Here is a 70,282-nt window from a genome sequence, read left to right as displayed (position 1 = left end):
TTTTTTGGAGCGTGTAACCTCACTACACTGTAAAACCTGAGTGATTTTGGGTTTGTGGTTGGAGGTAGCGAGTGGTGAGGAGATGAAATGGCTCCCCGTGTGTGGGTGACACTGAGCCGAGTGAGTTATTGATATTTCCTGGTGTATAAACCTGCATTTACTGATCACTGCTCTGTTTCACTAACACCACACACAGGCCAATCAACACACACCCTATTTATCCAACACAAGTGTGTGTGTGTGTGTGTGTGTGTGTGTGTATTGATCAGATCAGAGGTCACAGATTGACCCTGTAAAAAGCCCACATGGGGATTCCTCCTCTTCCTCGTGGCTTATTCCTCCGTCAGTGATCATCCGCCGATATGTTTCCCCGATAAAACCCTTCAACAGGTTTCAGCTCGGCCCGCGATTCACCGTGAGTCCTCCGTGATGACGACCGAGCTCTGATAAACCTTCAGCGCTCGTCTGACATCGAACTCAATATTAAAAGTGTGTTTAAGGTCCCGGCAGGTCAAAACACCTCGTAATTCCTCCAGGATTCCACCTCGTAATTAAGATCTGAGATTGTTAGTGCTAAACTATATGAGACGAGGGCGTCTGATCCCAGTTTTTATATCTAAACCAAATAAAATGACCCTAACCCTCTCCAGTTCGACTCACTTGCATGTTTTCGCACTGTGGAAGGAAACCCACACAGACACGACTCTGACCGCTTCACCTGGGAATCGAACCCAGGACCTTCTTACTGTGAGGCGAGTCGTTTAAGTAAGTAAAAATATAAAGATAGAGGACCTGGGTTTGAACCCTGCCTCAGACATGTGTGGGTGAGTGGGTAGAGTGGGTGGGGTGACCAGTGCCCTGTCCAGGGTATTACTGGTGGCAGCCACCACATCACCAACGATCATTTATTATATTATTATTTCTGTGGTGCCACGAACAGCAGAAACATCTACAGGTGAGCCGTTACCTATTGGGGTAGAGAACCACTCGCTCTGATGTCTCTTGATCGGCGATAGTGCGTACTCTGATCAGAGTCCCAGTGGGAGAAGGGACCGAACCCACTCATGATTACTGGGAGGGTTTAAAGCTCACACGGATCAATAAGTGATCATTAGCTGAGCCGCACTGCTATTGTACAGCGGCGTAAAGCAGCACTACTGTCCACTGATCCCTTACCAGCCATTTATAGACAGGAAGGCCTGGCTCTCACTCCACATTCCAATTCATCCCAGCAGTGTCCTGGGTCTTTATGAACCTGGTTTTGTGGACGTGGACACTCGAGCCCAAGTCTTCGTAGGACTCTTCAGTAGCCGTTCTACCCCTGCGCTCCCCACTGACCGATGATGGGAACGTTCCTGTCACAAACACTCACCAGTGCTGACCAGAGCCCTCATTTAGCCCTCATCCACGTCCACCTGGAGAGAAGCGTCCAGATCAACAACAGCTACAATTACCGCTCGCTCCTCCTTCATTAGGACTGTTTTTGAGGTGGGACCGATGAAGGGTCACTTAATGGGTCACTGGGGTATACGGTGCGAGAGGGGACGGCAGACGGTTCACATGAAGGAAGCGTTCGACACACAAACACAGATCGGTAATGACCCGATCGCTCCGAGCAGGTCCGCTCACCTGGGGAACTCATTAACACACCTTCTGCAGGGCGATACGCTAATTATGACCGAGCGGCCGACAGGGTCCAGACCGAACCGCACGAGGTGCACCAGGGCTGGTCGCAGACGCTAATTGTTTTGACCCATCATGACACCAAGCGCAGGACATGTTTAATACGACTCCAACACAACAATAAAACAAAGAAAAACACTAAAACCCTTAAACTGCATTAGCAAAAAATTTACAAATTTTATTAAGGAGCAAAAAAACACTGGAATGAAAGACTGAAGAGTGAATTCAGTTCTGGCTGTCTCATACACTCACTCAGTAGTTGTCATCTTGGCATAAACCCTTGGATTATTTTACGTTAAATCAGACCACGCCAATGGGATACTCGTATATTGATGAACCTCGTATGGAAGGGCGAGGTGGTGGTGTTGCTGCAGTCTATAGGGATGATATTAAAATAACCACTTTGTCTTTTCCTGCTGCTCTTTCTTTTGAACACCTGGCTTTCAAGTTGTCAGGGCCTACTCCTCTGGTCACTGCTGTAGTTTATCGTCCGCCAAAGCCAAACGCTTCCTTTCTCTCTGATTTTTCAGATTTTTTAACCCAGCTTAGTGCCCTCTCATCCTCTGTACTGCTTATGGGTGATTTTAACATCCATATTGATGACAACAACTGTAAATTTGCCAGGGAATTTTTGGAATTGTTACAGTGTTTTAATTTCACACAACATATAAATTTTCCAACTCATAAAAAAGGTCATACTCTTGATCTTGTCTGCTCTACTGGTGTCCTAGTTCATCAGCCGTCCAGCCATGACCTTACTGTCTCTGATCATTTGACAATCATCATGGACATTGAGGACATTGAGGTCACTAAGCCCATCACTAGAGCTAAACGTAAAATATCCTTCAGGAATCTTCAATATATCTCTCCCTCTGCTTTCTCAGATTCTCTTGTTAAAAAGATGTCTGTCTGTCCTGTACTGTCTAGTAATTCATCTGACCTTGTCGATTACTATAATGACATACTCGCCTCATGTCTTGATGAGCTGGCTCCTTTGAGAACCAAATTTGTTTCATTTAGTCATTCTGCACCATGGTACACAATTGAGCTTCACCAAATGAAATCCCGTAAACGCCAGCTTGAAAGACTTTATAAGAAAACCGGTCTAACAGTACATTATCAGATTTATTCTGATTATCTTCAACATTACAAAGACGCTCTTACGGCAGCCCGATCCACTTACTATTCCGAACTCATACATGCTGGATCAACAAATCCTAAGACTCTCTTTTCCACAATAAATAAACTTGTGAATAAACAGTTGACAAGTGTAACTCTTACCTCTCATTTTTTCAAACAAAAGTTGAGAATATCCACAATTTTCTGACAGTTTCCCCCGTCATCTCTGTTTCTCCGCCTATCTCACCTCAATTTATTACCCAGCCTCTGTCTCAGTTCTCACCTGTGTCTCATTTGGACCTATCTGAGATCTTAACAGGGATGCGAAGCTCCACTTGTGTTTTGGATCCTGCTCCATCCAAACTTGTTAAGGGTTGTTTTCCAGTTATCTCATCACTTATCACAGAGATAATCAATTCCTCTCTTAGTTCTGGCTCAGTCCCTCAATCACTCAAATTGGCTGCTGTTACTCCCATACTTAAAAAACCTGGACTTGACTCTAACATTATGAGTAACTTTCGGCCCATTTCCAATCTTCCATTTCTGTCGAAAATACTGGAACGTGTTGTTGCCTCACAGCTCAAAGATCACCTAAATTCCAATAATCTATTTGAATCATTTCAGTCTGGTTTCCGCCCCCAGCACAGCACTGAGTCAGCCCTCCTCAAAGTCACAAATGACCTTCTTCTTTCCTCAGACTCTGGACAAATTAATATTCTCGTCCTCCTTGATCTTACTGCAGCTTTTGACACCATTAATCACTCCATTCTTCTGTCCCGCCTTGAATCCTCTGTCAACATCACTGGTACTGCCCTTTTGTGGTTAAGGTCATATCTCGTAAACAGACAACAGTTTGTTAATATCAACAATTGTAGTTCTGCCATTGCTCCACTGTCCCAAGGCGTTCCCCAAGGCTCAGTGTTAGGTCCCCTTTTGTTTATTCTTTATATGCTCCCCCTTGGTGACATCATACGTCGGCATGGTTTACATTTCCACTGCTATGCTGATGATATTCAGCTTTACATCTCCTCCAAATCCATTAATACTGAACTTCACTCCACTCTGACAAATTGCATCACTGAAATGAAATTGTGAATGAAAGCTAATTTCCTCAAATTAAACTGTGAAAAATCAGATATGATCATCGTAGGTCCTACATCCCTGGCAAAAACCACAAAAAATTTTCAAATTACCATTGATAATGACACTTTGTCTCCGTCTTCTAACATCCGAAATCTTGGTGTAATTTTTGATAGCAACCTCTCTTTTGACCGCCATGTAAATCACATCACCAAAACTGCTTTCTTTCATCTAAAAAACATAGCACGTCTACGTCCATCACTCTCCTTTTCTGCCGCCGAAACCTTGATTCATGCTTTTATTACATCCAGAATTGATTATTGCAATAGCATCCTTTATGGTACATCTAACAAAATCCTAAAAAAACTTCAGTATATCCAGAATTCAGCTGCTCGCCTCCTTACTCATACTCGCTCCCGTGATCATATTACACCTGTTCTCCAAAAACTTCATTGGCTTCCCGTTGCTCAACGCATTCAATTCAAAATTCTTCTATTCACTCACAAAGCTCTCCATAATCAGGCCCCATCCTACCTCACCGACCTGCTCCATCAGCACATTCCCTCCCGTAGCCTTCGCTCTTCTGAGGCTAACCTACTGTCCATACCCTCTAGGACCAAGCACCGGACCTGGGGTGACAGGGCCTTTTCCATAGCTGCTCCATCTTTATGGAATGCTCTCCCCAAACACCTACGAGATTGTCCTGACCTGTCCAAATTCAAGTCACTTCTCAAAACTCATCTATTCAAAATGGCATTTAACTTGTAACAACACGAAATAAATGCTTTTATTTTTGCTATTCTTTTTAATAGTTTTTATACTTAGATCACGACAGAAATGTGAAGTCCTAGATCCTAAAACTTGTAAAGTTTTCAGTTTCCTGATTGCATGTGAATCTGTCCTGTTTCTGTCTAATTTTAAGAAATTGTTCTATATTTGTTGTTCTCTCTCATAATTTAGCTAATTTTTAATGAACTGTCTTATGCTGCTCTCTTTGTTTTTATCTTAATTATTCTTGATGTTGATGTACTATTTTGATTTTGTACTATGATTTGTATGGTGTATGTACGTATTTGTTTTGATTATTTGTCTTATGTAAAGCGTCTTTGAGTATCTTGAAAAGCGCTATATAAATAAAATGTATTATTATTATTATTATTATTATTATCTTCTACAAAGACTTTCCTCCTCTTTCTTCAGTGTCTAGTCCAAATAAACGTTCAAAATGTCTATCATACAACTCCATGATCTTTTTCTAACTGTTTAATAATAATCAGCCCTTGGTTCTGAGGCAAGATCAAGGGTTTAGACTGGTGTTTCCTGTGTGTTAATGGTTTAGACCCGAATCCTTTCATGATGCAGCGTGCTGATGGCTGACTGGGGTTATTCATAATGGCTAAAATAGGGTTGTCTACAAACTTTTGATAAAGAATCGTAAACCTTAATTAGCTTAATTTATTAAACAAACCATTCTAAACAAACACGCATCATGTCTCCTGTCCAAAACTCATCGTGTTTTCCTTCGTCTGCTCTCTTTCCTCATTGAAAGACGAGTTATTGTGGCGGGAAGGCGACCATCGCTGTTTTCCGTCGTCCATAAATTCGAGTCCGCATGAGGCGCACCAAATGAGATCATCCTTCTCCTTCACGTTCTCACTCGATAAGGAGAGCGGCGATGGTAATTATCTGTGATTTTGTGCCATCATTAGGCACCGTCACACCCTGTCTGCGAGTGAGTGTGTGTGTGGGGTCACAGTTTTCTGACTTTTTAATAATAAGTAGCCCGTGGTTCTAAGGGCTAGATCAAGAGTTTTGATAAAGAACGGTGTGGAACGTGTCTATTCAAATTATGGCTGAAAGTGTGTGGACATTACAGTGAAGTATGGTGGTGGAAGCATCATCACACAGAGCTGCTTCTCCACCAACGAAGAGCGGATAAAGTTCCAGGACACATCAGAGGAGCAAAAAGACTGAAAGAAGCTCAACAACTCGATGCTGGTTTCTATAAAATGAGGGAAGGAGGTGCTGCAGTGTCCAGCTGATCTCCTGACTTGATTCAGAAGGAATGTGTAACCATGAGCCCACCAGAGGAACCCTCATGATCTTGTGGAATTAAAGAAAACTTGCCACGAGGAATGGAGCTCCTACAGATGCTCAACTGGGTTCAAGTCTGAGGAATTAGGGGACCAGGGTAGGACACTGCTCTTCCAACCAGTGTGGGACATTTGTAGCCATTAAAAGTAGGAAGTGGTCATAATAATGTGCCTCGACAGTGAGTTACTAAAGATCTATGCTTCCTGTATTTGGTAAGAAACTTTCCCGGTTTCTTTTACACTCGATGAAGTTCATTTCACGTATCGACTGACCGGCCCGGCGCTGTAGCTTCAGAGGATCGTTCATCATTTCCACTTGTGCGCTACCGCGGCAGGAAGGAGAATTAAAGTTCTCTATCTTCCTCAGAGAGGACCTAGACCCCTTCGCCACCACCTATCTATCCATCCATCTATCTAACGCTAGCACGGCCCAGCTCACTCGCTCGCTCCCTCGCTGCTTCCTTTAATTAGCCCGTTCATGCGCTGAATGCTTGGTTTGAGGACTTGATTAAGCCCAGCTCCTCCGTTCCAGTCCCTTGCTGTCTGATGAATGGCTCTCGAGCTTATTAACTCACTAATTCTGATCAATAGAGCGCTGAGGCCGAACATTGGCAAGACAAAAGGAAAAATGCCACCTACCGCACCCGGAGCTCAGCCATCAAAGAAACACAATCATTAACTAAAGACTAAAATCATGAGCTTAATGATCATTATGTAAAAATGCATCATTTCACAGCAAAGTTCATTACTTACAGGCTCTAAAGTTTCCAAACAACCTGGTCTAATGAACTGGTCTAAATTCTGTCGCCGAGTAACAGGATCACATACTGGTTTTAGTCCAAAACACTCTGAACACATTTATTTTATAGGTTATTATGGGTCACAAATACACACACATGGCCTCCTACATCCTCAATACTAACCGTGGTCGACTACAGCTGGTGACGTTTTTGTGCCCATATAAATAGGGCTAGTTTGGCTGCACTAATTACAGCCAAAGGTGAGACAAAGTCCGGAATGTCGTTCGGAACCAATCAATAAACCGGAGCACCCAGAGGACACCCACACAAACACAGGGAGAACATGCAAACTCCACAGAGAAAGGACCCGGACCGCCCCACCTAGGGATCGAACCCGGGACCTTCTTGCTGTGAGGTGACAGTGCCACCGGAAAAGATGGCAGCATGTGTGAATGGAAGCGTCACACATGTGCAGGTCAGGCACGCAATGGCTTTTGGATCTTTCGCAGATAAAAGTCTGGATGGTGATGGATGATCCACAACCCATCATTTGAGATGATGCTTTGGTGAACACTGCTTTTATCTTTTATCCCGTCACCTGTTATTAATTCACCTGATAATTATGGAATGTTTAAAACTATTAAAACATCCATATACGTTCACTTAATTTGGCTTTGTTCCAACTTCTCTCACAATTATTAGGACCATAAGGAACGTGAGCCTGGTTCCTTCCGTTTTCTCTCGTACACCTCACACACACACACACTCTGCCGTCGCCGGTGTGAGTGCTTCTTTTCTGCAGTGGGTGGCCGTGTGTATGACCTCCCCGACTCCCACAGGGACGCCCTGAATAAGAAACTCATCCCACGGCGCGGCGCAGGCATCTCTCCCCCGTGACTTTTTAAAGCGGATCTTCTGACCACCCACAAACCACAACACTCCACCCTTACCTGGAGAACACATGCTGCAGCGGATTAAATATGTCTCCTTCAGCCTTATTGATTCCTGGCGCTGCCGTCGCATCAATTTGGGCGGATATTTAGTGTCAGGAAGTGCAGAGACACGGATGACACGGATGGCGTGTACAGAACTGTACTGGGAGCGCACCAGTGGAATCGTTTTTAGGTTTTTAGGAGAAAGGAAGCTTTTCTGTGTTGTGTAATCGACACCCTGGGCACCTTCGCGTCAGTGTGTATTGACCGCCGTTTTTCCTACACCGTGTGTGTGTGTGTGTGTGTGTGTGGTGATGGGAAGCCGTTTTTAGGATGACGTTCTGACCCATTAGCTCGACTATTGTGGATAAAAATCATTCTCCATCTCGGAAGCATGATGATAAGATTGGGGGTCGCTCTCATTTAGATGTTTCCAGAAGTTGATGCTCTTCTCTGTATGTTTATAATTAGAGGAAATCGGCCTAATTCTCTCTTTTAGCTTGATCCCACCCGTACGGCAAGACGGGTCTGCAGTGTGCGCCTGCATATGGCTGCAAATCGCTGAGACTGCTTGTTGTAGTTGGTTACTCTCCCTCCCTTATCACTAACCCGTGGCTCGTTGTGTGACTATGTTATGTTATGTTTACATGTGCTTGTGTGCTGTTAGGGGCTTTTTTTTTCATGCTATCACAGTGTGCTCCTCAAGGAGCACAATCTGGTTGCTAGTTTTTTTTATCTCCTACTCCTACTCTCCCAATGTGTTACCATTTCTTGTTTAACGATGTAAATTTCCCCATTGTGGGATTAATAAAGGATAATCTGATCTAATTCTGCCCTGCACGCATTGTTCGTGGTGTGTCTGTGCACCTTTAGGATGCTTTTACAGAACTCTGTGTGCAGGGTCTCTATTGGATGTTTGTCCCAATTACAGAATTGGTGGTGTGTAAGCGAACCCCAAACTTCACTGCCATATAGAGCAATCGCTTCAATTATTGATTCAAAAATTTTAAGCCAGATTCGAATTGGAATTTCCACGAATGTTTGACGTTTTATGGCGTCAACGCCCTGCGAGCTTTTTCTCTCAGTTCATTTACTGCCGGATTAAAGTTTCCTGTGGAGCTGATGTTTAGTCCGAGGCAGAGCCGTAGATAGAGAGAGTTGCGACACTCCTTGATCTCGCCGCCACGCGGTCACGTGGTTCATGTAACCCTCCGATAGTTCCAAACAAACCCGGCGCTGTCATGTTCTCATATGGGACAGGCAGCAGTAAATGAAATATTAAACGGCAAATAATAAACATTTGTACAATTTCTGGGTATTTTCAACTGCGTTTACATTTACTGCATCTGCTTTAATGTCAATTTGGTATATAAAGTGGAAGCTTGATGTTTATAATGACTTGTTAATAGGTCGTTCTTGTTAACACACAGTACATTATAATAGCATACATTACATAATGCGATATCATTAAGTAGTAGAGACAATATACAGTACAGAGATTAAAGTTTTTTTATGTTTTGTTTTTTACATAAACTAATCTCCCTTCACTTTCCTGAGGATTCATAATAATAATCATTTTGGCTAAACACTCATGTCACTAAACCATGTGGCTGGATTCATAAGGTTTACCTGCACTGAAGGAACAGATTGATAAACACACTACCGTACCTTTAAGGTACATGAAAAAGCATTCATTCATCTCTTATTTCATGAGTGATTAATAATTGATTCCTACATGTAATACATTAATGAATTCATTATGAATATGCACTAGTTCATTTTGTCTAATGTAAGTGGTGGACAAGGTACACAAACCATGTAGTTGAGTTAAAGTAGAGATATCCAAGGTAACATATTACTCCAGTAAAAGTAGTAGTAAAAGTAAAAATACTCTTTACCTCCACTAAAGTACTAAACTAAATTTACCTTCAAATGTACTGAAGTATGAAAGTAAAAGTATAATGATTTATTGTGGTTCTAATATTTTATTATCATTTCTGTAACAAGACTCTTGATTAATCAACTCATTTTAGGTGAAAAGACTCGTGTGTCATTAATTAAGCTAAACTGAATAAGCTAAATTCAGTTATACCTATTAATTAAGATAAACATGTAACATTTAGTGCTGAGCAAATGCTAAACAATAACAGTATTAAGTATATTAATGACATTAAATTCATAATTGTTTTAAAACAAAGCAACATACAGCTAAAAATGCTGGATAAGTAGTGGAAATGAACGGGGCTCTATGGGTTGTTTGGAACTATACAGAGCTCCACAACCCGGAAGCTGCGCAGAAAAAATGTCCCGCCCCCTTTCCAACGGTTCCCTATGAGAGTGTCGCCACTCTGTTCTCTCTACCGCTCTGGTCCGAGGTAAGTATAATCTTTAGTGTGCTCAATTTCATGGTGTCCTGTACACTGTACACTTATGAACCAAAACATTGAGTGTTAGTACTGGCAAGGCTGCACTAAATCTTAATGTTATAATAATAATAATTTTCTTAACTCTGTGTTTAGGGTGGGACAGTGGCTCGGAGGGTAGCGATGCAAGGCAAGAAGCTCCCGGGTTCAACCCCCAGGCGAGGCGGTCCAGGTCCTTTCGCTGTGAAGTTTGCATGTTCTCCCGATGTAGCTGTAGGTTTCCCGACAGTTCAAAAAAATTCAAGTCAGGTAATTTGGAGATACAGAATTATTCATAAATGTGTTTAATATTAAACCTGAACTGATGAATCTTGTGTAGTGAGTAACTACCGTCCTGTCATGCATGGAACCAAAGAGTAACATAACGCTAAAATCCAAATAAATAAATACATAATAAAACTTTTGCGTTTATTGGCTGCCATTAAATTAATGAATTAGTAAATATATAAAAACTAAATTATTGAGCAGTTATATTTACATAAACGGGGACTTTTAACTTGACTCTCCTTTGAATGTGTGGGGTGTTGTACTAAAAGATGGCGGCGCCCCATGTACACAGTGTGAGTTATCTTCTCTAAATAATCGAGACAATAATAATAATAATAATAATTAGTTTAATCTGGTGTTTTGTGCGCTAACAGATTTATTGATAATAATTCTACACGGTTAATGTTACTCTGCTCCCGCCTGCGCGTGATTTAATACTAATATAACCGACACGTGCTCACCTGAACAAACTATCAAAAAAACAAACACATTTATTCTTTATATTTCTCCTTAAATCACTTTATTTACTGCTGCATCAAATAATATACACGTTTATTCTTTATATTTCTCCTTAAATCACTTTATATACTGCTGTATCAAATAATATACACGTTTATTCTTTATATTTCTCCTTAAATCACTTTATATACTGCTGTATCAAATAATATACACGTTTATTCTTTATATTTCTCCTTAAATCACTTTATATACTGCTGTATCAAATAATATACACGTTTATTCTTTATATTTCTCCTTAAATCACTTTATTTACTGCTGCATCAAATAATATACACGTTTATTCTTTATATTTCTCCTTAAATCACTTTATTTACTGCTGTATCAAATAATATACACGTTTATTCTTTAGATTTCTCCTTATCACTTTATATACTGCTGTATCAAATAATATACACGTTTATTCTTTATATTTCTCCTTATCACTTTATATTCTGCTGTATCAAATAATATACACGTTTATTCTTTATATTTCTCCTTATCACTTTATATACTGCTGTATCAAATAATATACACGTTTATTCTTTAGATTTCTCCTTATCACTTTATTTACTGCTGTATCAAATAATATACACGTTTATTCTTTATATTTCTCCTTAAATCACTTTATATACTGCTGTATCAAGCTGCATTATGATAGTATTTATAGTAAGAGTATTTAGTTCTGATTCTGCTTTAGGTTTTGTGTTTATGTGGAGTTTGGTGTAGAATACTTGAGCTGTGTGTAAATGATTCTGTCAAATAAATAAATAAATCATGTATTTTATTTGACAGGACGTGATGGAGAATGATCTGCCTCAAACTGTCCGACTCCTCAGTTCTCTAACTGAACAGGTCTGGATCACACACACACACACACACACACACACACACACACACACACACACACACACACACACACACACACACACACACACACACACACACACACACACTCACTCACACACACACACACACTCTCACTCACTCACACACACACACACACACACACACTCAAACTCAAACGAAGCTTTATTGGCATGACAAATAATGACATTCGTATTGCCAAAGCAAGTTACAGAGAAATATAACAATAAAAATAAGAAAGAACAAAAATATACAGAACAGTTACATGTGCAAAAAATATAGAATAGAATACAATATTAATAAAAACAGTGCAAAATAATAACGATAAGTATAATATTTACAATAATGAGGTAACATTATTATTATTATTATTATTATAACACACACACACACACACTCACACTCACTCACACACACACACTCACACACACACACACACACACACACATCAGCTTTTCTTTCATTCACTTTATTAGTTTATAAACCTTTTTAATAAATGTGGATTATTATTAGATTTATACACCTTATTACATCTAAAAAGCTTTTTTTTGTGTGGATGCTGCCTGGCTGCATGCGTTCTAAGGACCAGGGTTTAATTGTTGCATTTGTTTAGTGTCTGAGTTTGGTATTTTCTCCACATGTTCTACTGTCCAGTGATGCTTCAGAGTAAAATGTTTACATTTACACCCCAGTAAAATGTATTTATGCTGTAAAGAAATCAGAATGAAGTGATGGTTCAGTGGTTAAGGTACTGGACTAGTAATCTAAAGGTTGCTGGTTCAAGCCCCACCACCCCCAAGTTGCCAAAATTGTGATAGATGTAAGTCGCTTTGGATAAAAGCTTCTGCTAAAGGCTGAAAATGTAAATGTAGAATTAAATCATGAACCCTGATAATGATCAGTATAAGTGCTGAATCGTACAGAAAATCTAATTCTATTATAATTCTATTTCAGGTTGTATCAGTAACCGGCCACATTAGAGACCTGATGAAGAAAGTGGAGCAGAAAACGTTTCTCACTTCAAAGGTACGAACTTGTGTGCGTTTGTGTGAGTGATGGTTAGGATCTAATCCCACACCTCTCTAACAGGATCTGGTGTGTGTGTGATGGTTAGGATCTAATCCCACACCTCTCTAACAGGATCTGGTGTGTTTGCAGGGTTTGTCGTTGCTGGACCTGCGGTATCACCTGCTCCTGTTTTACCTGCAGGACCTCACACACGTGATCAGCCTCAAAGCAGAAGGACAGAGTCTGCAGGACCACGGCGCCATCCACAGGCTGGTTACTGTCAGGACCGTGAGTGATGTAGTCTGTACTCCGTATCTAAAGGGACTGGGACATGTTTAAAAGCTGGAGGTGTAAATATTTAGAACCACAGATAAGCCAGATCATTAGTACATGGTACACAGCATGGAGCATCAAACCCTTCTGTGCCAGTCAGTGACCATGCAGCTTCTGCCCACTGTCCAAAACATCAGAACCGTACCTCAGAGCAACAGCAGGTCAGCTGGTCTGATACCTGTTTTCTTTAAGATGCACAGAGATGCACCAGAACTGTTGGTAACATCCTGGTACCAGATCCCACAGGAACCTTTCAGATGTCTTGCACAGTCCATGGCGGGTGGTCCTAATGTTCTGCTCAGAGTCCTTTATAAAATAAAGCAGTAAGATTGTGTTTTCTGTAGGTGCTGGAGAAGATGCGTCCTCTCGATCAGAAGCTGAAATATCAGATCGATAAACTGGTGAAAACTGCAGTAACTGGCAACCTGGGTGAGAACTTCTCTGTTCTACAGTCGTTAGTGTTATATCATAAATATATCATAAATAACCGGACAGTCGATAAATGGACGTGTGTGTGTGTTTGTAGGCCTTCTGTTTTTGCTGTACAAACTAACGTTTAACGTCTTTGTGTTCTAGCTGAGAACGATCCGTTACACCTCCGTCCAAATCCTGAGAACCTCGTCAGCAAGGTAAAACTCCTCCTGCCTAATTCTGTTTTAGATCCATTACATTTCATCTAGATAACTGGATAACTTTATTAAGCCCAGAGGGAAAGTCAGTTATTACAGCAGCCCCAGGTACATTAAAGCAAAAGGTATTAAAGTAATGTTGTACACACTATGTAATTGAATAAATAGAATAAAAAACGTAGTATGTCATAAAGCTTGATGAGTCTTCTAGAATTAAAATTGTGGATGATATGTAATATGTGATGTACTAAGCTGTTGTAAGTGTTTAATAATAACAGATATGTAGTGCTAGAACATGCCCCATGAGTCTGTTCTAATAGTACTTTGGTGTTCGATGATGTCCTGAACCATCTACACACCACATGACCACAAATACGTGGACACCTCAGTGGGACCATTTTCCATCCTGAAGAACTTTTTCTCAACACACGTAGAATTAAAATTTTGTTTTTCTCTCGACAGCTCGATCAGGAATGGGACGAGGACGAGGGTGGGGCTGGAAAAGAGGATTTCGAGAGGAAGTGGCCTCCCACAGCCAGGAAATACATCCCACCCAAAATTGCCCCAATGCATTATGGTAAAACATTTTCGTTCAGCTTATCATTTTTATAAAAACTGCAGATAAATGAGTGTTCACACAGATCAGAGGAGCTGCACACACATCTTTCTCCCTTTATCTCCCAGTTTAGTCGTTTCCATTTCCCTGGTCTGTATCCGCTGCCATTTGCAGCTGTGCTAAGCTCCATGTGACCAAACTGACTAAACAGTCATCTGATCAAAGTCACTCGGGTCTTTATGCTAATCAGATGTAAACTACGAGGAACTTTTTATCAGATCAACATCTAATAGATCCCTCCCCTGCCCTACAGGGGGCGTATGGGCGTCCCTCCTCTGAGACTATTCGTTTCCCCTCACAGACGGAGATCTGACTGAGTCGGACAGGCAGAAGGAGCTGCAGGATAAACAGAGGAAAGCGGCGTTACGCAGTTCAGTCATTCAGGAGCTCCGGCAGCAGTACAGCGACGCGCCGGAGGAGATCAGAGATCGGCAGGATTTCCAGACTGACCGAGATATCAGAGAGGAGCAGCACAGGTAAGGATATTCGACCTGTTCAGGTGTCTAACAGGCCATGCCTGAGGGAGGGAGATCACTGGGGTTTCCTTATTGCACTGCACTCCCACCATAAGAGGGTTGGTTTTGTGCATCATCTGAAACGTTGCTGGAAATGATTTGGCGTTCAGCTCTGGACTGTAAACGTTGTTTCTGATGATTCTCGTTAAATGTCTGCGCAGGAGAAACTACGAGGAGTCCATGATGGTGCGTCTGAGCACGAGTCGAGACCAGAGAGCCAAGAAGAGACGCATGATGGGAATATCACAGCTGAACAGCATCACGCACTTCAGTGACATCACAGCGCTGACCGGAGGAGAAGCGGCGGTGAGTCTGAGACGGACGGGTGGACGGGCTGATGAACAGACATGAACATTCCTCTAAAAACATGCTGGTTGTGTTAGTCGTCGATATTCAGTGACCTCAATAAGTCCAGAAATCAACAATTATGATTTAATAAAAATGTTTTTATTACAAATAAAAGTGTAATTGTTGAGACCCACAGACCGACTGATCCCTGTCCAAGTTCTTTTTCATGTTCCTGTTGGTATATTTTATTTTTTACAGTTTTAGCTGCCTGAAATTCAGCAACGCGGCATAACCGCATTTTGCTTCTATAGAACTTTGTTAGTTGCTTTGCTGTCTCTTATCAGAGCTCGTCACTGCTTATACATGCTCATGAGTTCTCATTCACCCTCCTCTGTTTCTATGGAGTGTGGGAAGCTAAACGTTCGTCTGTGTTGTAGGATACGGAAAGTTCCAGACCCAAGAAGAAAAAGAAAATGCTGAAGAAGAAAAACAAGAAGAAAAGTGAGTCTGTTTACTGAGTAAAAATGTACATTTACTCTTTAACCATTATTAACATTATTATTGAGTTATAACACTGATTTTGTTTTCTTTTTTCAGTGTTCAAGAAGCGCAAGTAGAAATTCTACCATCCAGATGAGACGAGTCTTCTTTAGTTTTGTTTTTTGTCTTGTCTTTGTTTTCAAAATAAAAAAATATTATGCAGTTGAATTGTTTGTTTCATTCCTATAAATGTTTATATTTACCATTGCCTTAAGTGGTCAGGGATGTGGTGGGCCTCCGACTGTTTGTGTGTAGACACCTGTCTGGTAGCACTGATGGGGATTTGTACCCTGGTTCACCGCAGTAATAGCTTAGCATAATTTACAGCTACCCTTTTGAGCCACATGTTCATTATTATTTATATTAGTACTGTATTAAGTGTTCATCTGCTTTGATCATTCAGTTATTACAGATAAAATTAACCAAATCCATTTAAACACTGCAGTAGCTTCTGACTAGTGAAGATAACTTGCTAGAATGTTTAATGGATGGCAGATTGGCAGGAATCATGAGTAACTGTTTAAGAAATGCAGACATTATTAACTTCCACACATTAATTAATGTCAGGAGAAAGAATTAATTATTAAAAGCTGTAAATGTCTTTCATGGCTGTGATTATTGTTTACTAGACTGTGTTAGCTTAGCTTTCCAACATCAACTTGTACAGGCTGGTCAGATTACCAACAAACAGCCCGAATATAAACTCGTGTGGACATTTAGAACCAGGTTTTAAAACATTAACTCTGAGGTTTGATTCTGGTTTAACAGCTTCATGAATACAGTTTAAAGTTTAGTGCAGCTAAAAGGTTTGGACTCGCTAGCAGAAGCGGAATGGCGGAGTGTTGAACACAAGGGGGCGCCACATTCACCCGCTGTATAAATGTTCTGTATGTTCAGGACTGATCCCATCACTGCTGAAGGTTGGACCAGAAACTTTACTGAAGCTGCATTTACATTCAAATTATATTAAAATAGTTTATAATCAAGAGAATTCATGCGAGTCTCTGGTATTCTGTAAATAGTTGTATATATTGATAAAGTGTGTGTATTTATATCTGTAGGTGTTACAGGTACACTGTTGTTAGTTTATGATGATCTAGATCTGAATTTTAACTTCTGCTTCTAGAAAGGTGGGAGGTTTAGAACCTGATCTAGAAAGTAATCCTGAACATGAATGGTCCTGGAACCATGTAAAGTATCACCAATAATCCTACATTTGGATGCATTACTACAGACTTTTACATAGATTATATACAGTGTATCACAAAAGTGAGTACACCCCTCACATTTCTGCAAATATTTCATTATATCTTTTCATGGGACAACACTATAGACATGAAACTTGGATATAACTTAGAGTAGTCAGTGTACAACTTGTATAGCAGTGTAGATTTACTGTCTTCTGAAAATAACTCAACACACAGCCATTAATGTCTAAATACCTGGCAACATAAGTGAGTACACCCCACAGTGAACATGTCCAAATTGTGCCCAAATGTGTCGTTGCCCCTCCCTGGTGTCATGTGTCAAGGTCCCAGGTGTAAATGGGGGGCAGGGCTGTTAAATTTGGTGTTTTGGGTACAATTCTCTCATACTGGCCACTGGATATTCAACATGGCACCTCATGGCAAAGAACACTCTGAGGATGTGAGAAATAGAATTGTTGCTCTCCACAAAGATGGCCTGGGCTATAAGAAGATTGCTAACACCCTGAAACTGAGCTACAGCATGGTGGCCAAGGTCATACAGCGGTTTTCCAGGACAGGTTCCACTCGGAACAGGCTTTGCCAGGGTCGACCAAAGAAGTTGAGTCCACGTGTTCGGCGTCATATCCAGAGGTTGGCTTTAAAAAATAGACACATGAGTGCTGCCAGCATTGCTGCAGAGGTTGAAGACGTGGGAGGTCAGCCTGTCAGTGCTCAGACCATACGCCGCACACTGCATCAACTCGGTCTGCATGGTCGTCATCCCAGAAGGAAGCTGACGCACAAGAAAGCCCGCAAACAGTTTGCTGAAGACAAGCAGTCCAAGAACATGGATTACTGGAATGCCCTGTGGTCTGACGAGACCAAGATAAACTTGTTTGGCTCAGATGGTGTCCAGCATGTGTGGCGGCGCCCTGGTGAGAAGTACCAAGACAACTGTATCTTGCCTACAGTCAAGCATGGTGGTGGTAGCATCATGGTCTTGGGCTGCATGAGTGTTGCTGGCACTGGGGAGCTGCAGTTCATTGAGGGAAACATGAATTCCAACATGTACTGTGACATTCTGAAACAGAGCATGATCCCCTGCCTTCGAAAACTGGGCCTCATGGCAGTTTTCCAACAGGATTACGACCCCAAACACAACCTCCAAGATGACAACTGCCTTGCTGAGGAAGCTGAAGGTAAAGGTGATGGACTAAACCCAATTGAGCACCTGTGGCACATCCTCAAGTGGAAGGTGGAGGAGTTCAAGGTGTCTAACATCCACCAGCTCCGTGATGTCATCATGGAGGAGTGGAAGAGGATTCCAGTAGCAACCTGTGCAGCTCTGGTGAATTCCATGCCCAGGAGGGTTAAGGCAGTGCTGGATAATAATGGTGGTCACACAAAATATTGACACTTTGGGCACAATTTGGACATGTTCACTGTGGGGTGTACTCACTTATGTTGCCAGCCATTTAGACATTAATGGCTGTGTGTTGAGTTATTTTCAGAAGACAGTAAATCTACACTGCTATACAAGTTGTACACTGACTACTCTAACTTATATCCAAGTTTTATTTCTATAGTGTTGTCCCATGAAAAGATATAATAAAATATTTGCAGAAATGTGAGGGGTGTACTCACTTTTGTGATACACTGTATATATATATTGTGTGGATATCTATTTATAATTGATGTATATTTATATAAAATGGATGTGTGTATATATACAGTGTATCACAAAAGTGAGTACACCCCTCACATTTCTGCAAATATTTCATTATATCTTTTCATGGGACAACACTATAGACATGAAACTTGGATATAACTTAGAGTAGTCAGTGTACAGCTTGTATAGCAGTGTAGATTTACTGTCTTCTGAAAATAACTCAACACACAGCCATTAATGTCTAAATGGCTGGCAACATAAGTGAGTACACCCCACAGTGAACATGTCCAAATTGTGCCCAAAGTGTCAATATTTTGTGTGACCACCATTATTATCCAGCACTGCCTTAACCCTCCTGGGCATGGAATTCACCAGAGCTGCACAGGTTGCTACTGGAATCCTCTTCCACTCCTCCATGATGACATCACGGAGCTGGTGGATGTTAGACACCTTGAACTCCTCCAACTTCCACTTGAGGATGCGCCACACGTGCTCAATTGGGTTTAGTCCATCACCTTTACCTTCAGCTTCCTCAGCAAGGCAGTTGTCATCTTGGAGGTTGTGTTTGGGGTCGTTATCCTGTTGGAAAACTGCCATGAGGCCCAGTTTTCGAAGGGAGGGGATCATGCTCTGTTTCAGAATGTCACAGTACATGTTGAAATTCATGTTTCCCTCAATGAACTGCAGCTCCCCAGTGCCAGCAACACTCATGCAGCCCAAGACCATGATGCTAACAACACAATGCTTGACTGTAGGCAAGATACAGTTGTCTTGGTACTTCTCACCAGGGCGCCGCCACACATGCTGGACACCATCTGAGCCAAACAAGTTTATCTTGGTCTCGTCAGACCAGAGGGCATTCCAGTAATCCATGTTCTTGGACTGCTTGTCTTCAGCAAACTGTTTGCTGGCTTTCTTGTGCGTCAGCTTCCTTCTGGGATGACGACCATGCAGACCGAGTCGATGCAGTGTGCGGCGTATGGTCTGAGCACTGACAGGCTGACCTCCCACGTCTTCAACCTCTGCAGCAATGCTGGCAGCACTCATGTGTCTATTTTTTAAAGCCAACCTCTGGATATGACGCCGAACACGTGGACTCAACTTCTTTGGTCGACCCTGGCGAAGCCTGTTCCGAGTGGAACCTGTCCTGGAAAACCGCTGTATGACCTTGGCCACCATCCTGTAGCTCAGTTTCAGGGTGTTAGCAATCTTCTTATAGCCCAGGCCATCTTTGTGGAGAGCAACAATTCTATTTCTCACATCCTCAGAGAGTTCTTTGCGATGAGGTGCCATGTTGAACATCCAGTGGCCAGTATACGAGAATTGTACCCAAAACACCAAATTTAACAGCCCTGCTCCCCATTTACACCTGGGACCTTGACACATGACACCAGGGAGGGACAACGACACATTTGGGCACAATTTGGACATGTTCACTGTGGGGTGTACTCACTTATGTTGCCAGCTATTTAGACATTAATGGCTGTGTGTTGAGTTATTTTCAGAAGACATTAAATCTACACTGCTATACAAGCTGTACACTGACTACTCTAAGTTATATCCAAGTTTCATGTCTATAGTGTTGTCCCATGAAAAGATATAATGAAATATTTGCAGAAATGTGAGGGGTGTACTCACTTTTGTGATACACTGTATATATATATATATATATAATGTGTGTGTGTGTGTGTGTGTGTGTATATATATATATATATATATATATATATATATATATATATAGCATAGCTAATATTTTTTTATAATTTTTTTTATTTATTTTATTCTACTCTATTGTATTTACTCTGTTTACTGTATTTACAATGTACTGGAGCTGCTCGAATTTCCCCCATGGGGATCAATAAAGAAATCTTATTATATATTTGTATTTAATATGGTGAATACTTGTATATATACCCATGTGCATTTATAAACAATTAGCTGAATGTATTTGTTGGAATAGGGTTATTTATAATTAGATTTATTCATTCATATATTTATATATAATCAGCTAAATATATTAATTTTAATTAGGTGCAGATATTTATATATAATTGATGTATACATTTATTTGGGCGGCACGGTGGCTAAGTGAGTAGCACTGTCGCCTGACAGCAAGAAGGTCCTGGGTTCGCGTCCTTTCTGTGCAGAGTTTGCATGTTCTCCCCGTGTCTGTGTGGGTTTCCTCCGGTTTCCTTCCAGTCCAAAAACCTGCAGCCAGGCTAACTGACACACTGAATTGTCCTATAGGTCCCCGCCACTAGGATGCATAAACCAGTGCACTGTAGTGCCGGTCCCAAGCCCGGATAAATAGGAAGGGTTGTGACAGGAAGGGCATCCGGAGTAAAAACTGTGCCAGGTCAATAATGCGGATCACACTCCGCCGGCGACCCCTAACAGGAAGAAGCCGAGGAAATCGATCGATACATTTATATAGAATTAGGTGCATGTATGTACGTATATGTGTATATATGTAATTAAGTGTTTTTATGGCCGAGTTCCTTTTGTACTGAAATATCAACCAAAAAGCAGCATTATTACCAAAGCTTTAAATGATCTTCATATAACAAACTATTAATATTAAATTATTTATTATTAACATACAAACCCAAATACCAGAAAAATTAAAGAATGTTTAGTTAAAAAATAAAAATAGGAGAATCTGTGATCTTTACATTGGTAAGAATTTCAGCATGTTTACTGATTGGTAAAAAACTTCAACAGGAGAATTAAAAATGATTTAATGAGAAAGGTGCACAAATAAATATGAAACTACAGCCAAGCTGCCTAGGTCAAGCCACACCTCTCAGATTAAGTCACTCGACTAGCCTGGAATGGATATGATTGGTTACAGCAACCATCACTCTGACTGAGTCGTAGAAGTCTGTGTCTGCAGCTGAAACCACCGTGGACCTTTACATAAGAGCTGCAAAAAAGCTGGACATCAAGTTCTGACCCAGTGACATCATCGGTCCAGTCTGATGTAAATGATGCACAGACGTACCGACCATCAACCTTCAGCTCATACAGGAAGAAGAAAAACCACAGCAGAGCCAAACATTTCATTTTTACAATCTTTTATTTTTTTTTTCTTAATTACAGACTCATGGGTTAAAAATAAAAATAAAAAAGCACTTCTTTTTCCAAACCCATTCCCCATCTCAGAAAAGGAACAGAAGCCCGGCGGGGGGAAACAAACCCATCTCCACACACCCCTCCCTCCCGACAAATTAAAAGCTCAGATCCTTTCCTTCTTTAGCCCTAAATTCCACGATCAGTCCTCAGTCTGAAACAAGGGCCTTAAAAATGCGCCCTCCCCGTTTACCCTCGAACCCTCATCCTGCCCCTCACTCCCTCGCTCACGCTGACCCCGCTGCTTTGCTCTCGCTATATAAATAAGTGGTGGTGGAGGTGTGTGTTAGTGTCGTTTCGAGCGTTACGCTGCCGTTCAGCGTTTATTGTTGTAGTAAATGGGCCGGGGGTCACCCTGCGCCCCTCCCCCGCCACCCCACATGAGCGTGGACAGGGGAATAGAGGGAGTGGACAGAGAGAGCGAGGACGGCGAGACCGTAGGGGGCGCTGCAGCCACGGGGGGAGGAGGAGTGCTCAGCCTCCACTGGTCCTGAAACCTGAAACGACAAGAAGTGGTCTAGTATACAGAGAGAGAGGAGAGGAAAGAAGGAGGACGGGGGACGGGCAGGAACACCCCCCCTCCCCCCCCCACCCCCCCCCCCCCCCCCAAAAAAAAAAAAAAATCTCAACTAAACAAAACGAAGAGCGGCGGCTTCAGTCATGGCTGCGAGCTCGAGCGGTGAGGAGAACACGAGAAGTGGTACAGAACAGCTGAAATTAGGAATCAAATTAACGATGGAGAAGCAAGACTAGGTCAGAAGCTGAGAGTGTTGTACAGCAGAGACAAATCAGAAAGGAAATACAAACGGACGGAGCTTCTCTAATCAAACTCAACCTCAAAAACTGAATGTTTGTTAAAAGAAATGAAAGAAACGAATGGTCGGGGCTTTAGGTTCCCTAGAAACTAATCAAAAACACAAAAGTTAAGCATGCAGACGCATTCTCTCCTCAAACGAAACACATTCAACGCTTACGGAAAGAAAAAGAAAAAAAAAACAACTAGGGATGCACCGATCTGATACCAAGGAGCAATATAATCCCAGACGGGGCCGAATCTGATAATTTTTTATTAAAATGAGGACATTCCGAAAGTACGTGGAGAGATAAATACGCAATGCAAGAAAGGCAAGCGAGGAAAAATGTGAGACAAGGAAACAAAAGTAAAAAATACAAAGATCAGGCCATGACTGTTCTGTCGAAAATAACAGAGGAATCAAAGCTGGAAGGGGAAGAACGCTAGAGAGCAACGGCTATGACCAAATGCAAGATTAAAAGGAAAAAAAAAAATAGGATGGCGTAAAAATTAAACAGTCTGAACCACAGGCATTATTGATCTGAATCTCACACACACACACACACACACACACACACTGATGGTACAACATGGGAACAGGAGGAATAAATGAGCAGTGAAGCTCCTCACAGCCAGATCAGAGGAGACACGTCTGCAGCCTGACATCACATCCTCCAAAATCATTCACCGTCGCCAACCAAGAACCTCCCCAAAACCTGGGTACCTTACCGCCGTGACTGCACCACACGGGCACACGCGCTCTCTCGGTCTCTCTCACACACACACACGCGTACACACACACACACACCAGTCAGTCGGTCAGTCTGTCCGGGAGTCACTCTGTTCTTTTTTTTTTTTTTTTCTCCCTCTGTGTTTTTGTGTCTTTTTTTTTTTTTTTTCTTCTTTTTCTCTTCTTTTATTGAGGGAAAGTTTTTCTTTTCTTTTTTTTTTTTTTAAACAGGAAAAGAGGGATGACAGTAAAAAGGGGGTATGAGAGTGTGGGGGGTGTTATTAGTAAGGGGAATACCACGATGTTGTTCGCCCTCTGCCCCTGGAAAAAAAAAGAGAGAGAAAAAGAGGGTGAGTGTTTTTCGCTTGAAGACGGAGGACACCAATTATTTTATTTTATTATTTTATAATTTATATATGTGTGCGTTTCGCTGTCACTGCAAGGTGCATCATCGGGGGCTTAACGTCTGACGTAGACGAGCGTGTTCTTTTACACAATCTATACTGGTACAGGTACGGCAGAACAGAATTCCCAGTTAATGGAATTTCTCACGGTCAGATTTGGGGAGAATAAAAGAAGCCGGGAGCTTCGGACCGAATGCAAAAGCGCATCAGAGTGTTTAATATTTAGGGGGGGTGGGGTCGGGGGTTAAGTGAAGATGAAGACATCCTCTCTCCCTCTTTATCTCTCTCAGTTAGGGCTCCTGTAGGGGAGAGATGATGGGACACGTACACACGCACGCACACGACACGCCTCTGTCCCAACGGAAAATAAACAACAAATGAATGAATGAACGAACAAATAAATGAATAAATGAATAAAGTGCGTCGTCGTGCATTTCCATCAAACACTGATCTGTTCACTATCTAAAAGAGCAAAGAAAGAGTTAGACTTTGATTCACACAGTGCAGATATTTACTCTAATCTTAAACAGGGGGTTTAAATAGTGTTACGACTATTCGTGATGCTATCGGCCAGCCGGGTGTCTAAACAGACGTGATTCGATATGACCAAGGGGGAAAGAAGACAGGGCAGGGCAGGGCCGAAACAGTACAAGGTGGTTCATAAAAATAAGTTCTACATTATGGAATTAAAAATGCTGCTGATTAACTGGTTAGCCGATACCCCCAGTAGGATTAATGCTGCAGGTTAAGAAAGGTCTTGGGACGCAGCCTCAACCTTCTAACTCCTTTAGCAAAAGCGCTGCCGTTCGAACCCGAGCAGGGACACTTATTTTATGCATCGACATGATTTGGAACCCGAAGGCTGGAACCGACGCGGGTGAAAATGAGAGGTGGGTCTCATGAGAGAATGAAGCCGATGGGTGGGAACTTGGGCTGGGCTCCTACTTTCCCCCCAACGTTCAGAGCTCAGTCATGAGGAAATGCACTCCGCGCTCCAGTAACATGCAGCGTCCTCACACCAGATATACACACGCAAGCTTAACTCACTCATACACACACCTAAGCACCCCCGTACACCCCCCCCCCCCCCCACAGCACTCCTCCAAAATCAGTGTTTTATTTTCACAACAGCACAGCTCGCACTTGCGCACGATCAATTCAAAACTGAGGTCAATATCAGGCTGCAGGAATGAAACCTCCATTCCGGAAGTGAGTATAATTCATGCACCGATTCGTACGGCAAACGTGATCGAGAACGAACTCTAATCGTGTGAAGTGCCTGAACTTAAACGCTCATTTCCGTTCAGGAACATCTAACTTTGATCGGAATTAGGCTGCAATTACCTAATGCAATTAGAATATAACGTGATCCTGACTCGATGAAAATGACGACGATCCATCCAGGACGAGCTCACACGCCGTTTGAAGGATGAGGAAGGTGGATCAGCATCAGTTCTTCATACTCCGAGTGAGAGAACGTGAATTGAATCCCGTGCTCACACCACAGAGACAAAAACCTGCTGTACGAGGACCGGCTTTTCCTTCTTTAAATCAGGACTAGGGAGGTAGTACCTCAGGATTTGCTCACCAGGGCTTTAAAGCACCTCACCTTCTATTAAATGTGGCCTTTGACTTTGGAACCCACTTTCTTTTTGTGCTGGGGTTAATCTATGGTGCTCATTTTGAGACGCCGGAAGACGGACCGGACCCCTACCACCTCCCTTCGGTTTGGACCGCACAAAACGGGCGCGAACAAATGGCCTCTCGCTACTCTGACCTGTCCGACGTGTGCGAGTGTGATCCTACGCGTGAGGGGTGCGCGCTGCTCACCTGAAGGCCCGTCCTCTCCCTCTGGGAGGCGTGTATCCGCTGTAGTACCGAGCCCGAGACGAGAAGCTCCCTCCACGTGAGCGGAACCGGGCCCGGGGGAAGCCGCGGTCCGTGGTGCTGATGCCCGGCCGATTCGTTCTCTTCGCGCCGACCTGAGGATTAATCACAGGGGCAAAACTAGTACAGCTGGGAGACATTAAAATCACAACCACCGGCCAGCAGAGGGCGCAGCGCCAGCAGCAGTGACACCGCTCGACCGTCCCTGGCTCAGACACAGTCTGCGGTGTCTGTGCAGCCGCCTATCTAGCTTAATGTTGATCTCAGGTGTATGGATTAGTAGTGTGGAGTATTTACACTAACAGAATATCCAAGTCCCTGACTGGACCAACATCTGGTTTTTTCTTGCTTAGTAAATGTGTATTTTATTTATTTCTTGCTTAGTAAATGTGTATTTTATTTATTTCTTGCTTAGTAAATGTGTATTTTATTTATTTCTTGCCTAGTAAATGTGTATTTTATTTATTTCTTGCTTAGTAAATGTGTATTTTATTTATTTCTTGCTTAGTAAATGTGTATTTTATTTATTTATTGCTTAGTAAATGTGTATTTTATTTATTTCTTGCTTAGTAAATGTGTATTTTATTTATTTCTTGCTTAGTAAATGTGTATTTTATTTATTTCTTGCTTAGTAAATGTGTATTTTATTTATTTCTTGCTTAGTAAATGTGTATTTTATTTATTTCTTGCTTAGTAAATGTGTATTTTATTTATTTCTTGCCTAGTAAATGTGTATTTTATTTATTTCTTGCTTAGTAAATGTGTATTTTATTTATTTCTTGCCTAGTAAATGTGTATTTTTTTATTGCTTAGTAAATGTGTATTTTATTTTATTTATTTATTTATTAATTTTTTGCTTAGTAAATGTGTATTTTATTTATTTTGCTTAGATTTTCTATATTCTTATTGTACAGTGTCCTTGGGTGTCATGAAAGGCGCTTTTCAAATAAAATAAATTATTATTATTAAAGCTAGTCATTGCAGGCTAGTTTGACCCGATGTGCATTATTGGGTCAAAGGTCGATCTACTGTGCATTCTATAGCCTATAAACATCTCGGATGGATCGTTCACGCATCTTCACCTTGATCTGCCTTCCTCGGAACAAGGACTCGTCCAGCGCCATGGCTGTTCTAACAGACTCCTTATCTGCAAACTCGATATACGCAAATCTGAAACAGACACAACAGTGGGGCGGTTATTAGGGCGCTCTGGAGATTTGCCTAATCCTGACCAAACAACGGTTAAAGCAGTTGAGCCCGAGCGTTCGAGTGCTTACCCTTTGGGGTGTCCTGTGAATTTGTCACATAAGATAGTGACTCTATTAACAGAGCCACATCCATGAAAATGAGCTTCAAGTTCCTCTGCTGTCGCTCCATAATCCACCTAAACCCAACACACACACACACACAGTTTAGTAAAGCATTTCATATTCATGTGGATCAAACTATAGAGCAAATCTAGAAAATCGGTCGTAATGCGTACATTTCCGACATAAATGGATCTTCCATCTGCTTCGATCTTCTCTTCAATCGACATGATGACAGGACCGGCTGTGGGACAGAGGATGTGACTGATTAAATAGTGACTGATAGTGCTACCCATTGAGCCACCCCATTAAAATATTAAAACAATAAAAAATTAATACAAGCATCTCTTCTACCTTGAGAGCTATTGTGGACTTCCAGCCAACACACACACACTCACCCGGTGGAGGACTGAGGTTCATCTGTTTCTCCACCTCATTCTGGAGCTCCTTCAGTTTCTCGGCTTCCTCCTCCATCTCTCTCACCCGGGCTTTGATGGCCTCCAGCTCCTGTGGACAGGATCAGGAATCGGTCCTTTAATACGGAAATATCTAAACGCTGAAGGATCGGGGTTCGACACCGGGGCCGTTTCCACTCTCCACGCGCTACATCCAGCATCAATCCGGGACGGTACTCGCACCCCGGTAATGAGGCATCATTTGATCGCTTTGATCTATAATGAATGCAGAACGACCAGCTGGGGAGGAGGGGGTAGGGGTCCTGCTTGGGGGCCCAGCTATGGCTACCTGGCAGTGGTGAGGCTGTACTAGTCCAGTACTTCAGTCACTCAGCTAACCAGTTTCGTTCCACTGTTAATTCTAACACCCACTAACATTCCTCTTAATGTTGTTATTATTATTATTGCACTATTAGAACACTGCTGTGTGACCCCAGTGCGGTGACGCCCAGTAGATCTTCCCGCCAGCCTCAGGCACAGACAAATGTGTCCGATTGGGGGACACAACCAGGTCAATAGCACCACCTAGGATTTAGGCCCCATTTTAAGAAAGGCAAGACATTACACCGAGGCTTTAAAGTACTAATAAAGTTAAGTGATGGGTTCTAAATCTTTTGTCTCATGTTGACATGGAACTAATCAACAGGATGCATGGAAATGAACGAATACCAAGTGCATCATTAAGGGCGCGTCACTGCAGCGAGCCAATCATCTACTAGACTACAAGTACGTGATCGTTTATGTATATATTTGGGTTTTAACGCCACGTTTAACACGTGTCTGTTAATAGGCATTATGTTCGTTTATCTTGTCTTTACGTTTCGGTTGAACAATGCGTGATGAACATTAATACAGCTACAGCCTAGGCTGTTCACGGCGGTAATAAACGAGACGTATCAGTAAACCGTACAACATTACGATATAGTCTGTGTAGCATACTGATGGACACAGACAGGAGTGTGTGAGCGTGCACACACACACACACACACACACACACACACCTCTTGTGGCACTGCTGCATTGCAGGGCAGATCGCACCCAGCTCCATCTGAACGCTCCATTTTGGTTCCAGTGCATCACAGCACAACCAAACCCGGCCAGAACGGTTCAAATGTGCCCAGCGAACCAAACCATCTCCATCACCGGAGAGGATTTACGACGATTTGTGACTTATAGGTGGTAACGAATATCATCTATAACAGTCTCCATATTGCGTTTCAGTCTGCTGGCTGATTCAGAGCCGTGGGTTATGAACGTTATCTACTTTATTATGCAAATTGTTTTATAATAATGCTTAAGAAAGCTCTGAGATCTTACACTGACGGTTTAAAATCCAATATAGTGTCCTCACACCAATGTAAAACAAGTCAGTCAGCATCACAGGAAAGACCCCTGTAAATAAGATGAGCTTGCTTCTATTTTACCGAAACATACATTCATTCAGCTCAGTATCTTTAGGATTAAAATGCACACATTACAGAGAGGCGTTTCAAGTGTGAGCCACTGTGCCAACCACTGGCAAGCAGGCAATAATGCACACCAATCAAGCATTACATCAAGCCCGAACAATCTCATTCCATTAGGTGTATTAGATCAGAAAGCGGCTCCACATGATTGATGTTAATGACTGAACACACACACGCACACGCGAGCATTTATCACTAGCACACTGAAGATGCGGCCGTTAGCATCACAGCTAGGAAAAGACGCGTTTTAATCCCAAACGATGAATAAACACACACAGACAGACAGACAGAATTACCGTCAGCTTTCCGCCTCTCTGCAGACAGCGGCGGCGTTAATGGCGGCCTGTCTCACCCTCCGCTAGCGATAACCCTGTCTCACAGCTCACATTTTACTGCGACGAACGCTTTTCTCCCCCACCGCCATCAGCTCGGTCTCACAGACTAACGGAGCCGGGCTGGGAGTCGATTCCACGCGCACACAGAGAGATTCGGGAATCAAGACTCGAGTGGAACGCTGCACGCTCCAGAGTCGGTTCCGAATCATGGAATTGATTCAGGATTAGAACCCCTTTTGTTAACATGTAGTCGGCATTCGACTTATATTACAGTTACAGTATACAGTCCGATCAATGGAGGGTTAGGGGCCTTGCTCAAGGGCCCAACAGCAGCAACCTGGCAGTGGTGGGGCTTGAACCAGCGACCTTCTGGTTTCTAGTCCAGCACCTTAACCACCAGGCTGCTGCTTGCCTTTCTTTTATTAAGGCAGAATAGATGTAGAGTACAATCAGCAAAAAAGGGGCCTCGCTCAAGGGCCCGACAGTGACTGCATGGCAGAGCTGGGATTCGAACCCTCAACCTTTCAGCCGACCGCTCGAACATCCACATTTTACATTTTCAGAAGACATTTAGAAGACGCTCCGATCCAAAGCGACTCACAGTATACGGCTAATGGTCAAGGGCCTTGCTCAAGGGCCCAACCTGGCAGTGGTGGGGTTTGAACCGGCAACCTTCTGCTTACTAGTCCAGTACCAGAAACACTTGGCTACAACTGCCCTACCTACCACTGTTGTCACCGTAGTCGGACAACTCAAATCTGATTAAATCAAGCACACCACGTCATATCCAGTTCCCTGTTATTCTAGTAACCTGCGCTCTATTTATTCCTCCACCACTCACACCAGTACCTCTATTAGATAGATAGACAACTTCTTGTATACATACAACATTAACTTACAGTGTAAAACAAGCAATAAGAATAATAATGTACAGTATGGTACTATATACATGTACACTTTTTATGGTGTACGCATAGCATACAAATACCTAAGATCCTTAGAACCTCCTTAGAATCCCTAGAACCTAAGGATTGCACTGTGTGAAAGGTTCTGAATTGAGTGGTATTTAAACAGGCAGGTTGTGTGTGTGTGTGTGTGTGTGTGTATAAATAATGTAGAGTGCTCAGCACAAGCTGCAGAACTTATTGTATTGGACTAGTAATCAAAAAGTCAATGGTTCAAGCCCCACCACTGCCTGGTCGTCACTGTTGGACCCCTGAGCAAGACCCTTAACTCTCTAGACCGCATACTGTCACACTACTGTAAGTCGCTTTGGATAAAAGCACCCCAAATGTCCCAAAATACACCTACAGATGCCCAAACATCAAGCCAACACGTGATGAATCACTATTTATGATGAGCATGTCTAAAATTGAGCCAACTGTGGCGGCACTACGCCTCCCAGACCGACAGCTACCATCGTCCTCGATACCAAACTCAAATTTGGGAACATGATCCCAAACGTGCGCTCGGATCCAGTCAGATCCAGTCAGATCCAGCCCGTTTCCTATTCCGAGCGCCATGATGTGGCACGCGGACGCGACCAAACGACCACCGGTCCCGTCCACACGGACTCGGATATTAGGAAGAGACTCGTGGGTCACGCTAGATGAGAGCTTTCCAGGAAACACTGACCAGAGTGAAGATCTATCATCATAGTCATTTAGTCATGTCCAACTCCCCTGATTGTACCATGCCCTGCTTCACATGCCTTCGCAACCCCTGTGCAGCCTCACACGGAACCCCGTCAGTCTCCCTCCCTCCGGCACGGATAACTGTGCCTGCTGGACGCCCGGCCAGGCCGATAGCACAGCCGAGATCGAAGCCTGAGATATCGGCTGTGATGGGCTAGCACAGTAGACTCGGACATGGTGGGCGTCTGCACTGGCAGAAGACTGACACTTAGGGAACTGGATATGACCAAGTCGGGTCAAAGCAAGAAAAAGCGAATGTCTTGTATTATTATTTGTTAAATTTCCTATCCGTTTGTTTTTGTGTGTAATTAGGAACACGGGTAAGGTGCAGGACTAGTAATCAGAAGGTCGCTGGTTCGAGCCCCACCAATGCCAGGTTGCCACTGTTGGACCCCTGAGCAAGGCCCCTAACCCTCAATGACTTAGACAGCATACTGTCACAGCACTGTAAGTCGCTTTGGATAAATGCTGAAAATGTAAACGTAAATGTAAACAATCGAGCAGATTTTGGAAGCTGTTCGCTTGAGATGAACCGACTCGTGAGTCGACTCATACAAATGGAATCGAACAGCCTTAACAAGCACTACTAACACACGAGGTTGCGCCAACATGGCCGCCGGTGCTAACACTAAAGCTATCCAGTGAGCATGCTACCGTTTTAAATACTGAGTAAAAAAAAAGCAAACAGGCGCCATGTGTGAGAGTTTAGCTCCGTCCCCTGAGGTAAATGACTCGTTTTAGATCATATAGGATACAGCAGTGTGTGCTGTGGAGGACTGAGAGGCAATCCCTCCCCCACTCACCGGATCCTCAATAGCGGCCTCTCCTTCATCTAAACCCGGCTCCTCGTCACCGACTCCCGGGTCTTCAAGCTCCGGATGACCGGGGTCTGAATCGAGCAGAGATTCCTCCGCCAGTCCATTACCGAACTCCGCCATGATCAGCTCGATTCCCGCCGGCGGGAAAATAATAACGTCTCGAGCGCTCTGAACTTTAAATAAGAGACACTGTTTTATATCTATTTACGTTATTTTAAATCCGAGTCACTTCACACCTAATCCCGACACTTATTCCACCGCCGCTGAAGCACTCTCTGAACCGGCTACAGAAATAATCGCTCTTAATCCCGTTTACATGAACATTTATCTCACGGCTCCAATCTGAGGCGGTTCTGTAGCCTGTGTTCCAGAACAGAAATGGAACCCGGAGGCGGGGCGTCCGGATACTGCAGGCGCCAATTCTTCATCCTATTGGGCAATCGTGGAGTGTTAGGCCCGCCTCCATGAAACTGTCGTAGATGTTATTGGCCAAGAGCGAGAACGTTTGGAAATTTTACTCAATGATTGGGTGAAGCCGCGTCAGTCACATCTACGTAAAAACGGTGGCTATCGTTAAATTCCGCCTCATTCGTTGTAATTGTTTTTTTTCTTTTATTAAAAATTTTAATAATAGCTATATTATTCACTATATCATTTATTTATATTAATAATAGCTATATTATTCACTATATCATTTATTTATATTAAATACTTTCAATAATTATTAATATTTATATTTATATTAATAATATCTATATTATTATTCACTATATTATTTATTTATATGAAATATCTTTAATAATTATCAATATTTATATTCATATTTATATTAATAATACCTATATTTACTATATAATTTATATTTACTTATATTAAATATTTTCAATAATTATTAATATTTATATTAATACCTATATTTTTCACTATATCATTTATATTTATTTATATTAAATATTTTCAATTATTATCAATATTTATATTTATATTAATAATACATATATTTACTATATCATTTATTTATATTAAATATTATACAATTATACAATTAATTACTATATATTAAATATTTTTATTATATTTCCATTATATTATTAATAATAGCATTATCAAGGATTAGATATACCTTATTCACATTATGAATATTAGTAGAATAAATATTTTATATAATTTATTGCCCTTTTATTGTTTTTTATGTGTAAACACAATGTAAATAGTCCTGCTTAATTTGTCAAAATATTTTACTTTACTCACAAACTTTGAAAAATCTTTTATAAATATTTCTTGGGATTTAACTAGAACATCTGAGCACTTTCATTTATTTTTAGCTTTATGTTTAGATTTTATTTGCCAATAAAGATAAAAAAATCTCTCTTATATTCAGAATACATACGTGTGAACACACGTGTTCAAGATTAAACACATACTAAAATTATTATAATCGGACTGTGAAAACTATGTTTCTGGAAGCAGATCTGGTGTTCCATCCTGGAGATCTCAAAGCTTCACTCACCACCAATAGAATTTGTACTACAATTTAGGAACCACCGCTGAACCTGAAGAGCTGATACTGTATAATCCAAGGTTAGGTGTCGTGATGATGATATTAAGACTAATGGAGATGATATTAATATTTATCAGCAAGTAAAACACCAGTAAGTGAAGTTCAGTTTATTTTCTGTAGAAGAAAAAAAAGATCAACACAAAATGAAGGTACAGGTTAAAGGGGGAAAACAAACTTAAAAAATTAATATTATTTCATAACACCATCGTTCAGTTTCTCAAATCATCAGGATGAAGAAAAAGATGCTATTAAAAACCGTTATGAACGAATAATAATCAAACCGTGATGATAGTAAAGAAATCAATAGCAATAGTAGTTATATAACAAGTGATACGAGTGTTAATGCAAAAGAAAAAGAAAATCAGTCAAAAAGCAGATCTGCACCAACGTCCATCTGTAACGGATCGGACCAGATCGGTTTCGTGCTCAGTGAAGACGAGCTACAGTTTAACACAGTGTGTTAAATAACCTCACGATGTGCGTTAATAAACGCGACACGCCTCCGAATAATCACATCCAAGTGCTCCACCTTAATACAGCCACGCCCTTCCTGACCTCACTGAAGAGTGAAGAGGAAATTCACGACCAAACACTGTGCATCTCCAACGCTTTTTGGTTTTTCTCGTTTTCCTCTTTTAAAACGACAGAAAGAAAGTGAAAGAATAACTTTGGAATAACTTTGTTTTCTTAATAGAGTTCCTTTAAAAAATATGAATAGCAACATCGTTAATAATAATAATAATGTACAACTTAAAATCCGAAAAGAAGACGAATCGCCAGTTCTCTTTAGTATTTCACCTCCTTCAGGATCTCGCCCCCCCCCCCCCCCCCCCCCCCCCCCCCCCCCCCCCGTCCTGCCGAATTTAGCTTCATTAGCACGACGTGCCGGCACAGTGACGCCCAAAAACACCCAAAGTACCTTGGTCATGAGGAGACGTGAGGGGATGAAGTTCCAGACACAAACCCCCTCATGAAAAGGGTCTCGCACCTCTTCTCTCCCATATTCGTACATCGAAACGCGGTGTAAGCTGTGACACGGCAGGGACGCCACAAGCTTTAAAAAAAAATAATAATCAAGATTGACGTCATTTGACTTCACAAATTCGTATAAAATTTTGCTAAGATAGGATTGGCTTTGGCTTGTTGCACAGCGGCGAGGTCCGAACCCTCTCCGTCCACCGGAACCCAAACGCTCCTGTGCGGCGGCGCCGAAAAAACCCCTAAAAACCCTTTCAGACCTTATAAAGGAACAAAGTGCTGCACGAGGAGCATTCGACATCTTTAACGTGAAGCTTAAAAAGTCCAAGATTGTCATGATGGCAGATAAAGGTGCCGCTGTTAGATAACGGTGTCCTTATTTTATTACCAAATCTGGATTTAGAGTCCTCCTATACCCCCCAAAATACAACATAAAAACTACTGAGGCGTTTAGTAGGCACGTGTCGATCATTCACCTTGGTTAAACATCGCGATGCATCTGGCGGGCATCTGTCCTGCTACTCACTCCACCGTCATGTGCACGTTCACAAATGCAAACATGGCAGAGTTACTCCCTAAATGCTGCTGTTAGCACTCGAGCCAAAAGTGCACAACATGCACCTTTCGAATACTGTTGCATTAAACGTGGGAGGAGGCTGTTAGCTGATGATTGGGGTGTCACAGTGGGTCCAGAGCCATCGGTAAAGAAAATACATCTGACGCAGCTGCACCCACGTTAACCACTTCTTTTCTCTCTCTCAACCATAATTCTGCATAAACGACTGAAAATCCATATATAATAAGCTCAGTATCATAAATACATTCACAAATGATCAGGAACCGATTTTTGATGACGTGTGGGTTATATAGCCAACCCTACCGTACCTGCTGCACCAGTGTACCCCCCACATTTAATTCAATCAATAAGGATGGTCTAGATCGCTGTACGAATTAAAAACCCTGCCTCGTCTCCCACCGTTTTGGTCCACGAGTTCATTCTGGATGGATGAGGAGCAGCAGAGCTTTAATACCACCGGAAACACCGGCGCACCATCGACTGGGATGTAAAACCATTATTGCGGTGTTAAATCTTTAGATCAGCACGTGCCTACAAGCCGCCGGATATCTACATCGTCGACTTCCATGATTCAATTCAGCCATAAAACTCCCAATAATTCATTCATTAATTATTTAAAAACTCTGTGAATAAAATCTTTCATCTATAAGAACTTTAAAACACCCAGAGCCCAGTGGGACTCGAACCCCCCCTGACCCGAGCAGAGGCAGTACCACGCACGAATACAATCCACGCCACTTTGGTTTGGGTGGTCCGACACTGGGCTGTCTCCTATTTATCCCGAGCAGGGATGTCCCGACCCCGAGGGTGGTTTTACACGGTTTTAGCACAGTGCGCTGGTTTACGCTTGTGACGTAGTACAGGCAACCGATTACAGTCGTAACAGGGCACAGACGTCTGATTACGCTACTAACGCGTCGTACAGGCGTCTGATTGTGTATAGCGGACTCTGTCCGGACAACTATTAGACTGTTTACACTAGTTATGTGGTACAATTTGGTTTATTTGTTATTGAGGAAAAACGTGAGTTTTGTCGTCATACTGTTATCGACAGATAGTCAATATTAAAGCAGACGAATCGAGATCGGGGTAACACGACTGGATCGGGACATCCCTACACCCAAGTGTTCTGAATAAGTGAAAGTATGAGCACAATAAAAACGTCTAAAATCATAAAGCAAGAGATGAAGACATAAAACAGGACCATACGGGTTTAACGTTCAGTATAACCGTTTCATTAGATTATTATTATTATTATTAGTGAAATGATGTGGCAAAAAGTTAAAAAAAAAAAAAAAAGAAAGAACTGAAGTCCAGAACTGTAGAGAAATTCATCCCACCGTGACGTGACTGTGCCCAAACAGGCACCTCTAGTTTCTGGAACCAAAGCGTAAGAGCTCCGTGGGTCCATGCGGCACACCGGGGTCCGGTCCGAGGTTCTGTTTTTAGCTCGTGCTGCCGGCGGGCGATACCTCGGACGCCTGGCTCACCGCGCCGCTGGCCGATAAGACCTTAAGTTGCACCGTGACCTGACCAAAGTTAGTGGTTCTTAGCGTGGCCAGGTGCCGAGGAGAGAAAACGTGGTCCCGCGCCGCGGCTCTCGACTCGAACTCCACGTTACACACGTCGCATTTTCCGCGTAGTGTCTCGCGAGTCGCTGGCTGGTCCACGGAGGGTGTCGGCGAAGTGGTTTTCAGAACTGTCAGTTGCACTGGTTTGGGGAGAATGGGCCGGTTGGCTCGGAGGGCGTTGTACTGTAGATAGGAGCCTGAGCTGATGTCCACCTTCAGAGAGGGGTCGCCGGAATTAGGAGACTGTCGACAGAGAAATAAAGCATTACTGTTACACACTTACAGGACTGACTAGATCATTCAGAACATGGTCTACTGTACTGACAGTAAAGTATTTTATCTGTATAAAGACGTCGAGATGACCTTACCAGCTTCTCCTGCTGTAGCCGCCAGCGTTTCTCCTTGGCACGTGTGTTTTGGAACCAGATCTGCACCACTTTGAGGGGCAGGCCGAGCGCGGTCCCGACCGCCTCGCACTCTAACGCGTTGGGATGGGCGCAGGTCTCGTAGCAGGACTGCAGGATGGACAGCTGCAGACAGTTCAAGTGTGTTCGGGGTCTTCTGGGGGTGGAGTGCTGGATGTAACCGGAATCCCTTTGACCAGCCGGCGGTGTGGAGAGCATTAGGGATGGTGAGAGGAGTGAAGCGGAGGTGATGGTGGGGCGTGTAGTACTCAGACCCAGCTGTTCCCTGGACAGGGTGTTGATCTTAATGGGACCCTTTTGAGACCAGTAGGTGATGCCATTTTGTTTCTGGGTTACAGCAATGGGAGATCTGATGATGGGTGTGGGTGACAGTTTTGGCACCATGCGGTTGGTCGTCCCAGGTCTGGCCTTTCCTTGACTCTGGCCGTCCTTCTCACCTCTCCCGTCTGCTTTGCTCTGTTCCTCGACGGTCGTCTTCTGGGGGGTTTGAGAAACGGTCGTGGCGTTGGTCAATATTGGGACCGTAACTAGTGGGGCCACAGTTTTGGGGGCTATTTTAACCATCGTGTATGTATTTACGGTTTCCACTTTGGTCTTGAGTGCTGAAGATGTGCTGCTGGAGACCGTAGACGATGCCACCTCCTTCGGCCGGGTCAAACCCTGGATGGCGATCTTTAACGGATCTTTGATCTCCGTAACCTTTTCCACGACCTTTGGAGGGTCGGATCCTGTTAGAGGTTTGGAAGGAAGCATGCCGGGAGTGGTCGGGCTCGAGTTAGATTTGGGGGTACTTGAGAAGATGGGCTTAGTTAGTGGCCAGGTGAACTTTATAAGTGGTTTACCCACGGCCGCTAACGTGCCGTCACTTATGAAGCGCACTTCCCCTTTACGCTCCCGAGCCCTCATGTTCTGGAACCAGATCTGGACCACCTTTTTGGGCAGGTGCACCCACTCTGATATTTGCTCAAATTCGTGCTTTCCTGGGTTTGGGTCTTTGAAGTAACACCCATAGAGGATATCCAGCTGGTCAGCCTGAATGATGGTCCTGGACCTTCTCATGTCCCTGAACCGTTTTGCGTTGGGTCTTTTTAATTCCCTCGCTTTATCTTGCTCGCTCTGTTTCTCTCTCTCCATCAAGGAAGCGTTCACTTTCTCCGCAGCTCTCATGTACACGGTGCTAGCTTTGGCTAAGCTATTGCAATTACCGAGGGCACTGATGGTGTTCGGGATGGTGATGGCGGAATCGGGCTTCACCTGAACAACTATAAGACTTCCCTCCGCAGGGACTCCAACAGTCGTCGGTTTTAAACCAAGACCATCAAGCAAAGCAGTCTTTTGGATGAAGGACTTGCTGGTTGCTGAGCTTGGCGTGGATGTTGCTGAGCTCTGGTTCTTTCCGATACTCAGATCCAAGGCAGACTCACAATCGCTGCCGTTTGACACTATATGGGTGGCTTGTGCGAGAGAACCAACCACAGCTCCTTGAAGAGAGGTCTGTGTTCTCACAGTTCGGGAGGACGTAAAGGCCGCTACTTTGCTCCGGTCCCCGTCGGAAACGCCAACTCCGACGACAGACGAAGGGACTGAGAGGACGTAGGGACTGAACAACCCGGTTGAAAACTGAGCGAGAGAAAGGGACAGAGGTAAGGAATGCAATATTCCTGCTGGAAGACCTTGTGCATCGAGAGGAACCGATAAAGGAGTTGGAGGATCAGCTTGTGCTTCCAGCTGAACGTCGAGATCTGCATCCTGCTTTTCCTTTTTACACTGGAATTCCTCGTCGTCCTCCCTCTTTCTCTTCTTACTCTTTGCGGTTTGATCGTCGTCGTCTTCATCCTCTGCATCAGACAGGAAGACCGTAGTGGAGCGGAGAACCTTTCCACCGCTGCTGGACGTTTCTACCTGTGGGGCCTGTTTAGCTGGGCTACCCGGATCCTCCCTCACTGAGCTACTCTGACTCTCGTCGTCGGTTACGATAACTGAGGTGTAGAAATCCTCGCTCTCTGAGTCCGAGGTCAAACACAATTCCTCTTGGCTGGACCCCTTGTGTCTTTCGGCACTGCTGGACAGATCTATGGCGTGGCTGCTCGAGGCCGACGGACTCTGTCCGTATTCGCCTTCGTCGATCATTAGAGCGCCTTCCTCGTCCTCGATGCTTTCGTCGACGTAATCCTCCTCCTCCATTTCTTCCGCGATGCGTCTGTTCTTAGCGCGGCGGGCGTCTATTAACCACTTTCGGACCTCTTCCTCGGTCAGCCCTACTTCCCTTCCGAGGGCTTCACAGTCTTCTTTCGGCGGGACGGCTGAATCCGTCTCGCTCCGCGACTCGAGGAAAGCCCAAAGAACTTGAGACTGAAACTCGGTAAGTACTGGAGGACCTGAGGACAAGTCTGGATGAGTCTTGGCACCCTTGTCCTGCACGGACATCAAGGCAAGCTTAGTGTTAGACCGGTTGCTCTTCTCAGGGCTGGTTTTTAACTCTTTGTGGTTGTGCAGGGGGCACTGAGCGGATTCTGAAAGACCTGACGATGGGCAGCCACACTGAACGTCCTGGCCTGCGTTTTCCTCCACACTGCCAGCATCATTTGTGCTCTCCACATCCATTTCATCTTTCATCTGATTAGTGTCAGACTCCACACACGCCCCGAGTTTACTCTTACTCTCTGAAGGGTTGCGCTCCTGTTTGGGGTCCACCCTGCTATCTGCAGAAACGTCCGCGGGCTGCGACTCTTCCATCATCTGTGGGACTTGCTGGTCACACGGCTCCTGCTTGATCTCGGTTTTGACCTTCGCGTCCACCTCCTTATTGTCGTCTGCAGTCACCTGAGCCAGGTTGGACAGTCGTAGCCCAGCCCACTGATTTTGCAAACCGCCGAGTCCTTGGGCCAGGAGAGCCTGTTGAGCCGCGTTGAGACCAAGGACCGGCACGGCCTGTTGCAGGATCTGCTTAGGGAACTCCGAGCTCGGACTCTGAGTCTGGAGTCCGTTCAGGATGAGGGGCATGAGCATTTGCGGCTGGGATATGATCTGAGGAGTGGCGCCTGGGGCGGCACCGGTCCCGGCTGCAAAGAGCGAAGGAAGGATGGAGTGCGGAACCGAGTTGGGACTTGACGTAAGCAGAGTGAGAAAGGCGGACACCGCCTGAGCCGAGGCAACCGGAGAGGAAAGCAACGAGGGGGCGGGTACTTGCTCGTCATCTTTGGTCGACGTTTGTGACGCGGTCAGATTTGCCACCCGAGCGACACCGTTGCTGGTCGTAGCGTAAGCTAACTGTGCCGTGTTAGCCACCGTAGTGGCCGTCGCACTTCCACCCCCGGTGTTTGTAGTGGAATTAGCGGCGGCGTTCCTGGTGCGACTCTGGTGCAGAACGGATTTTAAATGACTGTCCAAAGAGATGGCGTGGTTGTAGGAGACCCGACACACGGCGCACTGGTAGGGTTTGTTAGAGACGTAGGGACGGGCGGGAACGGGGGCCGAGGAGTCTTCGCTCGCCGTTCCCGTCCTCATCCTTTGGATATGAGAGGCAGATTTATAGTGCACACCCAGCGCCGACCTCGTGGGGAAGAATTCCAGACACGCGTGACACACGAAGCGACGGCCGGCGTCCCCCTCGGCGGGAGCGGCTGATTTATCTTGGCTCGGGGTGACGTTCTCCTGATCCGATTCCATGGCTGCCCAGTCCGTCTCGTTGCACGCTGCTTCCATTTCATCACAATCCTCCTTAGCCTGGGTAGAACCGTCTCGGTTCCTCGTATCCGCGGATTCCTCTTCGTTCTGGGACGCCGCTGGAGGAGATTTGGAGTTTTCTAAACTCTGCAGGGACGTGCCATCTTTCAAAAGAAAAACAGACGTGCTTTATTTAAAATAAAAACCAAGTGGAACGTTTACATACACCAGTAACATGCACGTCACAAAGCCCCGTGGTTACCGTGCTTTCTGCAAGGCTTCTTTTACTGTGCCTGAGTAACAACCAAAAAACCTTAATATGGGACAGTGGGAGCCTACTGGGTGGAGCTTTGGGCTATCAACCGGAAGATTGGCAGTTCAAATCCAGGCTCTGCTATGCAGCCACTGTTGGGTCCTTGAGCAAGGCCCTTAACCCTGTCTGCTCCAGGCGCGCCATACGATGGCTGATCCTGCGCTCTGACCATGACTTCGTACTGAACACCTGTATATGTATATATGACAAATAAAGTATATCTATTTTCTATCTTCTATGTAGCTACCTGAGCTTCCTATTAAAAACTACATGGAACAGTAGTCTCCCAGCAAGGGAAGGGAGGAAACCCAAACTCTCACAGTCGTGCTTGGAGAAAAGAAACCAAACTATGGCGCACAGGTGACATCGTCCACAGTCGTCGGCACATTAAAGCCAGTTCAGGACAAATTCAAGTTTCTTTTCCTTCCCAAACCTTGACGGGAGACCAGTGTTCCATGCATGTTGTGTCTGATGTAGTGGAACCAGACAAGATCCACCCAGAGGTCAAACAGTTCAAGCTGGGTTTTTTTTGTGATGTATTTCACTTCTAAAATACCTCACGAGCGGTTTTACAGGACGTAGTTTGGACACCCTGATGTAGAACATTGATTCCACTGTATGATGGTTAATTGCCAGATTAAATTCTCATCATGACAGGATCTACAGGATGACAGAAGAGCTGAACCTACTGATTTCATTCTGCGCGCTGGAGTCCCTCGATCCGTCCGTGGAACCGTGAACAGGAGCCGCCTTGAGAGGGTTCAGACAAGAAAACAAAGTGAAAAACTGGTTTGCACAACTAAACTATAACATTTCCCCAGAACTGCGAGATCGGATTCACGTCGCGATCATAAATACTCACGATATCCAGTAGCTTTTCCAGGCAGGAAGGAAGCACGCTGTGTTTCTCGCTCAGGTGTGAGGACAGAGCTTCACGATCCACCTGAGCATCCTGACATAACGGGCACAACCACAAGGACCCCCCATCGTTACCCGCCCCCATGGTCTCTCCCAGCTCCTCCTTAAACAGAAGCAAAAGCATTACCTGTTAGTACTGGTGCATCCTAAAACCAGACTATGCTTGGTCTGGAACAAACATCTGCCCCTAGACGTTCTTGTTATTATTGAAGGTGAACCTGCACGGCTCCGGCAGTCAAACGCAACGAAATGTAATCTATTCATCGTGTTCATCCACCGACTAACTCAGCATCAGCACAATTTCCTGACAAAGTTCACTTGCATATTTATAATCTTTATAACGACCAGCTAACATCAGAACGTCCTTACAAGTGGGTTACCCCCAATCCATCGCAATAGTCTAGAATGGGCACACAGAGCAAGGTTGACCACAGCGACAAATCCTGCGTTCTCCAAAATTATGTGGACGGCCTGTAACGTGTCCATGTAACCAGGATGCACTGCAGAACGATCCTGATCAAAACCTACAGAAGATGAAGGACGTACTGCTAATGTCCTGGTACCTGGTACCACAGGAACCCTGACCGCACATGATTTTCACCGCTGTTCCTTTTAAAACCTGAAATCATTGCGGACGATGCACCTGCAGTTGGGACGGATACAGACTCGCCCCGCGTGGCTTCGAATTCCCGCATATCAAAGTGCTCGGCTAATTGTCAGAGCTCTTTTATGGCGATACGTGCAGCTAATTGATAAGAAGCGCTTTGCTTTTGTGTTTTAGATTCATTACAAAGATTATTTAGCAAAAGTTTCTGCTTATCTGTAGAACTTTGATGATGAAATGAAAACAACACATTTTAAAAGTCGTGCTTCACTTCATCTGACGTCATTTTTTCCCCAATATGTGAATTATTATGCAGCAAATGAACGTGAATTGATTTATCCCACCGTACAAGCACAAATGACCAATGAATAAACATTAATAAATAATAACCAGTAACGGCTGATAAGAAATAAGAACACAATTCATGATTAATGCACCTCGTCAGGCGTGTATCACAGGTGTCAGTTTAATAACCACATCATGATGCTTGATTTATTTATTTACTCATTTTCTCATTGGCTCAGTGTTTGTTTGTTTATTAGGATTATAACGTGATGTTTTACACTTTTGGTCACATTCATGACAGGAACAATAGTTACTCATTACACAAGGTTATATCGAACACACTCATGGACAATTTAGTGTCTCCAGTTCACCTCAAGTGCATGTCTTTGGGCTGTGGGAGGAAACCGAAGCTCCTGGAGGAAACCCACGTGGACACAGGGAGAACATGCAAACTCCACACAGAAAGGACCCCGACCACTCCACTGGGGATCGAACCCAGGACCTTCTTGCTGTGAGGCGACAGTGCTACCCACTTAGCCACCGCATTGTTTCATTAAAAACTAATCATAAAACACATTGTGGGAATGAATTAAGTACTAATAAGTTGATTTTTACTGCAATATTGCATTATAATGATGATATTTGTGAAACTATTTCTCAAACTGTCACTGATCTGGATGGATTCTGCTGCAGTGTAAAATCTTTCACAAATAAACAAACAAACACAAATCAACAGTAAAACAGCCCCACATGTACATAAACATGTTCTCCTAATATAGTGTTGATTCGTGTGAGTGTTGCTGAATGAAGGTGATGCAGAATCACTACTGTGACTGAGTGTGTTTATGATGGAGGAAATAGCAGCAGTGCTGTAATGGATCTGCTACACCAATTAGCCTCAGTGCTACACGCTTGTACTGAATAAAAGTGCTCACAAGTCTCAAAAGTCTGCACCACACGATCGAAACAACTTCACCACATTTATTCCTTTAATTCGGGTTCGTTCTGTGTGCTGAACTCGAGCGGTTGAGGTTTCGAATTTGGTTAATTTGGTTAATTAGGACGCAGCGCGCATTAATTTGCAGCCTGAGCTCGATTAAAGCAAAATAAAAGGTTTAAAACACACACGGGTTTATAATAACGATTCGATTCGACTTCGAATGTGGTGTAAAAACGGAATATTGAGGTCTAGATGTGCGGATTCGGTGCAAAAAAGCCCGAAAAGCCCATTCTGTGCCACCTCACCTCCAGCAAATTGGCTCCAGCTCGGTTCACTAATTACGCAGCGCGTCTCAATTTAACTGAAATTAAAGCAGAAATAGAGACACAAACCGACCCATCAGCTCACAGAGCGCCGCACAGAGCCGCAATCCAGCTCCAGGGGGCTTCAGGCGGGCGCACACGGGGTAAATTCGGGTGAAATCGGTGCTTTTGTGCGGTGTGATTAGAAGCCGCGGCCTCGAATAATCGCTCTATCCGCTCGGTGCGGCTGTAGCTCGGGCGCGCGCTCGGACCCGCACAGCGCGCGCGCTCTCGGAGCCGCGGCCTGCACCCGCTGTTTAATTAACGCGTTTCCACCCAAAATCCACCTTAAATCTGACTTCTTACACCACCGAGCCCCGCCGAGTGCGCTTCTTTTCACCTACGATCCCATCCGGCGGTGCGACGCGGCCTCGTTATTACCGAACACACCGCAATAATAAACAACGCGCCGGAGCGCACAAAAAAGTTTCCAATTCCACAAATACACACCAAATCCGCCCTGCACCCATCCAGCACCCCTCCGAATTCCTCACACACCTTTATGCACCCGATCCAGTCAGAAAGCGCGCAGATGTGCACTTCATTTAGTCGTAATTAACACATTTAATTAAGAGCGAGCAATTAAGAGAAAAGCGTTTACCTGCATGCTGACTGCAGAGCCGCCTCACTAACTCACCCACTAACTCACTCACTCACTCACTCCCTACCCTGAAAAGTTTTTCCTCTCTCTCTCTCTCTCTCTCTCTCTCTCTCTAGTAAACACACAACAGCTCCCCCCAAAGCCCACTGACACTCACTCACCCAGTACCAGTACGCACGCATTACGCACAGCCTGCTCCACCTCACCTCATTAACATACCTGCAATTAATTCATTACAACGGCATCGTTCCCAAAATGCATCGTTTTACCATCGATCAAAACATACCAGTTTGATAATGTGGCACAATCCCACAGTAAAGACCTGGTCAGACCTGGTCAGACCTGAATCCAGCAGTTGTGATACAGAATACCGGACCTGAAATTCCTCCTCACTGATGTGAGAGATTCAGATCAGATTGTAGAAAGTGTTCAGTGTGAAGAAAGCAGCTGTTTTATTTATTTAGGCAGCTGTTGTCCCTACAGCGCTCTACAGAGAGTTCATGTGAGATGAGTGCATTAACAGAATTGTACCAATTTACATTTTTTTTAAAGTAATTTGGTCGCTTTGGACTGAGGTGTGGAGGTTTGACGTTACGTTGAGTATAAATTATATGCAAAGTAGAGACCAAAATTCTTAAACCACTAGTGAAAATCATTTATGTGAATAGCATTTATCTTAGATTTATTATATAAAGTTCTAATAAAAATGTCTACATATATGCAAAAATCTTCAAACTGTAGAATGCAATTGGTTTTGTGCAGCATGGGTTCCTCTGATAGACTCACAATTTAAAATCATCTATAAACTTTTATTTAAAAGTCTTTAAATCAGTGCAATCTTCACCTTCTTGTTCTGTTTTTATTTACTAGAAATAAGTCTTGAATTATATCCATACTTATGCTCTTATGTTTGTGTTTTCTTTAGTAATGTTAAAGCTCCATATCATGATGCTCCCACCACCATACCTTACAGCATGTTTGGTATTCTAAGAAGGACGGGTTGCCATGCTTGCATGTAACCCTTATTTAACCAAGCATCTGTACATTGTTCTGAATTTTGTAAATACTTGTGCACAAATTTTACTCCTATTAGCTTCTCAGTGCTCTTATTTTGACAGAAATAATTTGAGTGGGCGGTTGGAACGGAGATGTTTGTTGCTGTGTGCTCACTGTTCGTCTCTGTGTGAATGTTGTTCCTGCTGCTTTCAGGTCATTCTGGAACTTTTATAATTGCATGATGGATTATATTTTAGCTTCTTTATCACCAGTGTGAGTACAGTTTGTGAAAGTATTTGGGAAGGGGGGGGGGGCTTTTATTATGAAAGGTCGTCCACGTTTGAAGAGAGCAGCAGTAACAGCGGGTGAAATGCATGCTGGGATAAGTATAATCTGTGAGTAATAACATTATAATAATAAAAATAAATAATAATAAATAATAGTTTTAATGTGGAGTGATTTTAATCTGGGTGCAGTATTACAGACGAAACCTTTCATTTCTTGCATAAACGAGTATTAGAGTAAATAAAGAAACTCATTCTGATTCATTCTGGCTGTTTGTGTAAAATAAGAAAATAAAAGTGATTTTAATGTTTATTATTTGATTATTTCAGTATAAAATGCAGGTGGAGGTGGAGAGGAAGTTTGTGTGTGATTCAGACATCCAGCAGAAGTTGCAGCAGATTGGAGGTGAGATTTTCTTCACTGTATTCAGTTTTAATCAGAAATAATCATTATATTTATTATATTTATTATATATTAATTATTCTAGAGTGATAAATAAAAATACTAAAACAACAAAGTGAGGGGATAACAGCATTTCAGAAAAATAACATTTAAAAAAACCGAAAAACTTTCTGACCTGCTTTCATTCTTTCATCAAGCGCTTCTAACAATCCTGGTCAGGGTCTCAGTGGGATCTGGTTCCATTGGGAAACACAGGGCGCAAGGCAGGAACATCATGCATGGACTGGGTGGCAGTCTGTCACATGTTTCTTGAAGGACGTCACCAATCACAGCACCGCTGAGATTCAAACCCGGGCCTCAGCAGTTGTGCTCGAGCGCAACAGACCCCCATTAAAGCGCCTTTTAAAACATGAATAAACCTTTATTGTTTTTGTATACATGCTCTCATTCTAAATCCTTTTGTTAAGGTTGATTTCTTTCATTCAAGCTCAACACAGGCAGTCTAGCACCTGCACTCTCTTACTACAGCACAGCACTTTAGAGGCGTCTCTGTAAAACACATCTAGGTGGCAGCATGTTGCTCCAGAATGTGTTTGTACCCCTTGGCATAAATGGTGCCTTCACAGAAGTTAAACATGACATTGGCACCAACGCTCTACCCCCCGCCACACCCCAAACAATCAGAATGGTCCTCTTTCTCCACCCCTGTCCAGTCTGTGGTTAGACTTGGTGAGTGACTGGTTTAAAGGTGCGGCCCCTCTCGGCCAGTGTGGGCATCATAGGGCAGGATGAGGTTGCCAGAGTGCTCAGAGAAATGACAAATATCTAAACTGGGTGAGAAAACAGAGCAAAACCTTCAGCAGGTTCTCCAGACACGTTCTCCTAACATTGATCTGTCTTCCTCTGGTTCTCCTGCAGCCGTGTGTTTGGGTCAGCGCGAGTTTAGGGATCAGTACTTCGACTCGGACGACTTCACGTTAACGTTGAGAGATTTCTGGCTGAGGAAGCGGGATGCATCGTGGGAACTCAAGCGACCGTCAGCGTCCCGGAGGAGCGTGGAGAGAAGCTCGGAGAGACTGTGCACCAACTACCGAGAGCTGACGGATCCGCGCGAGATTAAAGCAGAACTCACGGAGGTGATGAGGACGGAGAGCTGTGCAGATGATGAAGAGTTTGAGTCCTGGCTGCAGCGCCTGACGCTGAAGTGCTTTGCGGAGTTCACCACCGTGAGGCGCTCGTACGCGCTGGGGGACGAAGGGGACGGGACCAGGGTCCGGGTGGACCTGGATCAGGCTGATTTCGGATACTGCGTGGGCGAGATCGAGGTGCTGGTTTCGGATGGAGAGGACACGACTTTGGCGATGCGGAGGATAGAAGAGGCCGCCCTTAAATTAGGTGTGTGGTCGGAGCGGAGTAAGCACGTGTTGACCGTTTGTTATGCTACTAAACTCTTGTAAAAGTACCGCTGTTGTTCATGTGCAGAATCTGAGTTAGTAAAGTCATTTTTTATCTTTAGTCTTTAATAACAGGAGAGTAGGTGATGCAGGCACCGTATAAAGCATCGTGGCTGAATGGATTGACATCAGGATGCATCAGAAGCTCAAATTTTACACTGTCAATACAGTACATGAATGTTTTTCTCTTTCTGTGTTGTTCTGAAGGTCTGGCGGGTGAGAAGAAGGTCCAGGGTAAGATGGAGGTGTATCTGAAGAGGTTTCACCCACATCACTACACCCAGCTCCTCGACGCTCACGTACTTTAATTCAGCTGTTATTACCTGTTATTACCGTATAGTTATAGTACAGTCGTCAGAATCTGTGTTCACATACTTTTTCTCCAGCCTGTAGCATTCGGGAGGATCCGTGTGTGGAATAAAGAGATGAACAGTAACATTTTTGAAAGTGTTATTGGTTTAATTAGACAGAGTTTAATAAAATAAAAACACTTAATTTATTAAATGTTCTGTGGCGTTTAGTTCTGAATTACCGTGAACACGTCAGTCATCCAGCAGCAGGAGGCGCTGATGCTGTGTGAGGGGTTTTAAAACATGCAGAATCAGCGTGTGTTCTAAATGATCCCAATTTGGATATACTCAGTCCCCCTGTGCACGCCGGTGGCCTCTGCTGGCTGCATGAGGGCTGTCTCGACATGTTCGGAGGACCGCGCTACCCCCTCCGTATTCTTCCGATTCGTGTGTGCAATCTACCAGCAATGAGCATGAAAAATACATGGAACAGTGGTCTCTTACCTAGTTGTCATCTTCTCCTAAGTTGAGATGTGTCAGGTAGAATCCAGGTTGGCGTCTATCCATCTCAGTGCTTGGGCTATGGTTAGGCCTGGCTGGCTGGTAGCACCATTAAGAATCAAGCTCAGCTGTGGAGGACTACCGCAATACACGACTGCACCACCCGAGCACCCAGCGGCTTATTAGCGGGTTAATTTAGCTCTAACATCGTTCATACAGGAAACTCTCAACAAGAATCAGAAACACGACGGTGAGCAAAGTTCAGTTTCATTTAATACCTCAAACTTTGTACATATTTTACTACATTTATACAATCCACTCATCCAAACTGAAACAAGTGCTGCTGCTGCTGACGAGCTGTGAGACTAAACAATGTTCAAGCACAAACACGACCTTCAGCTTCAGAGAGAAAGTTTGTACAAAATTATCAACAAAACTGCGATTACTGGAAACGGCTGTGATTTTTTTAAATAAGCCACGTCCCAAAACACACACACACACACACACACACACACACACTTCTTTCTTTATCTATTGTGTTTATCGAGCCTGGTGGAGAGACCAGGATTTCACCGGAACATTAATTTAATTGCTAGAATTCATAAATATTCATCAGCATTTTCACCTGCAGATCTTCTTAGATTCACATCTAAGCTTCGCACAGCTGGATTTGGGCAGTTTATCCCGTTCTTCATGACACATTCACATCCAGCGTGTTTAACCGGTGGCACAACTCCTACACAGACAGCAGAGTGGTCCAGACCTAAACCTCATCAAACATCTGAGGAGAGATCTGAAGATCTAGCATTGGCATGAAGAACGGGATAAACTGCCCAAATCCAGCTGTGCGAAGCTTATAGAGATGAACCTGTAGGTGCAATCGCTGCCAAACAAGCTTTAATAAAATAATAAAATAATTAATTAAATTAAGGTCTGAATACTTTCTGAGTCCACTGATAATGTTTACGACCTTCCCTGCTAATACTGACTGACTGGTTTAAATATTTATGATATTATAAAAGGTTTATAATAAGATCCCGTCTGGAATCTTTATTCATAATAAAAACTTAACAGCCGAATCCAAAATGATTTTTATATTATTATTATATTAATAATCATCACTGCTTATGCTGATCACCTGGCGAACATCAAACGTCCAGATTTTTCAGACCTGATTTTAATGCGTATTTATAAAACGTTTGTAACCTGGACGAGTTCATGTGATGTGCTTTTATTCTGTAGGAAGAGTAATCACTCGTGTCTGAGAGACGCTTATAGTCCGGATCTGATTTCCACCTTTTTTGGAGGCTGAAAGAAGCTTTAAGGGGAAGAAGATTTTCATGTGATGATGATGTGAAAGCACCGGCGCATCAGTGCCTACAAGCTCAACCAGAAACATTAAAAAGTCGGTATGATGCTGGAAAAATGCATCTGAAGGTGATGATGTAGAAAAGTGACGGAGTTTGTTTTTATAATTCTTAATAAATAAAAAGATCCTCATAATTTAAACTAAAATCTAACAGCTGAAATAAGCTAACCTGAAATGAACTAACTTACACGTCTTAATGTTAATGCTACTCGGCTAGCTAAGTTAGGGTTCCTGACATCTGTCTGTCTGGAGACCAAACCTCCTCGACCGGTTCCTGGGACTTGGGTTTGGAAGCTAGTAGATTCCACCTCTAACAGCCAGTGATGGAACTGAGATGATAAAGAACCAAAACAAGTGTAAATGAGTCCAGATTAAAAGCACGTCGGTCGACCTTAGCGATCGTCTAGCGGAGCCGACTTGGACTTATAACTCGGGGTTCGTCTTCTGCCTCGCCTTTTGTGCTTCAGGTTCATCTTGACTATGAGCGTCTTTCTCTTTTTATTCGTTGGGGTCTGATCGTCATCTTCGTCTTCTCTGTTCAGAACGAAAGCTTTTGATTTGGACGCGTTTAGATCAGTCTGGGCGAGATACGTAGATTCATTAAGACCTGGTGATTGACGCTCTTGATCTAGGAGGTCCTGGTTTGCAGAAGCTTTTCTTGAAGCGACTCTCTTCCGAACTCCCCTCACGCGTCCACCTTGATCCTTGTGTGCTAAGTTGGCGTCGTCTTGTTTAGACTCCGATCTTTTTCCCTTTACGTGCCCGTCGTGATCAGTTTCCGTGGCGTCCTCAACCTCCTCTGTACACTCCACACTGGTGTGTTCTTGTTTAAGCTCCAACTTGACACCGGAAGCCACTGTCCAGTCGTCCACTATGACCTGCGATACCTCCTCCTCACAAGGTTCCTCCTTGATCTCTATTTTGACTTTTACTTCCCCCTTGACTCCTGTGTCGTCGTTTTCTTCTGGAGGAGCTGAGGTCTCTGTGGAGGCATCTGAATGACTTTGTGAAGGACAGATTCCTTGGGTCAGGGTCGCCTCTTGTGACGGACCCTTATGAAGGACTGACTTGGTCTTTGCTGAAAGCTTTTTCGTTTTAGGACCCTTCACAAGAAGCATTTGCGGGTAGAGTCCGGCTGGAGGACTTGTGGTCGGTGTTGCAAAAACTGATGGTACGATGGAGCTGGGGGTAAACGACAGGACTGGGAGGTAAGCAGACAGAGCCTGGGCTGGGGTCAGAGGCGTCGGAGGCTCTGTGGTACTTCTTTCTGTGGTGGATTTCGCCGCCTTCGCTCCCACCTTCTTGCCTCCTGCGTTTGTTCTAGACTTGGCCGCCTTCGCCGCGCTCCGAGCTCGAGTCTGGTGCAGGACGGACTTCAGGTGACTTTCCAGGGTGATAGCATGACTGTACGCCACGTTACACACGTCGCACTGGTACGGTTTGTAGGAGACGTAACGGCGGAGAAGGGCGCGCATCAGTTCGCCATCGTTTTCTACGATTTTCGTCCTCTCGATGTGCGACGGCGAGTTATTGTGTGCATTCAGGGCCGACCTTCTGGGAAACACCTCCAGACACACGTCACACTTAAAAAGCTGGCCGGCGTCACTCTGGCCGGCGTCACTCTGAGCGTCGCTTTTATTGGTGGATTTATCGCTGCTGATGGATTCGTTTTTTGATTCTTTAGAGCCGCTCTTCTTTTTCCTTTGTCCTTTTACTTTATCCTGAGTGGAACTTTTTTTAGAATCCGCAGCACCAGAACCATTTTTATTCTGGGACGCGATAAGGATGATTGGTGGATTTGAAGATTCGGGGTCTTCTGAACTCTCTTGTACTTTGCCATCTTTTAATATAGAAAAGAATATATTAGTTTATGGTCATTTAAAAAAAATTGCATTTTTATCAATATACATAAATCACTGTGTACTGTTCTGGAGGGCGCAGCACTGTAGGTTCAACCTAAATGAAACCTTGGCAGCATGATGTTCAGAACCTCTAAATTTTTTATTGGAAGCTAACTACCAACCTGTACGCTCCCTGTGGGTTTCCTCCGGGTGCTCCGGTTTACATTAATTACACCACATATACTCACAATATCGTGAAGGGAACAATGTATCTATTAAAATGCCGTCGCTTCAACTCACCGCTGTTCTGTCCGCTGGATTCTTCACCATCGCTGGACGCGAGGATCGGAGACGCCTTCAAGACAAGGAGAAGAAGAAGAACGTTTAAAGTAACGACAAACGATCACAGATTCTATTATTATTTAGTACTAAATAATAGTGTTGAACTAATAATAAGACTAACAAAGGCTCAATTTAAGCTAACTTACATATCCAGATCCAAAATAAAGGGCTGTGAGTTCAGCCACATACTTGATTTCTCCAACAATACATGAATCCATATAACCACGGCTATCATGATTAAACGAATGAATAGGTTTATTACAAACAGACTAAAGCTAGGGTTTATAGCTCTACCTGATTAAATACTAAATGATTAAATACTTACAGAATCCAGCAGCTTAACGAGGCAGGATGGAAGTACGCTGTGTTTCTTGGTCAGGTGTGACGCCAAATTGCGACGCTCTCTTTTAGGCTGTTGGCACAGCGGACACAACCACAACGGCCCATTGTCACGCTTTTCACATTTGGTCTTCTCCTGAAAGAGAATTGAGAGCTTATAACATTAAAAGTTCTGGGAAATTTCACTGTGGGCACCTGTTTGGGTCCGTGTATGAACTTTTAACTTGTGGGTGATGGAACCAGTTGTACTGACGGGGATGTTGAAGGTTTGCTGTGCTGTTTCATCGAGCATTTGTGGAAATTCCTGAAACTTATCAAGAACAACAACGTTTGAACAAGAACATTAGTTTCATTTGCTGTAGGGATCCACAGTGAACCAACAACCTACTGTTATTAGTCGACAGCTGACTGTTAACCATCAAGTTTATTATCAAAATAAAACACACAACAATGAGTTAAAATGCATCATGAAATAAAAAAAACATAATAAAAAATATTAAATAATAAAACCTAAAGTGGATCAGCACTTGTTCTGGTTTGTCTTTACATGTTGACATCGAGTAGGTTCTCTCAACGGTCATCTGAACGAATCGATTCAAGAGTCGATTCGAAGAGCCGATTCGTTTAAAAAGACGCCTCTAGAAGGCTGCAGTATTGTTGTGATTGTTTTGAACGAGCGTTTGATACTAAAACGGATTTTATTTACTTTATTTAAATCTTAATAATAAAAATAAACATCCTGGAACAAATCTACATGATTTAAATATAATAAAGTTCACGATATTGAGTATTTATGGTGTAATTAATGTAAACCAGAGCAGGTTTGGGGGAAACTAAAGAATGGATGATGTGTAATAATATCATAATATTTTAATGTTAATTACTGACTGATAAATACTGATAAAAAAAAAAAAGATAATATTTACAGTTGACACCTGATATTGGCCAGTTACAGAAGGTAAACAGTCGGATAGTGAGTGTGAAAAATTTTTTTTTGGTCTTGTATTGTTTATTGTTTTTATTTTCGTTGTATTCTATTTCCTAAATATGTAACCAAGCTTTACCAGCACTAAAGTCCATAGTTTAAATTTGAGTTATTAATGATGAAGGTGAAATCATGACTGAAAGGTAAATAAGTGAATAAATACAGAGTGTGAATTATACTGTGACAATTTTGGGGGTCAATGTACAGTTTAGTTAACTAACGACCCCCCTGAACTGTTGTTTTTACTTCTTTTTTTTTTTTTTTTTTTCGGGGGGGGTATCCAGGTACTAATTAGGAACATCATCCCCCCCCCCCCCCCCCCCAATCCCCTTGTACTTCAAACCATGAATAAATAAACGACTTGATGATCGGTAGAACTGGGTTCTGGATCTATCAGGAATTCTATAGTTTTGAATCTCACGGCAAGAAGGTCCTGGTTTCGATTAACAGGTGGAGCAGTCTGGGGCCTTTCTGTGTGGGTTTTGCATGTTCTCCTCGTGTCTGTGGGTTTCCTCCAGGTGCTCCGGTTTCCTCTCACAGTCAAAGACATGCGATCAGGGTAACTGGAGATGTTAAATGACCCTAAGTGTGAATGTGTGTGCGTGTTTGCTTTGTGATGGGCTGACGGCCTGTCCAGGGAGCCTGGGTAGGATGAAGCCGGGGTAAAAGACAGTGAATGAAGGAATGAAATTACGCAGCGTTTAAAGGTATGACTTGATTCAATGAGTCGATTCGCAGGATGATTCAGACGACACATCTCTAGGCGCTAGGACTTTTCTGTTGAAATGTTGTTGTGGTTACACACGGAGCTTTGTTCGCTGTTCAGGCTGATTTTATTTACTGCTGAACTTATTATTAATAAACACAAACAATCTGGGAAGCTACACGAGTTCAGCTGTATTAAATCATAACATACTAGCTATATCATGTGTTGATGAATTACATACTACACACATAGAAATATATATTAATGTATAAATCTATATACTCTTTCTATAACTGTATGTACTCTGTGCTGCTGTAACACCAGAATCCCCCCAATGAGGATCAATAAAGGAATCTTATTATGATGATGATGATGATGATGATGATGATGATAATTATGATTACACTGGGAGGATGAATGAATGTATGTACCTGTGGATCAGGATCAGGCTCAGGATTAGGCTCAGGATTAGGATCTGGATCAGGATGAGCATCAGTCAGCAGGTCTACAGTAGGTACAGCTGTAGGTGTGAGGATGAGTCTCTTACTGAAGCCCATCAGCTTCTGTCTGTAGTTGGTGAAGCATCCCTCAGTGAAGTGGACGCTGCAGATCCGAACCCGGTCCACACTGTCCGGTACCGGCCGGTTCTGGTAGATAAAATCCACCCACTTCTGCCTGAGCTCCGGATCTTTGGGTAAATAATGGAGGGAAGATCCAGAGGAAGCGCCGCAGCCCCGCACCATACAGTCCGTCATCTTATTACATCACAACATCACCATCCGCTCCAGCCCTATATATACACACACGCGCTCTCATCTGCATACTCCAACGCGATTGGCTGGGAAATTCTGTGACGCAACAATTCGTGTCACGTGTTCAATCAGAGCCAACCAATGGCCAGCAAATGTGTCACTTTTCCAAAATAAAAGCACGTCACTGTGTGAGTAACTGTTAAGTCACCTAGTACACCCTGCCATAGCTGTGATCAGGGTCATGGTGGGACCAACACTGGGCTCAAGGGGTGCCAATCCATCTCAAAGCATCACACACACACACACACACACACACACGCACACACACACACACACACACACACACACACACACACACACACACTCTCTCTCTCATGTATACCATGTATGGGGCAGTGATAGCTCAGTGGTTACTGGACTAGTAATCAAAAAGTTGCCAGTTCAAGCCCCACCACCGCCAAGCCGCCACTGTTGGGCCCCTAAGCAAGGCCCTTAACCCTGTGTTCAGTCATAACTGTAAGTCGCTTTGGATAAAAGTGTCTGCTAAATGCCGAAAATGTAAATGTAAATATACCTATACCCATTCTCACTGGGTGTTCAAAAAATGAATAAATAAGCTTATGTGTGAGTGTTATCCTGTTTAGCATACAGTCCATACATCACCACAATCCTGATCAGAATAAATAATAGTTCTAGCATGACAGGTGTAGCCTAGCAGACAAGGTACTGGACTAGTAAGCAGAAGGCTGCTGGTTCAAATCCCACCACTGCCAGTTTGCCACTGTTGGGCCCTTGAGCAAGGCCCTTAACCCTTATTTGCTTAGACTGTATACTGTCACAGTACTGTATGTCGCTTTGCATAGAAGCATCTGTAATGTAAATGATAAAGAGTAAAGCTTATATATTTACCTCCCACCCTTATACACTACATGAACAATGAAGAACTCCAATTATTTACTTATTTATTTATTTTTTGCTAGTTATATCTTTGTTTAAATTCTATTTAGTTACAGTATCCTCCAGGCAACCCAAGAAGGTCGGGGGTCCCTGCTGAGTCTGGTTCCTCTCAAGGTTCCTTACTGTAATTTTAAGGGAGTTTTTCCTGCCACTGTCGCCCTCGGCTGCTCAACTGGAGGTTTTTGGTCTGTTGGTCCTGGGTTCTGTAAAGTTGCTTTGACACAATGTTCATTGTAAAAAGCACTATAAATATAAATATATATACATTTGACTTGACTTGACTACATGATACATCCTCTGACTCTACAGAATAGATCACTCAGTAGTAGAATTTGGAGTAATTGGGCCATAAGCCCTCAGAAGGGTACATCTTCAGTAAAAGGGCTCTAAAGGGCTCTGAAGGGGGTTTATATTAACACCCAATGGGAACACAAATCACTGTAGTGGCATATTTACCATACGCCAGTACAGGGGTGGCAGAAAATTGCAGAAGGGTAATTGGCAACCCCAAATCAGAAATAGTTGGGACAGTATGGAAAATGCAAATATAATATAAACACAGAGTTTCTTACATTGACTTTGACTTTTATTTGATGTCAGACAGGATGAACCTGAGATATTTCATCTTTTATCTGCTCGACTTCATTTGTTTATTATTAAACATCCATTCCTGCATTTCAGGTCTGCAACACATTCCTAAAAAAGTTGGGACGGGGGCAATTTAGGGCTAGTAATGAGGTGAAAAAACTAAATAATGATGCGATTTTAAACAGGTGATTGTAATCATGGTTTGGTACAAAAACAACCTGGTCGTACATGGACTTGCAGGTCTGCAGGGGGGAGCAGTGGACATTTAGGAAATTTCCACAAAGTCTCATGGGATCTAGATTGTCCTGGCGGAATTACCCCAAATCTAAGTAAAGATTACCTGGAAAAATCCAATATACTAATATATACTAATATCATTTTGGTGGATCACATCGTGATCTAATGAGATTTGGATATCTGGGGGAAATTCTTTGCAATGTTTTGTGTAAACAGAGATTAAAACATACAGTTAAATAAATTCTGCTCCTGTTTAACACCAGATGAGTTAAAGCTTCATAACACAGGCACAACAATCTTCTGAACGTCAGTAAACAGGTGAACTAATGCTTTAAAAATTAGATTCTGAGCTAATTTGACTGAAATTGAAGTTTACGAAAAGAACCTCAGTCATGCTCCGACAGGGGGCGCTCATACAGCTCAATACAGCTTCTGATTACAGACAGTAAAGTTTAAAATAAATAAATTATTAGAAAAAATCATTAAACACAAACCTGTTAGTACGAGATAAAATAGAGTTCAAATGAAAAGAAATACAACAAATCAACAGTGAAATTAAAGCAAATATTACAGAGGGAGGAATTATTCAAGCTTTTATTAAATATTGTAAAGATTTAAGACCAAATGAGCTCAAATCTTTTAATATTTATTTGTTTTGCTGTAAATCTGACCAGGTTTGAGGTTTGTATTGAATCAGATTTTTATATGATTACAGAAACACATGCAAAATTAATTTAACAAACAAAACATGCAAAATAAATACAGAAATAAAAGAAATAAAACCAGGAGACAAAATTCTGTTCTTTTATATGACTTGAAAGTGATCAGAGATTTTGTTAGCAGGTAAACAGGTAGCTGAGTAAACAGGAAGACAGACAGAGTGGCAGGTAACCAGACAGGTAGGTGAGTAGACAGGTGGGTTAAAAATGCAGGTAATCTGGTAAATATCAGGTTCTCTCACTAACACTGTTGACCTTTCCTGGGTTCCTGCCGCTGCTTTGAAGTTTGTCTCTTGAGCAGCTGCACTATTTTGGGGACAGGGTCCGTTTACACACACACACACACACACACACACACACACACACACACACACACACAGAGTAAAACTCACTCATTTACTCACCCCACATTAACACACACAAGTCTGCTGATCTAGGAGTGTTTCATCCACTAGGGGCGCTATGAGCTGTTACCCCCCCCCCCCCCCCCCCCCCCCAAAAAAAAAAAAAAACTACATGTAAAACGTGTCAGTTCCGAGTATTTTAAATATTTAGAGCTCTTTATTTGTGAGACCAGGAGCTCAGGAATCATCATGCCACACCAGTAAGCGCGACTGAACTGGTGAATGTGAAAACAAGTGGCCCAAAATTAACGGCTCTTGGAACTGGAACAAGTCTGGACCAACTGAACGAAGAGCACGAAGGGTTCAGACGGGTCAGATACGGGACCGAAGAGCGAATGAAGCCTGATGGAGTGGGAGATAATCTGAGCATTAGAGCGGCGCTGGTGCTATCGCAAACGGAGGTGGCGGTGGACATTTAAATCTGTCATTTGCTAACAGAACTGACGATAGGTGTAAAATTCTGGCGAGACACTGCTCTCATCGATCGCCATCGCTCCTCTTATCGCTGCAGGTGGATGTTTGGCCCGAAGGCTTCGCATTAGTTAGTTTTGAAGGTTTGGAAGAACCACGTGTGCATGATGTAGATCTGGGTGACATTCGTGTCTTTATGAGGTAATTAAGAGTCTCGGCGGAGATGTCGGCCGGCCGGAGTTATGGCAGCTATGGAAACACGAGCCGCGTGCTAGCGATGTCCTGGCAATGATTTTTTTAAATAAACACAGTCGGCCGGTGCTTACGAGCCTCGGACTAAATTTAGCCGCCCGGTTTCAGGAGCGCCGTGGCCTCGCAGCAGGTGTAACGTTACCCACGTGAAAGTGAATCCGTAAAACGGTCGCGGCTCTACATGGCGCAGCGCTACATGTCCCGTTTAGGTACGCGAAAGAAAATCGCTGACAGGAATTTTAACTCGCTTGGGTTATTTAACGCGACGCTGTTCTGCAGTACAAGAAACAACGAGCATGAAGTGAACGGTTATTACACCCGTACACACGTCCGTTAGCAGCAACACAAGGTAATGAAATCATACAGGTGGGGATCAGGAGCTCCCATCGAACATCAAAACGGAGGAAAAGAATACGAAGTGTGGCGAGGTCACTGGAATCCAAAATAAAAAAACATCCAGTAAGCGGCAGCTCTGTGAGCAGAAACACTGTGTTGATTACCGGAGTCAGAGGAGAACGACCAGACTGGTCTAAACTGAACGTGAGGCAGCGATAACTCAAAAAACCATAAATATAAGCATAAAATTATATCTATATAGAATTTTAGAAATACAAAGCAAACAAACAGACGATTCATTCTGATGCAGGATTTACTAGTTATGCACCGAGGTCAGCAGGGGTGCCAGGTTTAGATTTGACCTTTTATTTTATTTATTTACTTGTTTTAATGAATGCAAGTTAAACTAGACGTACAGATTAATCCCGCTTTTATTCTGATTTCTTTAAGTGATGGTTTTATAGTTTGTTGAAGCTGAGATTCAGGCCTCGTCACACGCCCAGTGTGGGCGGCACGGTGGCTAACTGGGTAGCACTGTCGCCTCACAGCAAGAAGATCCCCAGGTGGTCCGGGCCCTTTCTGTGTGGAGTTTGCATGTTCTCCCCGTGTCCGCGTGGGTTTCCTCCGGGTGCTCCGGTTTCCTCCCACAGTCCAAAGACGTGCAAGTGAGGTGAACTGGAAACACTGAATTGTCCATGACTGTGTTGGATATAACCTTGTGACCTGATGAACCTTGTGTAATGAATAACTACAGTTCCTGTCATGAATGTAACCAAAAGTGTAAAACATGACGTTATAATCCTAATAAACCAACAAACAATGTTATTATTATTTGTTTGTTTTTGCTGTTGCTGCAACAAACAAACACACCCAGAGTAACATAACTTGCGGGACTTAATCCAGCTTTATTTGCTCCGTTTCTGTTCTGGCCGTCTCGTACGATCGCTCAGTGGTGATCATCTTCCTCCCCGAGATTCTCAGCAGATTTCTGATTCACTTGTTCTCAAAACTAGTGAGACTGGGCGTGTCCAGGCTTCACATCCATATTCATCTACGGACCGGACCGAGACTTTACTGTGAAAAACAATTCATTAAAGCAAGTGAGGTAAATAAAGATGGAGGAGAGACGTGATGTATAACGTTTTATTGTTATACACAGATCATTTCTCACAATCTCCAGAGTACAAACGTCACTGGGGCTTCAACATGCTTCAAACTCTTAAATCTCCTAAATTAAACATCGCTCCTCTTTTCTTCTGATTAAATATCTGAAATAAAAGATCATTCTTCAAGTTTCAGCTTTTTTCTTTCTTTTTGTGCAGAAATGTGAGTGAAGCTCCTGAATACGAAACCTTTCATCCAAAATAATCCTGCAAACGTGTAGAAAAATACCAACAACTGTGTTCTATTGTGTAGAAATGATTTCTTTGTGCAAGAGTTGTTTTTTTTGTACAAAAATAATTACGTTTTTATCAGTAAACATGATCAGATTACAAGACATGAAAAATGGTATACGCTGCCTAAATCATCCACAAAATCAACTCAAATAATACAAATGATATTTATATATTTATATACTTATATACTTATATAGTCTAACAGATCCAATCATTTTGTTCAGGATGCTAAAAAATATTATTTTTAGTAAAATTGTAACTTCATTTCAGCTCTTAGTTTGAATACAGAAGTGCAACCAACAGAGCACCTTTAAGAAATGTCAATAAAAGCCAAAAGCAACTGAGACAAAAATACCAAAAGCAATTCTTAAAGCAATCCAGATTTTACTACAAACTCTAGAATAAATATCCCTCCAGGCTTTTAATAATGAATAATAATATTAATAATAATAATAATAATAATGAATAAATCTAATCCCATCACCACTCTGTTCCCGAACGAACGAGATAAATTAAGACGAAACCTTTTACTCTTTTTTTTTTTAGTTTTTTTTCGGGGTGTAACTGCTGCTCCACCCGAGCACGTAAACAAAAAACCTCCTCGTTTAATGCAGCACAGACCTGAAATAATTCTACATCAAACCTACAGAATTATTATTTATATTCTGTTTCCTCCCACATGCAAACAAAGTTCAGACTTTTATACATAAATCCTCTTAAATAACAATCATCTTAGTCTGTTTTGTAAAGCAGGCGCGAGTCGATAATCAGATTTATGATGCACTGAGAACTAACTAATAAATAATTATTAATCATTTATTTATTCCTAATTGCATCCAAATTTTTCCTTTTTTTAAATAATGCCACCATTTATTTAATCACATGAATTAGAAATAAAGCACCGGCGCATTAGCACCAGCATTGCAGTTATTCTCAGATCTGACATGCTGCCCTGTACATGCGGATGTGTTGGTGTTCTGGAAGTAACCACACACACACACACACACACACACTGCATTCCACGCTGGCCAGAGAGAACTGCTCACTAGCACCCACCCCAACACATAAAACCATCAGGTTCTTCTTTTCTTTCCTACAAAGAGTCATTACACATGGAGGAACACACTATACTCAGGTGGAAAATCCACCACTTGTGCAGGCTCAGACTCCCTCAGATGCGACCATTCATGCCGTATATTAACACGTGCATCGTTACGTCAATCCTAAAGCCTTCTTAGTATTAAACTGATCAATGATTGGTCGTTTTCTCCCTCCAAAATCTGCCCCCCATTACCAAAGATTAAAAAGTTACTACAATTTAATTCTACATCATAAAGTGATTATCGGCTCATGTCTGCTCATTCGCATAAATAGAAGAAAAGCACATGCACAGCAGCCATCAATCCACAAATACAAACACCTTACACGTTTCTGCATCCTCAGCGTTTCAGTAAACTGCTCGTCCACGTGACGCCGCTCACGGGTTCGGATTTACAGCAAGTCGTATTTATAAATAATTTAGATTTTAAAGTGAATTCTATTGCACATCTAAGAAAACACAACATTCTCTACTTGATTATCGCTGCAGAAGAAGCAGAACGAAGAACTGAGTTGTGATTCTACAACAGAGGAAAATAAACATAAATAATAAAAGCCACCATGCAACACGACATGAAAACTCGTACGCCCCGATAATCAGCCGGGCGATACATCGCGATACGCTGCCGACAGCTTATTCCAAAGGTTTCTACACCAGGCCTTCATAACACGTTCAGAAGCATCGTAGGAGCTAAAAGTATGTGGTCACCTGTGCACAAGGTTGGAATTTGTGCCCATAATGGTGTCACCTTTACACGGTCAACTGTGCAACACCGAGTCCCGAAAGTGTTCAGTAGGGTTGAAGCCAAAACTCTGGAGTTCCTCCAAACCAAACACATCGATCCACGTCTATACAGAGCTCGCTTACAGAGCTCATCATGCTGGAACAGGAAAGAGCCTTCCTTAAACTGTTGCTGTAAAGTTAAATCTAAAATGTATTTTTTATATATATTTTGCTTATGCATTTTCTCCCTTCTTCTCCCTTTTAACGCGTCCAATTACCCGATTGCGTCGCGCGTCCTCTCCACCAATGCCGATCCCCACTCTGATTGAGGAGAACGAAGCCCCCTTTGACACGTGGGCAGCAGACGTATGCATTTTGTCAACCACACTTTGACGAGTGCAGTGCAGCTCAGCACTGTGTACAGAGAGACACACCCTGATCCTCACTCTTTTCCCGTCTCTGTGCAGGCGCCATCAATCAGCCAGCAGAGGTCGTAATTGCATCAGTTATGAGAGAGAGAGACCCCATCCGGCTTAGTCCCGCCCATATCTGAACAACAGGCCAATCGTTGTTCACGTGGCCGCTCAGCCTTAGCCGGCAGGCAGAGCCGAGACTTGATATGATGTATTTGAGATCCCAGCTCTGGTTCCAGCATGTGTTTTTACCGCTGCACCACCTGAGCGGCCTGAACTGTATTTTATATATTTATTTAATGCACCTCAGTGTGAGCTGTGGGCGTGGATGGAACACCTGAACTCTAAATCTAAAAGGGCGTCCACATACTTTCGACCAAATACTGTATGGAACTGTTTAACGTCAGAACGAAGCTTTTTTTCTTTAATTTTGTGCCACGTGCTGCACAGAACCAAAGAAACTCTGAACTCTAAATGTTTTATATAATGATGACGTGTGATGGAGGCCTGGTGAAGGAACCTGAATGAAGCTGCAGCTGAATTTTTAAGTCTGTAGGAAAAATGCAGCATGAAGAACGTCGGTATTTTCGTTATCGGATAACATTACGGTATAAAAACGTGGTACGGACGTGAGCCTGGCCGCAGCAGCAGCGTGGGACGAGGCCGTGCTCGTGACGGTAGGTGTGTTGGGTCGAGTGTGGAGCGCGTGCTGAACACATTCCTCTGAGCTGAAGATAAATCTCTGTACTGAACACGTCAGGGGAGCGGAGCGCGCCGCAGCTGTCGGTGCTCGTCATGCTAAAGTGCACCGGCGTTCCAACACCGAGCGCTCGGATCAGATGGGGTCAGATCAGCGCCCCGTCGGCCTCCCTGCTTCTCTCATCCGTCGTCCGGTCTTAATCAAACACCGATAAAGCAGCCACGGGTCTACACGCCGTCCTCCCGACACGTGCTGCGTTTCCCACAATCCTCCTGTCGATCCCACGGCCAGGAACCAGCCTGGCACTCTGGGACTTCCAGCGCTGAGGAAGAGAAACAGTCAGGGTCCCGTAGACCCACCAAAACGGCCGCTAGCTGCTAAGATTCGAACCCACCCAAGCGCCCCATATTATAATAAAAGTATAATAATAATATACAAACATTTATATATAGTATATATACAGTATATATCTTTAAAGCTGGACGGAGGATGAAACGATGGTTTACCTGAAGCGTCGCTCCATCAGGTCAAGAAGTGAACAAAGATAATCGCCAGTCCAATATTCAGAAGCATCACCATGACAACCACAATAGAATTCTGAGCCTGAAATACAATAAAAATGGCACAATTAGCCGCCGACACTAAATTAGCATTGTACAGGACGTCAGGAACAACTTAACCAGCTGTCGGAACACATAGGTCAACAACGTCCAGGAACGCCACCTTCAGAAATGCTGCAGAGTGAAGCGAGCGTTGGGAAATCTAGTTCCTACTAATCTAGTCCCTAGGGTCTTTAGTTCTTAGTTCTACTAATCTAGTTCCTGGTTCTACTAATCTAGTCCCTTGGTTCTTCCATTTTTAGTTCCTAGTTCTACCAATCTAGTTCCTAGTTCTACCAATCTAGTTCCTAGTTCTACTAATCTAGTTCCTTGGTTCTTCCGTTTTTAGTTCCTAGTTCTACCAATACTAGTTCTACCAATCTAGTTCCTAGTTCTACTAATCTAGTTCCTTGGTTCTTCCGTTTTTAGTTCCTAGTTCTACTAATCTAGTTCCTTGGTTCTTCCGTTTTTAGTTCCTAGTTCTACTAATCTAGTTCATTGGTTCTTCAGTTCTAATCCTCTCATCTTTTGGTTCCTTGGTTCCTGTTTCACATAATCCAGGTTCCTTCCCGTGTTCTGAAGTCCTGAGTGTGTTTACGAGACAGGATGAGGACGAGGATGAGGACGGGTACTCACCACTTCCTCCTGTTTGACCTCCTCCAGAACCTCCACGCTGACCTTCTTGGTGTCGGCGAGACTCTTGGCCTTAATGCTCCTGGGTCTGGACTCGGGTTTGGGCGTGGGCGTGCTGAACGATTTGGGTGGGGGCGGGGGCATCCGAGCCAGGCTGGACTGAGTCATTTCGGGTTCCTTGTCCTCGGGCTCCTCGGGCGGCGGGATGGTCTTGATGGTTTTGACGTAGTAGCTGTGGTAGGCCGTGTGGAGCTGGCCGTTTATTTTGGGGGGCTTCGGGGGCGCTGCGTCTTGAGCTTTGCCGACCTCGGGCACGACGGCGGCTGGTTCGACTCGGCTGATCCTGCGGGGCGGGGCCGCGTGGTCTCGGCTGATCTCACGCGTCACGCTGAGCTTTCGTGCCGCGCCGCTACCGGTTTGAGGGTTTTTCTTTGCCGGCGGGGGTGTGGGAGCGCCTTCGTTCTCCTCCTGTACCGCTTCTTTTTTCTCCTCCTCCTCCGGCGCAGCTTCCTGCACCTCCTCCACTCGCTCGCTGAGGCTTTGTTTGATGTACTCCAGGCCTGAGAGGAAATAAACTCAGAGATGAAACTTATTTAACATAAAATCCACTCCACAGATTAAAGAACCCGACGCAAGCGCCCGAACCGTGTAATCCGCTCGTAATCTGTTCTGGGATTCGAACCAATCCTGGAGAAGCTCACGATACGGTCCCATGATACATCCTTAAACAGGATCTGATCTAATCGGAATATAACGACGTCACAGACACACTCCAACTGAATTTACATTCACAAACACAACACAAGCAGTGCTTAGGGTCTCGCTCAGGGGCCCAAGAGTGGTAACGTGGCATTGGTGGGACCTCAAAATCTCATGGAAAGCCTCGCCAGAAGAAGCTTGTTCTTGGGTGTCCACATACTTTTGGCATGGCTATTGACAGAAAGGGCACAAGTTCCCACAGACGCACTCCAAAAGTCTTGTAAAAAGGCTTTCCAGGACACTGGAGCAAAGAGCGGTGCCCACGGTCCCATGCGAAGTCCAGTCCTCCCTCTAAAGCTTCTACAGTGGGCATCAGAACTGGCTTTAGAGGGAGGACTGGACTTCGCATGGGCACATGGGCATCGTTCATCAGTGGAAGAGATGCAAGCGCTGCTGACTTCCCCTGGCACCTGGCGCCAGGTACCACACCGCTCGTACTGGCGCTGACGCACGACCTCGAGGCTCCGGTTCAAACGTTTCATTGTAGTGATGGAAACCAGTTCAGCAGCTGCGGCATCACGTTACAGTTCCTGTTAAACCAGTATAACCGCTCTGTCGGAGCGGTCCGTCACGAATCCCACTGGTGATATGAGACTTTCATCCCTACTAGAATGATTTCACCCAATCAGATGCTGAGATTCCGAACCTCCGTGCTCCCACCACCATGTTTCGCTGCTGCTGTAGAATCTGGATTTGCTGTCCACAATATATAATGAGACCCTCGTCGTCCAGTCTGATCAGCGCTGATGGCTGTTGGATGTATTTCTTCAAACCAGTTTAACCTGGTCAGGGTCTCGGTGGGTGCAGTTACAGCGTGAAGCACTAGGTGCAAGACAGAACCACCCTGAATCCATGGTTCAGAACTCTCACTCAAATCTGCCCTTCAAGCGTTGTAGGCAGTGGTAGCTCAGAGGTTATGGTGCTGGATTAGTAATCATAAGGTTGCAAGTTCAAGCCCCACCACCACCAAGTTGCCACTGTTGGGCCCCTGAGCGAGGCCCTTAACCTTCAATTGCTCAAGCATCCGCTAAATGCCGCAAACGTAAATGTAAATGTAAATACAGCCGATCACGTCTGTGTAGACCCGCCAGCGGCCGATAGCACAACTGAGGGTGTGTGTGTGTACGTGTGTGTACGTGTGTGTGTGTGTGTGTGTGTGTGTGTGTACATATGTGTGTGTGTGTGTGTGTGTGTGTGTGTGTGTGTACCTGGTTGCTGGTAGTCCGGTGCTAACTCTGTGGCTATGGTTCTCGCCAGATCTGATTCCTGATCAGCAGCAATCGCAGCCTGGTCTGCAACTTCACCCTTCGTCCTGGCGTGAGTCGTCCTACACACACACACACACACACACACACACACACACACACACACGCGCACACACACACACACACACACACACACACACGCACACACACACACACACACACACACACACACAATGAAAAACTATTCAGCATCCAGGATCCAAGATGTGTGTGTGTGAACCGAGGTAAGAGTGCGGATCACTAGTGAACTGCCCATTTCAGGACTAAATACTGGTTTAAAGGTTTCACCCTCTACAGTGCATAATATCAAACGATCCTGATACTCTGAGGAATCTGTGTAAGGGTTCAAATCCCACCACTGAACGTCCCTGACCTCTTTTTTTTTTTTTACTTAATAAATGTCACTTTAATAAAATCCCATCCTACTGCAGCTGCAACCAACAGCACCACCTATCCTCTAGAAGCCCAGTCACCAACTCATCCATCCATCCAACAAACTGTAAATACATCCATCTATTAATCTGTCCGTCCGTCCGTCCGTCCATCCTTCAATCCATCCATCTATCCAACCATCCATCCATCCGTCTGTCCATCTATTCTTCAATCTGTCAATCCATCCTTTCATTCCTTCTTTCATTCATCCATCCATCCATCAAACAATCTGTTAATACATCCATTTGTCTGTGCATCAACTCGTCAATCCATCCATCAGTCCATCTATCCAACAGTGCATCCATCCATCCATCCATCCATCCTTCAAACTGTCTGTCCATCCATTCATCCATCTGTCCATCAAACAATCTGTAAATACATCCATCCAATTATCTGTCAATCCGTCCATTTGTTCTGTAACGCATCCGTTCATCTGTTCATTCAACTATCCACCCGTCCATCCACCCATCCATTCATCCATTCATCCATTCATCAATCTTCTTGTCTATTTATTCTTCCATCAAACCATCCATTCATCCTTCTTCCTGAACCAGACGGTCTATATGAGGACCACAGACGTCCGTCTCTTCCTCTGTCTCGTCTGTGATGATCACAGTCATGCTTTTGTTCACGACAACTTCAGAACCATCAAGAACAGAGCAGATCTGTTTCACTCCAGATGTCTGGAACCCCGGTCTGATACGGATCAACCACGTCTGACAGACATAAATCACACACTCACACACACACACACACACACACACACACACACACTCACACTCTCACACACACACACACACACACACAGTCAGCACAGCTCTTCATGTCTGGTTGCTAAAGTTTGAGCAGCTGAGCTGGATCTTTGGCTCTAGCCACTGTTTGGCATGTTTTCCCTGCATCTGTGTCCCTGTATTCTCTAAGTGTATGTGGACGAGCGTCCTGTCTGAGATATATCCCATTCCTGCTATCATTTTTTAATCATTAACAGTGTTCCATACAGTATCAAAAGCCTTTGATGTACAAAGGTAGCGAGGCACATTACAAACTGTTCAATTCACTAAAGCTGTAGCTCATTACACAATCTGTGCTTGATTTCTGGGTGTTTCAGCCACACCCATTGCTATCCGGCATCCATCAAGGTCCGGCCAGACTGCCACCGCCACGTTTCACAGCTTGCTTGAGACCTTCTGTCTGTGGAACCTTCAGGAGATCATCTGGGTGCTTTCATGTAAACGTCAGATGTCTGGGTTAGCATGTGTAATGAACTGCTCACATAATGCCCGACATGAGTGCCACCTTCACCGCATTTCACATTTTGTTTAAAGGTTTGAAATTCAGTGTAAACACAGAAACAGATGGTGGACGAGTGACGACGGTGGGCTGGAGGTATCGTACACTGGGGTGTGTATTTCTGTACAGTGCTGATAAGCTGCCTTATTTAGTCAGCAAGTGTGTGTGCTGACACACCACTGACACACACACACACACACACACACACACACACACACAAACACACACACTGAGAGGTCCTCCCCATTAGACAAACCACCCGGGTTGCCAGATACACTAACCAAACGTCAAGATGGTGTATGAGGAGGGTTTATCCTCCTGACACGCCCTCCCTCCGACACGCCCGTGCTCCATGACCCCTTCTTATTCGCCCGTACTTCGGTGGATCAGTGCGTGAGGTCGGTCTCGCTCACGGAGAGTCATGCACTGATCTCCACTCCTGTACAGGCACCTCGGGATACTAACCAGGGTCCTTACACAGCCTTGAAGACCCCGCCCACTTCTTAGTCCCGTCCTTTCCCACCCAGCAGACTAGCGGCCGATTCTGTCTGATGCAGGCACTAGGGGGCGCCCGGCCGACCTTCCTTTACAGTCACCTGACCTGAACCCAGAGTGCTTTTTGGAATGCAACACTAAAATGCTGCAGCTGGTCGTGTGGGTGCAGCACAGCAAGAAACCTCGAGAACCTGGGTTTGATTCTCAGGATTGGTTTCCCTCAGGTAGTCCGAGATGCAAAATGTGGAGCCGTGGTTCTAACCTGCACCTAAGTGTGGGTGAGGGTGTGGACGTATAGGTGCATGATGCCCCGATGTGTTTCTGGACCCACAGTGACCCTGACCCTGCCCTCGTCTGCTCACGTGAGCTGATCAAAGCCTGATGGTGTGTGTGTGTGTGTATGTGTATGGTAAAAAAGGGTAACCACAGACGGTCAGCCACTCCCAAGAGAACCAAACAACACGCTGATAAGCACACACACACACACACACACACACACACACACGGCTGGTACAGCGTGTTTGCATGTTGTGTTAAACAACAAATCCAGATCAGATTCAATTCGTTCCATTTTGGATTAATACCGGAATATGGACGACACTACCACAGTCAAGCAAGCTTAACATCCTTCATCACTGCTGTACAAGAATGAAGCTCCTGATGATGCTTGTTGGACTCGGGTTCAGCTTTAGGACGTGGAATTGGTTGCAGGGGTTTTATTTTTTGCTCAGCGTTTAGAGAAACACACGGACCCTGGGACCACCCCGTCAGGTGTGTGGCACTGCCCTATCAGACTCCGGTGCCACCCGAGCGCCCGGCGCATGTTTTTAATTATTCATAAGCATTAAAGTTTATTTCACGCCGTTTGCTCGCTGTCGCTTTATTTGGAATGATGTTCATTATTTCTGCTCTGTAGGAGCCCCGAACGCTCCACAGCTTCAGATCTTCAGTATAAAAATAATCGGGACGGTTCATCATGTCTTCAGGTTATTAAAAAGCCGGCGCTGATCCGGTGAGCGGGTTCCTGCTCCAGATCTGACCGGCTCTATTTACAGACTGCAGTGCATCAGAATCTGATCCGTGCACAGATCGGGTAACGGGAGAGTGCACGAAAACAAGCGAGCGCCGCCGAACCCTGAACCCTGGAGTTCAAAATAAAAGCAACGTTCACGCCCAGAAAAAACAGAGCAGTCCTAACATACACTGTATGTGCAAGAGTATTGGGACGCCAATTCTAAGTACAGTATGCATGTGTTTCAGCCACAACAGGTGTAATAAATTCAGCTAAAGAAGCTCCAGTGTCCTGCACAGAGCCCTGACCTCAGCCCCACTCAACAGCTCTGGAATGGGCACAAATTCCCACACACAGACACACTGTACTGTCTTGTGAGAAGCTGTGCTTCCGGCTAACGGTCATGGTCAGGTGTCCAAATACTTTTGACCATACAGTTTACTGCACTATTAAACACGGCTGGTGGTTTCATCACTCTTTATTAGGGCGGATCAGGATCAGGTTCAGGTTCAGGCTGAGTGCAGATATTATAATGACATAAAAGTACAGCATGAGAACGTAAACAATAAAGAATAAAACATCAAAGCTTCAGTCGGACAGCGTGAGAAAGATCAAAGTCTTTTTGTTTATAGACACTTTTGTCTACGGTGACGTATAAAAGAATGAATCAGGTTCAAACAAATCCCATTAAAGGGCCTCAATAATAATAATAATAATAATATTAATAATAGAAATGATAATAATAATAATAATAATAGTAATAATAATAATAATAATAATAATAATAGAAATGATGATAATATTAATGTTAATAATAATAATAATTATTATTAATAATAGAAAAAATAATATTAATAATACTACTACTACTAATAATAATATTAATAATAATTATTATTATTATTGTATTATAGTTATTAATAATAAATAAACCAATAATAATAATAATAAAAATAATAACATTAATGATACTATTGATTTTACTCATACTACTAG

General features: G+C 43.5%; 6 protein-coding genes across 9 annotated transcripts in view; 2 read left to right on the top strand and 4 right to left on the bottom strand.

The window, feature by feature from the left end:
• The first annotated feature begins 9,934 nt into the window (after window positions 1–9,934).
• On the top strand, window positions 9,935–15,796 carry ngdn (neuroguidin, EIF4E binding protein). 2 transcript variants are annotated; one of them, XM_062985369.1, is made up of 12 exons: window positions 9,935–10,022; window positions 10,167–10,319; window positions 11,628–11,687; window positions 12,654–12,725; window positions 12,858–12,995; window positions 13,385–13,469; window positions 13,617–13,669; window positions 14,132–14,246; window positions 14,587–14,761; window positions 14,962–15,106; window positions 15,526–15,589; window positions 15,686–15,796. In XM_062985369.1, the coding sequence occupies exons 2-12, from the start codon at window positions 10,194–10,196 to the stop codon at window positions 15,703–15,705; spliced, it is 1,053 nt and encodes a 350-aa protein (XP_062841439.1). In that variant the 5' UTR covers window positions 9,935–10,022; window positions 10,167–10,193; the 3' UTR covers window positions 15,706–15,796. The 2 variants fall into 2 exon arrangements, with proteins under 2 accessions (XP_062841439.1, XP_062841440.1); XM_062985370.1 differs by lacking the exons at window positions 9,935–10,022; window positions 10,167–10,319 and adding an exon at window positions 10,605–10,630.
• A 5,745-nt stretch (window positions 15,797–21,541) lies between these two features.
• On the bottom strand, window positions 21,542–31,880 carry pabpn1 (poly(A) binding protein, nuclear 1). Of its 2 annotated transcripts, none has more exons than XM_062985396.1 (7): window positions 31,488–31,880; window positions 27,133–27,241; window positions 26,911–26,978; window positions 26,705–26,811; window positions 26,510–26,597; window positions 25,371–25,522; window positions 21,542–22,110 (listed from the first exon to the last, which is right to left on the bottom strand). In XM_062985396.1, exons 1-7 carry the CDS (start codon window positions 31,620–31,622, stop codon window positions 21,930–21,932), a joined length of 840 nt encoding a protein of 279 aa, XP_062841466.1. In that variant the 5' UTR covers window positions 31,623–31,880; the 3' UTR covers window positions 21,542–21,929. The 2 variants fall into 2 exon arrangements, with proteins under 2 accessions (XP_062841466.1, XP_062841467.1); XM_062985397.1 differs by lacking the exon at window positions 21,542–22,110 and adding an exon at window positions 23,121–23,457 and having other exon boundaries at window positions 31,488–31,878.
• Window positions 31,881–33,924: 2,044 nt separating this feature from the next.
• Window positions 33,925–44,347, bottom strand: zfhx2 (zinc finger homeobox 2). The gene is made up of 5 exons (XM_062985711.1): window positions 44,304–44,347; window positions 41,456–41,614; window positions 41,283–41,343; window positions 36,558–40,444; window positions 33,925–36,432 (listed from the first exon to the last, which is right to left on the bottom strand). Exons 1-5 carry the CDS (start codon window positions 44,307–44,309, stop codon window positions 36,064–36,066), a joined length of 4,482 nt encoding a protein of 1,493 aa, XP_062841781.1. The 5' UTR covers window positions 44,310–44,347; the 3' UTR covers window positions 33,925–36,063.
• Window positions 44,348–45,493: 1,146 nt separating this feature from the next.
• On the top strand, window positions 45,494–47,878 carry thtpa (thiamine triphosphatase). 2 transcript variants are annotated; one of them, XM_062985777.1, is made up of 4 exons: window positions 45,494–45,512; window positions 45,914–45,989; window positions 46,905–47,381; window positions 47,648–47,878. In XM_062985777.1, the coding sequence occupies exons 2-4, from the start codon at window positions 45,920–45,922 to the stop codon at window positions 47,746–47,748; spliced, it is 648 nt and encodes a 215-aa protein (XP_062841847.1). In that variant the 5' UTR covers window positions 45,494–45,512; window positions 45,914–45,919; the 3' UTR covers window positions 47,749–47,878. The 2 variants fall into 2 exon arrangements, with proteins under 2 accessions (XP_062841847.1, XP_062841846.1); XM_062985776.1 differs by lacking the exon at window positions 45,494–45,512 and adding an exon at window positions 45,627–45,694.
• A 608-nt stretch (window positions 47,879–48,486) lies between these two features.
• LOC134300815 (uncharacterized) lies at window positions 48,487–54,568 on the bottom strand. The gene is made up of 4 exons (XM_062985238.1): window positions 54,245–54,568; window positions 52,109–52,258; window positions 51,742–51,796; window positions 48,487–51,440 (listed from the first exon to the last, which is right to left on the bottom strand). Exons 1-4 carry the CDS (start codon window positions 54,566–54,568, stop codon window positions 49,993–49,995), a joined length of 1,977 nt encoding a protein of 658 aa, XP_062841308.1. The 3' UTR covers window positions 48,487–49,992.
• Window positions 54,569–59,598: 5,030 nt separating this feature from the next.
• Window positions 59,599–70,282, bottom strand: part of jph1a (junctophilin 1a) — a 16,217-nt gene continuing 5,533 nt past the window's right edge. The window contains exons 3-6 of the mRNA XM_062985759.1: window positions 66,001–66,119; window positions 64,037–64,593; window positions 63,308–63,404; window positions 59,599–63,123 (exon numbers count right to left, since the gene is read on the bottom strand). Coding sequence (XP_062841829.1) covers window positions 63,324–63,404; window positions 64,037–64,593; window positions 66,001–66,119 — 757 coding nt within the window. The 3' untranslated portion in view covers window positions 59,599–63,123; window positions 63,308–63,323. The remainder of the gene's footprint in view (window positions 63,124–63,307; window positions 63,405–64,036; window positions 64,594–66,000; window positions 66,120–70,282) is intronic.

Source organism: Trichomycterus rosablanca, chromosome 23, assembly GCF_030014385.1.
Source record: "Trichomycterus rosablanca isolate fTriRos1 chromosome 23, fTriRos1.hap1, whole genome shotgun sequence".
In the NCBI taxonomy this organism is placed as follows: Eukaryota; Metazoa; Chordata; class Actinopteri; order Siluriformes; family Trichomycteridae; genus Trichomycterus; species Trichomycterus rosablanca.
This window is presented reverse-complemented; position numbering and strand designations above follow the sequence as displayed.

What these genes read in the sequence shown, in the direction of transcription:
- ngdn (XM_062985369.1), top strand. Translation starts at nt 10,194, where the DNA reads ATGCAAGGCAAGAAGCTCCCGGGTTCAACCCCCAGGCGAGGCGGTCCA. An exon ending in TGCAGTAACTGGCAACCTGG is followed by an intron (nt 13,470 to 13,616) that starts GTGAGAACTTCT and finishes TTTGTGTTCTAG; the next exon opens with CTGAGAACGATCCGTTACAC. An exon ending in CTGAGAACCTCGTCAGCAAG is followed by an intron (nt 13,670 to 14,131) that starts GTAAAACTCCTC and finishes TTCTCTCGACAG; the next exon opens with CTCGATCAGGAATGGGACGA.
- pabpn1 (XM_062985396.1), bottom strand. Translation starts at nt 31,622, where the DNA reads ATGGCGGAGTTCGGTAATGGACTGGCGGAGGAATCTCTGCTCGATTCA. An exon ending in AGGCCGCTATTGAGGATCCG is followed by an intron (nt 27,242 to 31,487) that starts GTGAGTGGGGGA and finishes TCCTGTCCACAG; the next exon opens with GAGCTGGAGGCCATCAAAGC. An exon ending in TTCACAGGACACCCCAAAGG is followed by an intron (nt 26,598 to 26,704) that starts GTAAGCACTCGA and finishes TGTCTGTTTCAG; the next exon opens with ATTTGCGTATATCGAGTTTG.
- zfhx2 (XM_062985711.1), bottom strand. An exon ending in TGGAAAAGCTACTGGATATC is followed by an intron (nt 41,344 to 41,455) that starts GTGAGTATTTAT and finishes AACCCTCTCAAG; the next exon opens with GCGGCTCCTGTTCACGGTTC. An exon ending in CAGCGCGCAGAATGAAATCA is followed by an intron (nt 40,445 to 41,282) that starts GTAGGTTCAGCT and finishes TTCTTTTGAAAG; the next exon opens with ATGGCACGTCCCTGCAGAGT.
- thtpa (XM_062985777.1), top strand. Translation starts at nt 45,920, where the DNA reads ATGCAGGTGGAGGTGGAGAGGAAGTTTGTGTGTGATTCAGACATCCAG. An exon ending in GAAGTTGCAGCAGATTGGAG is followed by an intron (nt 45,990 to 46,904) that starts GTGAGATTTTCT and finishes GTTCTCCTGCAG; the next exon opens with CCGTGTGTTTGGGTCAGCGC. An exon ending in AGAGGCCGCCCTTAAATTAG is followed by an intron (nt 47,382 to 47,647) that starts GTGTGTGGTCGG and finishes GTTGTTCTGAAG; the next exon opens with GTCTGGCGGGTGAGAAGAAG.
- LOC134300815 (XM_062985238.1), bottom strand. Translation starts at nt 54,568, where the DNA reads ATGACGGACTGTATGGTGCGGGGCTGCGGCGCTTCCTCTGGATCTTCC. An exon ending in TCGTTAAGCTGCTGGATTCT is followed by an intron (nt 51,797 to 52,108) that starts GTAAGTATTTAA and finishes CTTGTCTTGAAG; the next exon opens with GCGTCTCCGATCCTCGCGTC. An exon ending in ATCCAGCGGACAGAACAGCG is followed by an intron (nt 51,441 to 51,741) that starts GTGAGTTGAAGC and finishes CTATATTAAAAG; the next exon opens with ATGGCAAAGTACAAGAGAGT.